Here is a 72,089-nt window from a genome sequence, read left to right on the forward strand (position 1 = left end):
GAAGTTTAGATATTTTGTCTTGTTTTAGAAAGCTAATAGATTCTCCAGAATATTCATCTTGAAATGACCAAGGAGAGGGAAAATAGAATTTTATGATTAGCTTCTCAAATTTGGAAAGAAACCATTCCAAATTCCACAATGTACTGGAATAAAAGAAACGAGAAAGAACATGAAATCTGTAAATTAAATGTGGTTGCGTCAGCCTTTCAAAATTATACTCATAACAAAAAGCGTGCCTAGGTCACAACAGAACTCATAAACTAAAAGACCTTGCCTTCCCTGTTTGGTCTTAAAAAATGGTCATATGGTGTTTCCCAAGTGTCTGCCAACACTTGAGAATCAAAGAAAGGACCATAAACAAACAAACGCCATAAGCAGCTAGGTTGCTCCATGATGAGAAACAAATAAAAGAAAGTGAGTCTTACGATAATAGTATATTAAGTATCACCATTTTTGTTGAAGCAGTAGTTTTGTTGAGCGAAATCTGTATCATGTGCCTAAACGTATAGCCCACGTCCATGTCACAATGAAAGTCTCGCGAACAAATAAATGGTTACGACACAAGTTTTCTGTTTGACAAAAGCTTCAGAAAACAAGTAGTGATTTTAGCCTAGTCTAGCTCCCACACCTTGAATCTCGTATTGCAGACTTCAAAATGATGCGAAATCGTTCCATTCCAAAAACAAAACAACAACCAAAGCTCTTTCATGTAGGAAACCCAGGTGCCTTCAACAGATACCAGTTTGAAGGTAGACAAAAGGTGTTATCATTCAGATTTCCGGACTTTATCAACATTTTGGAAAGTGCCCTTAAAATTTGAAGTACAAATTTCATGTAGGAAAGCTCAAACTAACTTGAACAGACGCGAGCTTGAAGATAGCCAATGCTTTCATCATTAAGTAATGTGTATCAACATTTTGGTTGAACGGTAGCTAGACATACAGATATACTATTTAAATGGATCGGACCCTTCCCTTTTTTCAACCGGTCTGCACTTCCCATTCATTTAAACCAAGATCAAGCTTTGAAACCGTTTGAAGCCAACCTCCACGAACCCATCAAGCTGATCCGGTTAATACAACTTTTCAAAATCAGATCCACTTTTCCTTGCCCGAACCTTTGTTGTGCTTACCACACAATGGCGAGAAGTAAAAAAGAAAACAAATAAATAAACAAGTCCGATATAAGGGCTGCATCTCATGTTCAGAAAATGCTCGATCCTTTGTTAATAAAAAGCTGAAGATGCTTACGAATAAAAATGTCATTAGACATCGACAGGGAAAAGTTGGGAAGGAAAGCTTACTAGGGATTGGGGAAACTGTTGATTTCAAGTTTCCAACCAGTATTTAAGGCTTGCTACTTCGCTAGTATTAATTTGAAGAAGCTAGAGAACAATGAGTGGAGATTAGACTTTTTCGAGAACAATGATTGAAGAGGATGAAATTCTTTTTTAATTAATTAATCGTGGGATATTTGAGTTTGAAGAGACCATGACTTAATGGACAGTTGGTTAGATCATGTTTTCTATTTTTTTCGCCCGCCTATTATATCATGCATTCGAGGTATTCGAAAGATTAATTATCTCAATTGATGATGTACCTGAGATAACCGAAATTTATGTTATATGCGTTACTGATGAACCGATATAAGAAAATACTTTTCATCTCGGTCAAGAGTCAACCATGGTAGTATGTTAGTTGGTTTTGGCAAAAGCAGGTCTAAAAACCTATCAGGTGAGGTATCTTCTCGGTTTTGAGTACAACGGAGATAAAACAAAATTTGGAACCGAGATAAAAAACCTTTTTTTAGTAGTGATGAGTGTTTAAGTGTTATTTGTACATTTGCATATAATTGGATCCTTTACATCTTAAATCTTGTGTTTTCATATAATTAGGAGTAGCTTAATTGGTTTGAAAATGTCTGCTCTGAATTCTTAAAGGCCAATGCCTAATAAGCCTCAATGACCATGAAAAGGCTGATACAGTGATTTTGAGGACAAAGCAATTGGAGAACTGCCAGACAGACTCCGTTGGGAGGCACAAGGTAGAGGAGAACCGCTCTGTACAAGGTGTTGATAGAGCGTCGCACACTGCTATACTTGATTGCTTAGTTCCCTCTCCTGACAGGAACTCTGACGAGTCAATTGGCTGGTCTATCCTCCCGGGACTTCTTTATTCGTCAATATCTATACCCCGTGACTTTCTTGCTCGAAAGAGATTGCCAGTGGAGCCTCAAAAGTTGCTATGAAAGGGCAGCGTGGCAAGCAGATATCTTGTTGGTTATTTATCCCATGGGACACCTCCTGGCAACAACCACGGGGAGTTCATCACCGGTGAGTCAACCTATCCTCTGACTTCTCATTTCGGAAACTCCTGACCCTAATCGGCGAAGGAGTCCTCCCCGTCAATGGGCTACTAGGCTAGGAACATTATCTCTTCCTTGCTGTGAAAGCCACCTACGTCTTTGTGCAAAACAAACACTCTCAGAGGGCGAGCGAAATAGGGGCAGAAGGCTAAGCTCTTTTCATGGCAAAAATCCATGGAACCCTTCCAAACTTGTAGTTTCTCTACTTATGATGACGGCAAAGTGAGTTCTCATCAAGAAGGAGTGGAACACTCTCCAATTGATTAGACTACCTTATCCGCACGAAGAGTATCAAGAAAAGGTTTGGAACCCTGAGTTCTTCTAATTGCCACCCTATTTGTTCGTAACGCACATCCGATCAGCTTCCTATGAAGCTGTACCTCAGAGGCACGGAACACGGCTTGAAGGCCGCTAAATGTAAATTTATATCCTTTCAGGAAGATTACAGATTTGATCCCAAGCTAGTAGACGAATTCGATTCAGACCCAAAGGTAGCTTCCTTCTTTGTCAATCTTTAATTGATTCTTGCTCATTGTAGCGTACTGTATCAGTGGCCCGCCCTTTACTTTGATCTTTCATTGCCGGGCGTCAAGTCTTCTTTCTCTTTCTCGATCCTAGATCTCACACGAAGGCAGTCGAATCGGTCGTCTACGATCGTGAATGGGCCAAAGGATATCATCGGTCGCCACTGTCCAAGCTCTCTCTTCGGTCTCCTAGGGTGTCTCGGTCTACTTGCCTCTTGGCGTGCTCCTACCTTTCCTTCTCGAGGAGTGGCTAGCTCAGTTCGTGAGTCTAGTTCTGTTGAGTAGTTCGGGGAAGTCCTTTCGTAGGCTGATCTTCTTTAGTCACAAAACTTCTTCCAATAGATCGAATTGGTGGAATAGGGTTGATGAGTAGCCTACCCCGACCTTCCTTAGCGTTATTCGATCCGGGCTCCTTTATTAGGCTTATTCAGGTCTTATTTGAATCACCACAAGAATCAAATTCTCCATCTAGTAGGAGGTTTTATCAAGCAAGGAATGCCCATGAAGAGGGATAAGCCCGAAGCAGTCTGAGAGAGATTTGACACATCAGGGGAGAACGCAAGGCCGGCTTGCTTTAGGATGCTCCTCCGAGGCAAATACAATTGAGCAGCGGGTGATATCGACATATAGGACTAGCCCCCGTTTCTCCGTCGCTAAGGCGAAATGTGGAAGGAAGGCGGTTGGCGTCTAAGTTTTCCCGGTAATCACTTGGCACCCCCTTTCTTCCTTACTATATAGGGGTTCGATGCCTTCCGATAAGGTTTGTGTACTGAGAGATCCAGATGTAAGCTCTGGCCTTGTCGTTAATGGCTCGCTTGAAAGACCCGTGGAGGCCTCCCGAGTAAGTGGCAAACAGTGCTACTATTCCCAAGCACCCAGGTTTAAATATCCATCAATAACATGGACCTCTTTTCCTTGCCTAAGGTAAGCTTTGCTTCTCAATAGCAAGCCCTCGTTACCAAAGCGATAAAGGAGACTCTCTCTGAGGGAAAGAAATAATTTCTGTACTAAAGCTTTCACGTGGCGAAAAGAATTAGTCCAATGCCTTAGTTTCGACGCAGCAAGGAGAGCGGGGAGGAAGCAAGTCACGCCAGATCCAACCTCGCTTTGGCTTACTCTTCTTTGCCTTGGCGAGGATACCCTAGTTCAATCGTTTTAGGAAAGTCGGCATTCTTAGTTGAAAGGACTTATACCATGAACGGACTCTTTGCCTTGAGGCAATCAGTTCCTTGGCTTACTAATGATAATGACCACTTCGAGAAGAACCTATTTGAAAGCAGTCTAATGCCACATCTGACTCAACAGCTCCTTCCTTTTCTTCTTCATGTGCACAAGCCCTTCTTATATATGCAACCACTTATCTTCCTGGAGAAAGTAGCCCAAGTAAGGCAGCAAGAGGAAGAAGAGGCTCGGACATTAAGTAAGTTGCTTTCACTAGCAGCCTTTATCCTTGCCCCCTATGTACTTGTAGGCTTAAATGGGGTAATCGGCTTGATAAAAATAGTATATGCCGTTCTGCTGATGCTAATGGAGGCAAATAGGATTCTCCTCCTTTTGATGGCATTCGGTTTCATGTCGCCATTTAATCGAAACCCCGATTATAGGGATTCTGCTTTCATGGCGTGAAGCGCCCTTCCCGCCCTTTACTTACCTTTATTCCATCATCATTTATTCCCACGGAATTCCATCGACAGACGAGCAACTGGCACTATGTTGAACATCTAGAGCCGGACCGGAATGGCAACAAGCATGTCCATTTCAAGTCCGGATCTCAACATCTCCCTCTTTTTGTCTTTGCGGCGAGCACTATGGTTCTTTCCATAGTCGATATGCGGACGACTTCGACCTTGGGCTTAATCTCAAGGTCAATGGTGATAATGAATTGCTCAAGAACTTTAGGAATGGATCCAGGGGTTACTTCGATCACTCATCCATTAGCGTATACTCTACAAAGCGAAGAATCGAGGAAAAGGGGGCGAAAAATGTAAAAGTCTTCCGCCCGAAAAATGCGATATCCGGGCTGCTCTGTCAACAAGAGCCTTTGTCTTGGTTCAATCCTTTGAGCTCTCCCTCATGCTTGCTTTGTGGTGCCTAGTCGATCAGTCAAAACTCATCTCGCTTCGCTGATCGAAGTCAACCACTTTTTGTAAGTAAGAAAGCCTTTTCGCTCATTGGTCGTCTTCGCTTCAAGTACTCTCGTGCACCATCGAGCGAAAGCACCTCTTGCCTAACGGCTAGAGCTATGCATAAGAATTTTTCAAATGAAATCACATGAAAGAGCATTTCGGGAGGTCTCAATAGTAGATCCGACAACGAAAACTTTTCCAATTTCGTTCTCATTCTACCAAAGAAACCGGTATTTTGGACCTACCATAGAAACGAAAGGGGATAATATAGTGCACTCTTCGTTTTCCTAGTCAAAGGATATCCTGCTTCTGCAAACAACCCAAAAACTCTTTTCTACCGAACATATCTCAAGTAACATTTCCATCGACACTAGACGGACTATGGGTACCACAAAGCTCTAACCAGCCCCACCCTACCTCGTTGAAAGAAGATTTTCTTCATCGATGTTGAGCATCGACGCGAGCAAGGCGATGAAGTAAAGGTGTCGACGGATAGACAAATTTTACTTAACCTTTTTGAGTCGATGGGACTTACCAACCTCTCAAAGGGTGGACTTCCTTGAGAAAGGCTTTCTGCAACTAGAAAATGAGAATATGACCTTCCAACCGAATGGGGTCGGTACTAAAAAGCGATTTCACGCTTAAAGATCGGTCTGTCGAGAAAGTGTTCAATGCTAGGATAAGATAACCAAAGCGGGCATAGTTCCATGTAGTGAATTCTAGTAGTTTTTCTTGCAACTTCTATTGAAACCACTCCCTTTTGTGCTCTTTCACCCAGCCTAGATATCGATTATCTCAAAAGCTGCATTTCCTTTTCACAGGGCATAGGCGAATGCTCAAAGAAAAGCATATGCGGAAGTAGAAAGAACAGAATGACCCTCTACGAATAAGATCTCTAGGTTTACCAAATCCTTCTCAACAAAATGTCTTGTGAAAGATGGCATTAAGTCAGGTCGGGGAATCTTGAAAGAAAGAAAGAGGTGGGTGATCCCTCCATTTGGAAAAGGAGACCTAAAAGTGATATCGTAGGCCATATGCACAATGAAAGGTCAATTTTGATTCTCTACGACACAAGTCGATACTTGATCATCGACCCCGAACTTTCCATTCTCAGATCGATGACTTGTGAACAAGAATTTGTATAAAAAGTGTTTGAAGTGTATCCTGTTCCCAACTACTTAAGGTCACTGACTTTTTAGTCGATGTTACGTTCTATATATGAGACTTATAGCCTAATTTTTTTGCTGCCTAGTTTTGTTTTATTTTTTCGTCTTCTTCTTTGATATATGGATTGTTGGTGGCAAGAATAATCTGATTTGGTAGAACCGTGGGTAGACACATAATGTGGCGTTAGCATCACAGGATTGTCTTTGTCTACGATAGAGGTTTTTTTACTGTGTATAAGCATGTAGGCTATCTGGTTGTACCTTTTTTCCCTTCTCTTTTAACATGCCATTATGTTATCTTTAGAATGAGAAGGCAGTCAACACCAACACATATATCTTAGGTTTCCCAATTTGTTATAACCAACTAATACACAATGGTGACATGTTTTAATTTACAGTAGATCTTTACGTAAGATATATTATTGATTGTGTTCTTTTAATTTTATATTTATATATTTTAGATTGATATATAATTGTTGTTATTATTGTTAGTATGGGATGTGCTTGCTTGAAGCAAAAAGAGTGCTACTTAGCCAAAATAATTTTTTTACTCGAATCTTTTCTTTTTATATGGCCTTTCACTTTTGGGTTATATATGTTGTATCAATGTGCTTTCTTTGCATAGGACAGGGAATGTTAAGAACATATGACATAAATTATAGGTATTGTATAATCAGGTCATTGACTAGTATGACTAAATGTGCCATTTCGTGGACTAATCTAGATAATTGGAACTTGAGTTGTTGAGTTCGGGATTGTTTGAGAACATCAAGGTTATCTTAGGAGTGTTCTTCATATGAAAACACTTGTGTCTGTTTGATAGTCGGATGATTGGAACTTATTTGCTTATTTTGTCTTAAATTTCTTAACTATAAACATGTTAGAAAGTGTTTTGTTTTATTGTAGAATGAGTGAGCAAATTCAGAAAGCTTGGATGGAGGAAAAAGACAGGAGGTCCACACTTTATGAAGATGGGGCTAGGGATTTTGTTTCATTTGCCAAAACAAAGTTGGGGTAGGTGCGCTTGTCCTTGCCCATGTAAAAACTGTAGGAATAGGTTCCGACTAGAATATGATGTGGTCGAAGATCATTTGAACCTAAACGGTATAGATCTCTCATACCATGTATGGGTTTTACATGGTGAAAGACGCCACGACTTCCGATGGAGCAACCGGTGGTGGGAAACATGGAAGAAAAAACATCGAGGAAGATGGGCTTGGAATAGAGAACTTTGTTGATGCTTATATGGGCCATGGTATTGAAACAGAGATATTGAACCACCATTTGTTCCTGAACCGGACTTGGGTAAAAGGTATCTTGACTACAAAAAGAAAAGCGATAGAAAAATTGTACCCTTCTTGTGAGGGACCCGAGGCGACACTTTCGCCAGTTGTTGAACTTCATAATTTGAAAAAACAGTTTGGGTGGTGCGGAAATAGTGTGACAGCATTGTTGTCCGTGTTGAGGAGATGGTTACCCAAAGAAAACACATTGCCAGTGAAGTATCCTGTAATGAAGCAAATGTTGAAAGACTTAGGGATGAAAGCCAAGTGCATTCATATGTGCGAAAATAATTGTATGTTATACTGGAAACTTGATGAAGAATTGGAGCAGTGTCGTCATTGTAAAAAACCTAGATATAAAGTCCTAGCGGGCAAAGGAGGGAAGGTTTCAAAAGAGCCTAACAAAGTGTTGAGACACTTTCCTCTCATTCCGAGACTCCAGAGGTTGTATACAATACCATGGATAGCACGTGACATGACTTGGCATGCTAGATCAGAATCTTCGTGGGATTATATGAGGCATCCAGCTGATTCTAGGCAATGGAAAGTATGTAAAGAGAATTATAAAGAGTTTGCAGATGAGGAGCGCAATGTTTGGCTTGCTATTGCAACGGATGGATTTAATCCACGTGGAGTTCAATCTACCGGTTATAGTTGTTGGCCTGTTATCACGGTGCCTTATAATATCCCACCATCATTATGTATGAAAGCAGAATTCCAAATGTTGTCTCTGTTAATTCCTGGGCCGAAGGCACCAAGTCAAGACATTGATGTTTTTCTCGAGCCACTGTATGATGAGTTAAAGCAGTTGTGGGATCATGGAGTGCCCGCTTATGACATGTATAAAAAGGAACATTTCACACTGAGAGCTATGTTGATGTGGGGGATTCACGACTTCCCTGCTTTTGGGAACTTATCCGGTTGTGTAACCCATGGATACAAAGCTTGTCCACGATGTGGTGACAACACTCCATCTCTTCATCTACCTGTCAGCAAGAAAATTGTTTATACTAACTATCGGCAGTTTCTTAGAAGTGATCACCCGTTTAGAGATGGGAAGTACTTGGGGCTCAAGACAGTAGAAGATAATCTTCCTCCAGAACCGCTAAAAGGGGAAAAACTTCTACAACATTTAGATCGTATCAACTTTGTAACTTGGAAAGACAGTGATGGCAAGAGAAAAAGAGCTGATGTGAATGTCGATGATGCTGGTGATGGTTGTGAAGTTACTGCGGCATGGTATAAGAAGTCTATCTTTTTTGGTATGGGGTAGGATAGACCACGAAGTCCGCCATGTTATTGATGTGATGCATACCGAGAAGAATGTTGCTGAACATTTACTAAACACGATCTTTTGCTTGAGTAAAACAAAAGATACTGTAAATGCACGGGAGGATATGAAGCTTCTTGGCATACACAGTGGGCAGTGGATGCAAACTGATTTGAACACCGGGAGAACAGTTAAGCCACATGCTTCTTTTGTTTTGGATAAGAGTGAGAAAATGAATTTCTTAAAAACTTTGAAGTACTTAAAGCTCCCTTCGGGTTTTTCTTCTAACTTGAGCAACATTGTTAGTCTCAGTCCACCTGGTTTGCTAACAATGAAGTCACATGACTATCATGTCATCATAGAGTACTTGTTACCTGTATTGCTTCAACATGCCTTCCCAAAACACCGCGATTTAAAGAAAGCTATATACCAGATAAGCTTATTCTTTAATTTACTCTGTTCGAAGGTCTTGATCAGAAAAGATATTCAAGAAGCTAAGTACATGGTTGCCGAGGCATTATGTGTGTTAGAGAAACACTTTCCGCCATCCTTTTTTGATATAAGCGTCCACCTTATGGTGCATCTAGCAGATGAGGCGTTGTTTTGTGGACCTACCCAAGATCGGTGGATATATCCATTCGAACGGTAAATCACTTTTATTTCAATTGTCTTTGACTTTATTTGACGTGTATTTGAACTTAAAATTTACATATGCAAGTTTGGAATATTTCATTCCATTAGGTCGATGAAAGAGTGTAAAGACATTCCTAGCAACAAACGATATGTTAAAGGCTCTATTGCAGAATCCTATCTTGTTGCTGAATCCGTTAGGTATGCCATGGAGTACATGTCCAATCCACGAGCCGGTAATCACAAATACAGTCAAGAAGTCTTTTTAGATGAAAATGGCGAGTATAGTGATGAAGGGCCTATGCTAGATGGTAAGGATGTGTCATTATCCCCTCATCAATTTGTACAGATACGTCGATGGGTGCTTTTTCGACTTGAAGTCGAAGAACGCAATACATTTTACAGGTCTGAATTCTTGACTATGTAGGCATGGAACATGTTGTGTTATTATGTAGATATACTTATATTAAAGCTTGAATGAATAAAATGCAGTGAGTATTGTGACTCGTTGCAATCTGGTTCACGTGCTAAAGGAAAAGGGATTGCAAAAACAGAAGTAGAGATACAAACAAATTTCATTGATTGGTTATATAAAAAGGTATTAATTCTTACAAAAGCAATATAATTTAGAAATACTATGATAGTTCACTTACTAGTGATGTTTTTAAATTGTTTTCTTGTGTACTGTTATAGTTGTTGGAGGACGATGCCACGAATTCTATGTTATGGCATTTAGTCAAAGGGCCAACTAAAGCTAAGACATACAAGAAGTACCACGTCAATGGCTTTGTTTTCTCTCCCAAGTCTCATGATGATACTGTTACCACCCAAGACAGTGGTGTTTTTATGAGGGCAATTACTTCTTTTACTGCAAGTAGGAAAGATAAGAATCCTATTGATGCGACAACGATGTGGTACGGGGTCATTAAACAGATAATTGAGGTAGACTATATCGACTTTCAAGAGGTGGTCTTTTATTGCGATTGGGTGAGGGTGGAGGACAAGACTAATGGCTGTAAAATTTGTCCAGACTCGGGCTTGGTGATGGTCAACCTTAACAAACTGAAAAGTTCAAGTAACTTTTTGGATGAGCCAGCTATTCTTGCTCGAGAGGCATATCAAGTGTTTTATTCACAAGATTTGAAACATCCTGATTGGTCGGTGGTTATACATTCTCCAAGGCAATTGACTTGTCGAGTGGATGAGCTAGATGTACCAACTGACTTCCAATCTACTCTTGAAGACCAACCCAATTTGAAACCCTTGCTAGAAAGACGATGTTAACTTAATGTCTAATATAACTTTTTGCTATGGATGCATCTATTTGTGTATAGTTTTATATTGCGTGAATTATATGATTTTGTGCTGCAAGTTTGATAATTGTATGCTGTAATTTGATGGTTGTGCCTCAAAGTTGAATGCGATTTGTTTTACGTTTTTAAGTGTAGTCATTTCACTTAAAGATTAACATATGCGCATACCTACTATATGCATTCAGTTGTCACTATTTGCAGGATAGTTTAATGGCATCAAGTGGTCAATCTTCAGGCCCTAGTGCCTTGCAGCCACCCCCATCAGTCAAGCAACACCCCATCTGGTGAAGCAACACCCCTAGTAACATCCGAATCATCCGGGCGACCTTCATCGAGTTAAGGCTAAGATGTTTGTCTTGGTGTCTAGTAAGGGCACCGCTGTTGGTCCTTATGGGGCTGAAATGGGCAACCAGCTTTGGGGCATTTTATTCGAAAGTAACCATCCCTTTGAATTACAAGGATTGGAGGCTTGTGAAACAAACCTTTAAGGATGCAGTGTGGGATGCTTTGGCGGTAACATTCTATTCTTGTTGATAATGTTATCATTTAAACTTTACCAAAAATGAATTTCTAACCTTTATAATTCTTGATAGGGTGAGTTTGAATATGATGTGCCCATGGCTTTGGCTTATAAAAATCTTGAGGGGAGTTTTCTGTAAATCAGGACTGCAAAATGCAACTACCGAAAACATATCATAAAGAAAGCCTTAAACAAGGAAGCTGCTATTGCCGCATGTCCTGATGGTATGAATCCAACATTTTGGGCCGAGTTTGTGACCCGTGAATTTAGACCTGAAGTCGTACGAAGGAATGCAATAAATGCAGCAAATAGGAAAAAGAACACCATTGGTCATACTCTTGGGCGACAAAAATATGCCCAAATGCGTTACAAGAAGGTAACGTCCTATCTCAATATCTTTATTATTGGAAGTGGTCTATAGTAACATTTGATATTCTTTTGTGTAGAAACAAAAGAATCCTAATGTCAAAGTCCGTAGAGAGGACGATTGGCTAACAGGTCACGAGCGTCGTGATGGATCTATTTTGGAGAGTGCTCGTGTAGCATATGTAAGTATTTATACTTGTTACATTTAAATGTGTTGAGGACCATAGTATAAATTCTTGGATTTAATCATGTATCCCTTGGTGAATCTTTACTCCCAAAATGTATATATACATGAGTGTCTTTATTTGGTTATGCTTGTTGTTTTAGGGGAACAAGTGAATTTTGTTAAAGAAAGGAGAGCTACTTGAAGCAAGCGGTAGGGGGAGAGAATGATATTGATGAGATCATAGACCTTGAAGGCGATGTATTAGTTGAAATCTTTGGGAAGGACAATAAAGGGACTACTTTCGTCTTTGTTGGCTCTCAAATCTCACGAAACAAGTTGAACATCTTTGCGGTTGGTGAATACTTACTCGACAAAGCATTGGCGTCATCTGCTAGTGCTAGTCCCAGCGTCGAGAAAGAGTTGGCTGAGGTTAAAGCTTCCCTAGCCAATTTAACTAACTTTTTAAAAAAAAAAAAAATTAAGCTAGGGTTAGGCTGACCCTCACCTGTATAAATCAACCAAGTCTTACATAGATCGTACCTATAGCATCCTCCTCTATGAGTCTATACAATTCTCTATCTAGGGGAGGTATAAACTTTACTAAGACATTACAATCAGAAATCTTAAGCCCTGCAAGCAAATCTGCCGGCTTGTTAGCTTCCCTGAAGACATGTGCAAAAGAGCAATAGCTGAATGTGGCAGGTAGCTTTGATATCATGGCTTCCAAATTCGAACACGTCCATGGTGGTTTTGCGATTTTTGTGATGATCTTCACTGCTGTAAGTGAGTCGGTTTCAACTTCCACCTTTTTATATCCTAATTCAGTGCATAGCTCTAGTCCAATCGCGATTGCTTTCAGTTCCTGATAGAGAACAGCTTGTACATCACCGCTTCCCGTATAAGCTGCAACCACCTCTCCTTGACTGTTCCTGATTAGATCTCTATGGCCGGACCCCTCTGCCGTCAAAGCACCATCTGCGTTTAGTTTTACTCTGCCTTCCTCAGGAGGAAGCCACTTACACTCTCGCCTCTTCCTTTCTCTGAACTTAGCTCGAATTCCTAATGTCTGACAAAGCTGTCTTGCTTCCAGCGTATCTTCAATCTCAGCTGTTTGCATCTACACATATCTCTTTATTTCTCTGCTGATTTTCCTCAGGACTATTTTCGCTGGCCTCTCCCTATTCTTGAACCTTCTCCCGTTCCTTTCTTTCCATATCCCATCAACTGCCGCACATATATAGACCTTATAAGTATCAGCCACAAAGCTGGATCCTCTACATAATCTCAGCAGCGATGACCACTCCCTATTTGAGCTTCTACCATCCGTTGTAATGCCCAGGACTACTTTTATACCATCAAAGATCTCTCGCGAATACACACATTCAAAGAAGAGATGATTTGAATATTCTCGACTTTGGTTACACAAGCTGCAGCAGGAGGAAGTAAGGATTTTTTTCTGCATCAGCCTATCTTGCGTTGATAAGCTATTCGAGAACAGTTGCCAGGTCGTAAAGGAGTGTCTTGGGATAACCCATCTGCCCCACACAAGTCTCGCCATCGACTTTTTACTTCTTTTACCCTCGGGCTTCATATGCACTTTCGGCGTGAATTTCCCACTCGATCGCGGTGTCCACACCACTTTCGATCTTGAACTAGATGCTTGTTGATTAATTGTACCTAGGATATCCTCTCGTAGCCTATTACACCTGGATGTTTATGTACCACCGTTCCAATCTCCTTACATTAGCGGTTGATCCACTGTGGCATTTAGTGGTAGCTGTATTTCAAAGAAGCCGCTCACAAGATTGAACAAAAGAGGGCTACTATGACACCATAGATCGTGCCATACTAATGTATCTCTACCATTGGTGATCGAGTACTGAATGAGCTCTTTCGCTTCTTTTCTGCTTTGTAAAATGTTCCGCCATGACCATGAGCAGTCTTATGTACTGATCATCGATCCACAAGTATTTGTGGGCCAAAAGGTTCTTCCATACCCAGTCAACCCAGATGCTATTTTCCTTCGCCGCTACTTTGAAGACCAAACCACAGTATGCTCCTTTGTTCCATACTTCCATATTCATGATCCCCAGACCCCCTTCGTCCTTTGTCTTATATGTGGTTCTTCGGCTCGCTTGGTGCACACATCTTTTTGTATCAGTACCACTCCACAGAAAGGTCGCACAAATTTTTTCAACTTGTTCAAGAACTGTTTTTGGCAGAATGAATGTTCGGGCCCAATAAACATGTAGTGAGCCAAGCACTGATAGTATGAGTTGCAGTCTACCTGCATGAGATAGCAATTTTGCTTTCCAGTCCTTGATTCTGCTTGTGACCTTATCTATTAGTGGTTGACATTCTCTGATTCCAAGTCTAGCTGATATGAGAGGAAGTCCTAGGTATCTCACTGGAGGGGAGACAAGTTCAATACCTAGAATCCGAGCCAAAGCCAAGCTATCCCTGTTGTCCCATAGCACCGGTCATGATAGTGGTCTTACGTGAATTTATCGTAGCCCAAGAGCTATGCTAAAGTCCCCAAACATTGTGCGAGTGCATATATGGAATCCACTTCCCCTTTACAGAAGATAAGTACATCATCCGCAAAAGCCAGATGCGTGAGTTGACTCCTTTTGCATTTAGAATGGAATTGGATCCGCTTATGTTCCACACTCTCTCTGATTAGGCAGCCAAGAACTTCCATTATTAGCACAAACAAATATGGAGATAGGGGATCTCCCTGCCTCAACCCTCTACCTCCAGGGAAAAAACCTTCAGGCGCTCCATTTATGAGAACAGAATAAGAAGGTGTGCTAATGCATAACTGAATCCACTTTTTTCAGCTTGGACGGGAACTGAAATCTATCCATCATGTTCAAGATGGCTGCCAACTCACCGTGATCGTATGCCTTTCTTATGTCCAGTTTTATAGAGCATCTTGGAGTTCCATGTCTTCTATCATATCCTCTCAAAACTTCATGGGATAACGGGATGTTATCCCTGTATAGATCTCTAGGATGGATGACCGATTGTCGTGCACTAGTTCGTATCACCATCTTCAATCTATTGGTGATGACTTTTGAAACACATTTGTAAATCGTGTTACCGCAGCAATCAGCCTAAAATCTTCCACTTTAGGCGCGAAGTCACTTTTGGAATCGGACATAGAAATGTCGCATTTGTTCCCCGAGGCATTTTGTTTGTTTTAAAGACATTTTTGATGGCATTCACAAAGATCCACCCCGGTATCCCAACAAAATTTGAAGAAGAATGGGTTATACCCATCTGGACCTGGCACCTTATTGTCGTCCATCTCAAACAAGGCTTCCCTGATCTCTGTGTCACTCACCTCAGCTTCCAACATCGTACTCATACCTGAGTCAACAATATCTCTGACATTCAGTTCAGTGAAAAATTCGCTTTCACTCACCGGTGGCGCTTCAATACCCATCTGCTGCGTGAAATACTGCACTATGCTCTGAGTAATTTCTGCCTGTCCATGCACTGTTTCTCCCTTATCATTCGCAATTACCCATATACCCTTCCTGGCTGCCTTTTCTTTCAATGAGTTAAAGAAAAAACTCGAACATCTATCCCCTTCTGTCATCCATTGAGCTGCATCCTTCTGGTCCAAATCTATTGCTTCCGCTCTTGCAAGATCAATATATCTCTGCATTGCCTGTTTTTCACACCTTCCCGGCCCCACATCCGATGGATTATTTCTCAGAGGTATATCATTGCATCACTTAACTGCCGCCTTGCGGTTATAACTCTCTCATGTAAGTTCGAGAAGTTTCTCCCGCCCAAGGTCTGATTTTCTCCTTTAGCATCTTGAGTTTGTGGATTAGAACATACATGGGATTAGCATATATACGTGTATTCCAAACTTCTTCTAGAATATCTTTAAACTCCGGTTGATAAACCCAAAAGTTACAAAATCTAAAAGGAGTCGGGGACCGGTGAAGTCATTCCATGTGAGCAAAGATAGGGAGTGATCGGAAACTCCCTCGAGGGAGGAATTCAGCCCCTGAATTAGGATATTTTGCATCCACAAACTATTTATTAGACATCTATCTATTCTTGACATAATGCTAGCGCGCGACCCAGATTTATTCCACCAAGTGTAGAAGAATCCACTAGCATTGATATCGATTAACCCGGCATTCTCGAAGACAGAGTAAAGTCCACCGGCTTCTTTAGGATGCATAGGTTCACCCCTGTTCTTTCATTCGCTGTTTTGATGTTATTAAAATCCCCGCTACACACCAAGGTTTTGTGATTGAGCTATGTAGCCTAATCACATCTTGCCACAAATCTAACCTCTCACGAAAAGAATTGCTCGTGATACACCACCTTTGTAAGAAAAACTCTTCCGCCTTTGGTAGGAATTCAACCCTGCAATGAATGAATTGCTCTGACATGTCTATCTTCTTTACCTTCACCACAAAAGGATCCCAGCATATCCAGATTCTGCCTGACCCAGCTTTCTCATAATTATTTTCATGCTCCCATGTAGGACAGCAAATGCTTCTTATTCCATCGTACTTCTCCTTTTTCACTTTTGTTTCGAGAAGCCCAAACACACATAACTTCTTTTCAACTCTCATCTTATTTATTTCCTTTGCTTTCAAAAGGTCATTCGCTCCTCTCACATTCCATACACAGATCGGACCTATCATTAGTGATGATTTTTTTTGTTCTTTGTTCCCTTGGGTCGCCCCCTCTTTTTACTTCCTTGCTGTTTTTTTCCACTGGCTGCTTGTGATTGTTTATCTTGGCTGCGAGTCACAACTCCCCCTTGAGCAGGCGTTTGAGGTTCTGCAGCCAATGGAATCAGATTTCTATCTTTGAAGTATTCCGTCTCTTCTTCAGATACTACTACGTCAGACAGCTCCCCTAGCCTTGTGCTTTCACTGAATTTATTGAATTCATCCTGCTCCTCCTCATAGCACATCAAAGGGTTAAACCCTGTAGCTATTTCAATACCTTGTGAGATCTCCTCATACGGCACTAAGGCATTGTCACAATCCCCCACTTCCATCTCTGAAGTAATCCCCCTATTGTCATATGTTTCCACTCTAACCTGCTCCTGTTCATTTTCTCTACCACTTGCCAATACTGGTATCTCTGTAGCTTGCTCATTTTCATATTCTGTCCTTGTCTGAACTCCCTGATCTATCTCACAATTCTCATCTCTGCTGTCTCTATTCAAACCCCCACTCAGCTCATTCTCTCTTACTGCTTCACCATGTTCAACTGCCTCTGTGTTCATCAAAATCCCTGTTCTGAACCCTCTGTTGTTCTCTGTACTGACCTCAGATCTCACCACCTCCACTATCCCCGGCAGCATCACTGCGCTTTGTTCAGTCTCAGTTCCACTATCTGGGTTTCTTATTTCTCCTTCCACATTGGCGTTGCTATTTGTCATCTCCACTCTTTCTGTCGATAGGGCATCTGGGTTTTGCCTTGTTGCATCTTCAGCAACTCTTGTGATCTCTACCCCTGTTTCAGTCCTTAGCGCACTACTCTCAGGAATAGTGTCCACATTGTCTTCCATCACCTCCTTTTGTCGATCCTTCTCCCCTATGTCACCTTTCCTCAAACACCCTACAGTCTTATGACCGAACTTCCTGCAGCATTCACACATCTTGGGAATCCAGCCATATTCCACCGAAATAGTTCTAATGTCTCTCCCACCCATATCGATATCAAAGGTTTCAGGCAACTCAGCATTAATCTCTACTGAAACACTGACTCTAGCATAAGTTAACCTTTTCCTTGATGCAGTGGCTTCATCCATCCTCTGGGGTTCCCCTATTCTGCTTGCTAGAAATCCCAAGCCTTCCCCATTCCACAAGTCCTTTGGCACATCATATAAATTTACCCATATAGGGATAGCCTTAACTGTGTTTTTTCTCCTTTCAATATCCTGACTCCATTGTGTAACAATGAAGCATTTCCCTGCCATGTATATTTGTGCCATTTCCAGCACCTTTCTCTTGTCTTCTTCATTGTTAAATTTGAAATAAAACAAATTTGCATCCGCAACCATCTCATAGTCCCCCTTAGTTTTCCATTTTTTCCTTAGTAGTTCTCTGACCACCGGATATGGTAGTTTCTGTTCTAAGAAAAACCCCACTACATAATCTTTCCATAAAGACCGACCTTTTGTAAGTAATTCTTCAGGAACTTGTGCAACACCCTCAACCAAGTTCAGATTAAACTGTTTCAGCCCAGTTTCAATAGATTCTCCTTGTCCTCCCTGGAATAGAGTATTCCAGTTTCGTGGTTGTCCTCTTGAGATATCTCCATTTGCTCCTTGATAGCTGTTTCTTTCCACCACTTGCGTGGGGTTTTGTGGTTGTGCATCTGTGGTTGCTGTTTGAAGGGATGGGAAATTTTGGCTATTCAAAACAAGGGAGTTCATATTTCATTCAAGATTTTTCCACTCAAGAACTATCACTGTAATCAATGAAGGATTTTACCTTAAGTGGAAAAGAAAATTCTGTAGAACAGGATAAGGGAACTAGTCTGGGAGGTTTTTTTCCTATTCTAGGAAAAACGAGGTATACAGGATCATGAATTAGTTTAGGTTATATTGCATCCGTTTTCCAATACAATGTTCCCCATTGTTAATGCTACTATCTCTTTGTTTCCAATCCAATTTAACTAACTTGTTGATGGTGAGTTTGTAATTTCTATAATTAGGCATACGTATAACTTGTATTTTTCCTTATACATGTGTTTTCTATTATCACAGACTCACATTGCACCGGGAATTGTCCCCCCACAGTCTGCGATGAATGCACCTAATGGTTCAAACTCACCTCATCATCTATCTCCAAGTTCTCATCAAAACTTGGCTTCTCCGTTTGAGGCAACAAGTGCTCATGTAGGATTGTCTGACAAGCCTAGAGTTACCTTATTGGACAGAGAAGGTAATGAAGTAGCCAAGGGGTTTGTGGTGACCGATCCTATTCACAAAGATATTTGTCATGGCAGAAAAGTGCTTAGAGGTGAGAAAAAGATTAATATTGATGAAGTGCTTATGGGTGATGCGTTAGTCTATGATGGTCCCCAGTATGGAAATAAAACCCTTCATGGTTTTGTTGCTGGAGGGTGGTTGATTTGGGCTGATGGACGGTTGAAATATGATTAAGAATAGTTGATTAGTGCTAATCTTTGTGGACATATTGTTTAGCAATTTTTTTTGGACATATGGGCTGAAAGAAACAGTAAGTATGGTTAATGTTTTAGTTGTAATTTTGTAATCTTTTTGGACATATGTGCTCACAGAAGCATTAAGTACGGTTAATGTTTTTGTAATTTGGTAATCTTTTTGGGCATATTGTATAAAGGTTATAGTTGTAACTTGCTGAACTATTTTGGATATATATGTGTAAGCTTTGCTATTGTTGAATGTATTATATATATGCTTGTTTGTTTTGCAGGTTTGTGAGTATTCTAACCCCTTTTTAACTCCGCCAATGCAAACTTGTGAAAGTCTTTGCATTGCGGTTCCAACCGAATAAAGGAGGAGGAGGAAGAAGGGGGTCTCTTGGAAGTCTCTTTTTGTACAAAGGTAGACGTGTATACAATATGTTGGGCTAGCGATCCATTTCAAGAAAGCTTTCAGTGTTGGTCACTTTGCAAAGGTAAACATGCCTTGTCTGATTTTATTGGTTTTTATTCAGCATATCGGCTTTTAATTACTATATCTGAGATGTATTTGATGAACTTGAGTGTAGGCATTGAAGGGTAGTGGCTGGTTATTCTTGTCTCTGCGTACAATGCTAGCAGGTGACATTCCTTCTCTTTTTTTCTTTTTTTGAACTGAAGTTCTAATTTGTTTCAATTTTAATTGCATGACACTATAAAACTTTTACAGGTTTATCTTGTAGACTTACAGTTTTAGACGTAAAGTATGAAACTTTTAGTTGCATGACATTCCTTCTCTTGAAGCGTTTTTTATCCATGCCTTTAGGACCAAGAGAAGTACGAAGAATCCTAGCAACAACTTTACTAGCAGAGATGTGTGATTTCTGAGCATCGATTCCTCGTAATCTAGTCTCCTGTTCTTGATCTCTTACTATAATAAACGGACGACCGTACTCATCGAATGCCAACGCCATTTTTTAGATCGATCTAGAGAGATGTGATGACTGCGAACGATGATTAATGAGAATATATTTTTCAGGAAACTACTCTCTCTCCCTCTTTCGCTAGTGTTTTGTGTGTTTTGTGAGAATATATGTCTCTTTCGCTTGTTCTTCACAGCTACCCAATTTTTTAAGTGTATAGATACTTATGAGTGCTCCTTGCCCTGCAGCTCGTTCTGGACTTAGACGAGACTCTAGTATGTGCTTACGAGACATCTAGCTTGCCCGTCATTCTTCGCAGTCAAGCTATAGAGGTAGGACTTAGTTGGTTTGAGTTGGAATGCTTATCTTCAGACAAGGTTTGCCTTTTTGTACTTTCTGATCTGGTTTACTTGTTAATAACTTGTTTTCAGAATGAAATCCCACTTAAAAGATTATTTATATATAATTGAAGGAGTATGACGGAAAGCCTAAGGTGAATCATGTGTATCTAGCCCGGTAAGAACTGGACCTATGTGTTCCAAACCAAGGACTAGATAGGTAGCTTCTTCTACTTTCCCACACTGAATTTCCAAAAGGCCGCTGGAGGTTTTCGGCCTTTAAGGGTCAACAACCGAAACGTCATCCTAGTACCCTTCAACAAGCCAGAAGCTGAATTTGATCTTCTCATTGGTGATTGGTATTCCTATGACTACAAGGTAATTTCTTACACTTTTACTCTTTTTTCTTTTAATCTTCTTGTTATCTAACTTCTAAGAGTGTTAAGCATGCATCTGTTCAATGAAGACCTACTGCCCTCATTAGTGAAATTCTACTGAAAAATTCTACTGAAAAACCTACTGCCCTTATTGTTACGACCCACCCACCCAACTAAACCAAGGCATGAGCAATTCTACTGAAAAATGGTTACCCAAAACTCCCTCATTAGTGTGATTTCATTTTTACTGCAAAAAATATTGTTAATGTACACTTTCACGTATGAATTTGATTTTAATGTGAACTTGGTAAAATTTAACTCGAATTTTTGTTTATACTATTTTACCAGGATTTGAGAGGACGTTTATCCGCCAAGTCTGATTATGATGAGCTCTACCCTACTGAGTGAAACTGAGTGATCTTACACTAATCAGCTCCTTATCAGCTCTACCCTACTGAGTGAAACTGATCAGCTCTACACTAATAAGCTCTACCCTACTGAGTGAAACTGAGTGATCTTACAATTTCAGAATTCAGGACCATCATATGGTGTTGGTTGAAACTGAGTGATCTTACACTAATCAGCTCCTTATGAACGGAAAATGAGCTGAAGACTTGGACAAATTTAATGATCGGCACGAGTCGTTTAACGTTACACAAGGTCAGATACAATTTTCACCATCAGTTCAATATCAATATTGGCCAATCTTATTCCGTTCTTGTCACAGCCAATCAACTCGACACTATGGACTACTTTATGGTAGCAAATCCAACACAATCAAATAGTAGTATCATTGGCGTAGGAGTGCTACATTATGCCAATTCTACAACCCCGCTTCGGGCCATTGCAGTTGGACCCAATCCAATGGATCGAGAGTTTTCGAAGAAATCAAGCTAGATCAATCGGGTGAGACATTTTATTCTTCGCCTTCGCTTTTTATTCTTCGCTTCGCTTCTATTCTTACATACGCTTTATTCTTCGCCTTCGCTTTAATCTTCTTCTTCGCTTTATTTTTCTGCCTTCTCACATCACGGTTTATTTGAAAGGTTTGATCCCCGGACAATTTCTTGGGAGAGTGTTCCTAGTATGAAGACAAGCGGGGAGGCCATTCCGTGGCTGCTTTTAATGAAAAGATGTAAGTTCCTTAATTAGATAAATATGTTAAGTATTGGTTTGCATGTCCTCTTTGTTATAGTTATATTATGACCTTGGTTTGCGGTTATTGCACAATGGCGTAATTTCATTTGTCGGACAATTGTAATTCAAAGATAGTGTATCTTTGGGCAGATTGTATTGATTAAAGTCCAAATATCGAGTGAACATGGCTATGGTAGGTGTGCTTGTTATGTTTACAAGTATTTAAACGCACACATTTACAATATTTTCATAGGCTTTCTTTGCCTAGGGACCATATAATATATTCTCGAATCGGACAAAGATATATGATGAACAATTTGCACCGCAGATATGCCTTTGGGGTTTTGACGGAACTAGAAATGTTTCGTGAAGGTCGAGGTATTGGATCCTCGCTTTGGCTCTTGGACGATGGTGATTCGATGCATCAACCAAGGGTATCTCTTTGGAGCAGCGGTTGTGATCGGTGAATCAATTTATGTAATTGGAGGGTATAGTCGTTCAAACTTTATTGACACCGTAAGTTAGAGCCATCAATTTCTTTTTAAAACCGTCTATCGCCAAGCATCATCACAAACCGGATCAATTTCTTGTCGATGTTCTAGTGATGTTGGCTTACTTATCTCAACTGGATCAAAAATCTTGCTTGTTGTACCATTTATTTCAGTCTTTCATAACTATTAAAGTCTAAGGAGCATGCTTTTCATGTTTTTATGGTGCTCAGAGTTTGCTGCTCTGTTGTTCATCTTTTATCCTTTAGTACGAACACAAAATGCACCTTCAAATGCTTTTAGAATTAAATAATTTACCACCCAAAGCGTATACCAATCAGAAAATAGTGTTACTCAAAGCATGGAGATGTTTACTAGCACATGATATTGTTCTCGATTGGCATTGCCCAAAGTAAATTCTTGTGATTATTGTTTTTTAATTGCAGGGTTCTCAATTTTAAAATGGAGCAGAAGGTGTACACAAAGGAGGAGATTATTTGGAGCTACATCGAATATCTATGAATCTAGTGTGACACTTGATTTCAGTTTAACTTAAGGAGTTTTCTTTCTTATGTGCAAATAAATTAAATTTCTTGTGTTTCTCTAGGAATGCAATGCAATCAAGTCAGTGGTGACAATGCAATCTTGTCCATAATGCCACAACCAATGGCTGAGATTCGAGAGGTAATCTCGGGATTTACATAAACAGTTAGAAGATAGACTTCTTTATTTGAGATGTATAAGGTTTTCTCCCGTAAGCACTAGTTAGTTAGTAGTCAACGTCCAAAGTTTGGTTAAATCTATGATCTCCTATATTGTTTTGTGACTCTTGTTTCGATGTAGGTTACTTATAATTTTCTGAGATGGTCTTATTGTATTATGGGGACTTGAAGAAAGTAAGGGAATTCTTCTTATGGGTGGAAACATGCTGTCATAATCGAATGAAACAAAGAAAGTTACTTCTTCATGTTGGGCATGCCCCTTTGGAAGTAAAGTCGTTGCTGGATATAGTAATGGAGAAGTATACCTTTGAAGTGTGCCACCACTTTCAAATCCAGGTGCGATAATATCAGCAAATAGGGAACTAACTTTGCCGCAAAATGTCCTTCTGTGTAAACTTTGCTATTTTACTTGGTTGGCGGGGCGGGGTGTTTAGAACATTTATGTTGTTCTTCATTACTTTTCGTTGTGGATGAATAGAAAGAATTTAATTGTTAGATCAAGTTATTGATGAATGGAAGAATTTAATTGATACATTGTAGACTGAAAAGGGTGCAGGTGGCCCCACATATAAAAGGGCCAGAAAAACCATTTTTTTTAAAAAATGACAAATAATTAGTAACGGATAGGTAATCGTTAGGAATGTAAATAATAAGTAACGGATAAGTAACCGTTAGTAATGGAAAATTAGTAACGGTTAATAAATGTCAGAAACGGAAAATACCAACACTTTATCAGTTGCAAACAAATGTTGGGCGAAATTAATAAACGTTGGAAATGAATTGTAACGGTTTTTATGTCACTGAAATTAATTTTAGTAACGTATATTATCCGTGACTAATTTTAGTAACGAAAAATAAACGTGACTAATATCCGTTACTGTCGATTGTCACGCTTTTGTGTCAACGCAAGATAACCATTACTAATATTTTTAGTGACGGATGCATATCCGTTACAAATCAATCCATATGGTGTAGTGACGCCATCCAATTAATTTGACGGTTTGACTAAATTGAAATGTTTTGAAAGTACAATGTTTATTTGAATTAAAAAAAATATATGTTGTCTGTTTTGAAACCAACTGCAAAGTTTGATGTATTTTTTGGTCTTTTTCTCTTGAAAATATCATATAGAAATGGCTTTTGCGCAACGTCGAAATGGTCCTGATGTAGTGGGATCGTTCTGATTGTTACAACCTCTAACGTGATTCTGAAATAGTTGAGCATAAATGCATAATAATTTGGGTAGCCCTTCAGAGAACTTGTGAATTGATGAACTCTCTTTTTTTTTTTTACATAAAACTAGGTTCAAAACCCTGATTCCGGTCTTTATTAGCCTAAAACCCGTTGACTTTTTGAATTATGTCTAAAGCCCACCCGGTTTGTAAAAGTGCGAAATAAAGGTTTCGTTTTCGGTGAGTTTGTGAGAAAAAACCAACCGCACCTTTATTGTTTTTTCAAAATACCTTACATACCCTTTTATATGAAAGTTGTTACTTAATTTCTTTCTTCCTCAATTGGCAATGGTGATTTCTCATATCGTGATTTTAGACTGAAATTGAGACCGTCTTTTCTTTTTTCTTCTTTGTTCTCCTTTCGCTGGACTTTCTAGAACTGTCACCACTAAGGTACATTTATTTACACCTACACTTCTATTATTATGTTATCTAGGGCAAGCAAAAGATGGAAATTGACTACTGATAATTTAACTTATCGTTATCTCTGTATTTGATCATTGTTTTCATTGAATAATATAACTTGCACTCTTTTGAGATAATGGAATTGTTGTACTTTTTAGTTTCATTTCAATTTTGTGTTGTAGGATGGATTTTACTGTTCTTGGAGTTATATCCTACAAAAATTTGACTCTCGCGAGTCGTATTGGTCCGTCTTCTTCAATTATCGATGTCAAAATGAGATTTCGATGAATTTCCCTTGCATACATGTTATTGCCTGTATTGGTAGTAAGGGTGATTCCTTTTATGGCTACATTGATGAAGGATATACGGTGATCGTGTTAAGGCAATGCTACTCACATTCTATCAAGCCAGTTCCGAATGGTTTTATGCCAAGACGCATGCCTGATTCTCCTGCGGTTTATCCGTGTAGTCCGAAGATTGGTCCTGGTAGACCCAAGAAGAAAAGAATTGAAAACACCGGTGTGATTCGTTAGTCTATGATCAGTTTTGATGTTCTCGGCAAACCATATGTTTTTAGTTGTCTTAATTGAGATTTTTAAGTTTGGTCTTTTGACATTTATTAATGAGAAATTGATATTCATTGTATACCTTTATGGAATGTTGATACTCATTTGAGATTATTCGCTAGTCGGTTTGTTTTATTTTTCATTTGTTATAATGAAATTTATAGTCTGTAAAATTATTCATGTTGTAGGTGTAATTGATAGTGCAACATTCATGTTGCAGTCTGTTGCAGTATGTTGCAGTCGTAATTGAGAGTGCAACATTCATGTTGCAGTTGTAATTGATAGTGCAACATTCATGTCGCAGTCGTAATTGAGAGTGCAACATTCTTGTTGCAGTTGTAATTGATAGTGCACCATTCATGTTGCAGTCTGTTGCAGTCGTAATTGAGAGTGAAACATTCATGTTGCAGTTGTAATTGAGAGTGCAACATTCATGTTGCAGTCTGTTGTAGTCGTAATTGAGAGTGCAACATTCATGTTGCAGTTGTAATTGAGAGTGAAACATTCATATTGCATGCAGTCGTAATGCATGCGACTTACTGAACCCATCTCTTTTAAAGGAGACTTCTCCATTTTACAGGTGCCATGCTATGTATTGCAACTACATAGTTTGATGCTTCCTTTTAAACTTGGTGTTTTTGTCTTTGGAATCATGTACTTATAATGTAGACAAAGCTAACCCCATTTATTAGACACTTGGAATTTAGGAAGCAACTGGCTGATGAGGCATTCAACATCTACTGATACAAATTGCAGGGATTGTAGGTCATCCTATATAGGGTCTGAACTTTACTACACATTCACTATGATGCCCACCAACACAACAAAACATTACAATGGACAAGGATACTATTCATAACAACAATCACAATTCACAATAATGAACCTAAGCACAAAATGAGATTTATGAAGTACCAAATTCTCAAGAAATGACGAAACAGAAGCCTCAATACCACAACCTTTAATCAATTTAGGCATAAAAAAGTAACCAAACTTTACAATTATGCTAACATTTTCTTAACTGCCCATCATTCCAATTCAAGATCCATAACCATCATCAATTATAACTGGTTACAGAAATTTATGCCAATAACACTAGATTGGCATTGTAATCAAACCATCTCAGATCTGAACTAGCTAAAACGAATGAAGAAATCAACCAAAATAGAGAACACCAGAAACCCTAATTTCATTCACAAAAGATCTAACTCTGATTTATAGGTTCCAAATCAACTATATATTACATCGACACCACTAACATTGAAACATTCTAACACTAAATACTAAAGACAGAAACATTGAAACAAACCCTAAACAAACATCTTCAAGAACTAGTAAATTTGGTAGCCGCCTTGGTGCCTTCAGAAACGGCATGCTTAGCCAATTCAATAAGAAGAACAAGACGAACAGTAGTCTGAATCTCTCGAGAAGTGATGGTGGGCTTCTTGTTGTACCTTGCAAGCCTTGAAGATTCCTGAGCTAGTTTCTCAAATATATCATTAATGAAACTGATGAGGTATCAAACTGATAGCACTAATAAGGAATTTTGTATGCCTTCAAAACTGACCAAACATCAATATTTGCTTTTATTGTGGTCTTAACATTCACCCTATTTTCAATAAAGACACTAAAAAGATTTGCAAACGGTGTATCCATCATTTTTTCCTTATGCACTTCCGTTATATCAGCTCTAATCAAATCCATAATATCAATCATTGACTTTAAACTGGACCTATAATTCAACAACTCGCTTTTCACCAAATTTTCTTTACCTTTCTCCTCTATCTTTTCTTTTGCCTTTCGTTTTGGGTTTTGCTCGTTGAGATAGTTGCATCTTTTGTTTGTTTCGAAGGCTTTCGGTTTAGATTTAGCGACCTTCTTCCTTGCTCAAGCGAAACTCGAAGAAAACTAATGAATTAGTAGCTTGTTGCAACCAATTACGACCGCAACATGAATGTTTGAAGGTGTTTTTTTACTACAACATGGATGTTTTGATGGAAAACATGCCTCAAAACTCAAACAAACATCACCAATTTAAACCTCAAACAACACTCATGTTGCATTCAACCCAAAATACTCATGTTAAAAGTGGGATTTGGCAATCGCAAAGATCCATGTTGCATTGGGATTTGATAGTGCAACATCCATATTGAGGTGGTAAGTGGCGGTCTGCAAAATGAATATCTAAGTATATTCGATGCAACACTCATGTTGCGATTGAATACATTCAACACACTTTAACCAATTTTTCATAAAATGAAAATCCTAATATATCAAAATTGTGAAACTATCAATGAAATTTGGTATCTAACCTTTTTGCCATCTTGTTCTCTTTTTTTTGTAGTAGATCTTGTGTTTGATTGCACATTATCGTTTGAATCTTTTCTTTTTTCTTCATTAGGGTTCTTCATTTCGAAATTTGGGTTTAATTTGAGGAAACTAGGGTTTAATTTGGGGAAGTAGGATTAGGGTTTCAAAATTTAGGTTTAATTTGGGGAATTAGGGTTTTGAAATTTGCATATGTTGTTGACTGCAACATGAATGTTGCATATTTGTCTAGTTTGATTTCTGTTTAAGGGACAATTGTGTAATATTGCCAACAAATGGATCGGATGGGCATTTGAATAATTAGAAAAAGCTGTGTCTTTTTTCCGTAATTAAATTGAAACACTGGGCTTCAAGCCCATTCTCTGCTTTTTTTAATTTGTAAACTATTTCAATTCCTTTTTGGGTTAACTAGTATTACTCCCCACTAGATGAGCCAATTAGGATTTCCCCCCACTAAATGGGAAATTAGGGTCTTCCCCCTAAACACGCGGTCAATTTGGTTTGGCTGTTAACTTTCAAGTCAAATAATTGAAAATTACACAAATGCCCTCATTGTTTTCAAAAAGAAAATGTTTAATTTTAATTAGGTGGGGGCATTTATGTTATTTTCAGTTGTTTGACTTGAAAATTAACGGTCATACCAAGTTGACTGTGAGTTTAGGGGGAAGACGCTAATTTTCCCATCTAGTGGGGCTAACACTAGTTCACCCTTCGTTTTTTTTGTTTGCTATTGGTTTATCTCTTTCAAGCTTAATTTTGACCACTGTTTTTGAAGTTTGTATTTCTCCGCTACATTGTTTCTGAAATCACAAAACCAAACTAAATACCTGCTCCCAGATGGAAAGTCTGGTTTCCAGGAAAAGCTCGATCTCCTGATAAGTCTTAACCACATCTTCAAGTTTGTGATTCATCTCCTAATATAGCAGGAAACAATTCTCTTGAACTGTTTAATCAGAAAGAGAATTGTCTGCAACTTATGTCAGGTGGATATCAAATTTTGTGCTGTGGTCTGGGAAAATAGCAATCTGTTTTCCTTCCCAAAAGTTTACTTCAGTAATCTGAGTTTGTATTTCATAGGGCTTTGTTGCTTTAATTTGTTTAAGGTTTGCGACATACATAATAATTTGTTTCCAAATGGTGCTCTTCAGTACATACATGGATTATCTTTTTGCAAATTATTTGGCTTTCTTGACTACTCAGCAAGTTAGGATGTATAGTTGAATAAATAAGATGTAAGAAATCCCAATATTAGACCAGCGACTTTGGCATTTGGTTTTTAAGGGTCACGAGCCTTCTTTCTTCATATCTCCCCTGCAGAGCTAATTGTCTTGGCGAATTCACTACTTACATCAGCTAGACTGTTACTAAACTCTCTCTCTCTCTCTTTTTTTTTTTTTTTATCTTTGGATAGTTTACTATTTACCTCGGGTAGAATGTTAGTAAACTTATTCGTTTTGGTCTTTGTCAGAACTGGCATCAACATGTCCGCTATATAAACGCCGACCATGTCCTTGACCAGAATTTGATGAGTTCAACGATAGAATACCACAGGCTGACGAGACCTGAAGTTGATTCTAACTTTGTGAAGTTCTTGGTGTAAATTCCTGTTTGCTAAGTCTCAGTACATATTCAAATTTCTATTTTGTATACTCGATCTCATTACAACAATGCTCTTATCATTCACTCTTTACCATTTTCCATTTTTTGTTTCTATTGATTCATTTGGTAGGTCTCGAAAAGGTGGTGACTGGTGACTGCTAACGTTTACGGAATTTGTGGAATTCTATCCATTGGAACGGTTCTGTACACCTAGTCTCGTCCAAGGCATTTTCTTCAAGGAGGCGGTGCAGAAGATCAGGAACCACATCAGTCACATAAACATGCACACGTAACATGGAAAATCACTGGCCTGCAGCATGGCTTAGAAGAAGTAATAGTTAGTTGGTAAGGAAGTAAATAATATCATTTGTGTTCTCATGAAGCCGATCCATTTAGTATACCTATATGAAGTTGCAAAAGTAATGTATACAGACTACGATTGGAAAGGAGGAAATGTAATGTGAACAGAGTTTTTTTTATGATGCGTAGGAGGAAACGAGGCTAGAAAATTGAGATGTGAGCAAAGCGTGGTTCTGTACTAAGCTAAACAAACACATTTTTACTTGTCCAAAGCCCGATACACTTGTCTATGATCTTTGGAGTGAACGGTTTCATTTATCTGATTCACATTGATTTTTTGATGTTCCTTTTCATTTCTTTACTGTTCTTGAAGGTACCGATAATTTGCATTAAAGACCAACATTGTGATTCCAAAGTTAGCAGTTTGCGGCAAAGTTTATGGTGAAAATGGAAAAGAAAAGTATCCCTACAAGTTCGTTTTACAAATAAACATTACGTCTAACAGCAATTAAAGTTTTAAACAAATTTGTGGGTTAAATTTACTAATGGAATCACTAAAGCTCAAAAACACTGTGCGAATGCCATTAAAAAGCAAATTACCGTATTCCAGACTTCCAGTGGTCTAAAGTGGAGTTTTTGCAAAACTTTGTTTATTAGTTTCTTGAACTACTGAATTACAAACGCTGGTTTCCGAATTGTGTTGACGGAATAGTCCAGTGAAATCCACTAAATAAACTAGTTAATTTCTCCAAATCAATCTATCACCACTATGCAACGTACGTCTGCATTCTGCAAGCTAGGACCTGGTATTGTTAATGACTTAATGTCTTATGTCTGAAAGACTGAAACTGTCTCTTAGTCGGGCCACCTAACAAAGTGTATGTATCTTTGTACTTTGCACTTCTCATCAATAAAGATTACTTCTAAAAAAAAATGCATGTGGACTATGCTATCGTATATAATATGATGATGAAGATTCACTTTATTATACTTGACCATTTTACTTCGTACATGATTAGCACACCGCCCTTCTAACTCCACACATTCAAACCATTAGAGAAGAAAATTGATTCACTTCGAAATAAATAATTGATAGGTCAATTATTGCCCGGTCATAACTTAACATTGTTCTATTTCCTTACAAAAGTGATGAAAATTAAACACTCGAGCTCGCACTACTGAAAGTGAAAACACCTGACAAACCAATCACCCCTACATACAGTTTCCTCCCATACTTGACATGATTACCTTGATGGCCTTTGCATGCGTCCACAAGTCCACAACGATAGTAGGAAAGGAAAGTGCTTAATACACTTGTTCACATCCATGAACATGTCAACGAATTTTAAACCACCCACCATCGCCATCACCACATGCCCATATCGATGCTTCCACCAAGTATCGAGATATTTCTTGTCCACTTGCATGCCCCGACTGTCCATTCTTTTTACAGGTGATCTAGGAACATACCTAGAGCTACTTTGAGCCAGACTTGTTTATGACTATGGAACAACTTCAACTTCTCTTCATGTAGCATTGAATGTTGCAACATTGTAACATGCGTTTGTTATGCCCCTCAAAAACTATGGAACACACCAAATCTATGCAACGGAAGCGAACAACCAACGATAAACGCAAAATAACAAACTGTAGAATTAAACAACTAATTAAAAAGACAAACACAAGAATTTATAGTGGTTCGGTGCCAATACGGCAACCTATGTCCACACGAGAAGAAAGGTTTATTGCTTGATTGATTTTGGTTTGTGTTACAGAGGTGTTTATATAGCACAATATGAGTGCATATTCGTGTCTCTTGTTTCTAAAATGATTGAAGACTTTCCTTTATAGAAACCATACGAATCTATCGAACCTCTGTCAAAACCGACTAGGGTGCGCCCGCGCCTTTATCATGTGCAACCTGAGCGCGCCCGTGCCTTCTCTGACTTCTCCCACACTCCCCTTCAAGTTGGTGCAAAAATATCCAGCGAACCCAACTTGGAGAGAATATCATGGAACTTGGAAGCTGGAAGTCCCTTGGTAAAAATGTCTGCAAGCTGTTGGTCACTTCGAACAAAGGAGGTAGTGACAATGTTAGACTGTACTTTTTAACGCACAAAATGACAGTCAACTTCAATATGCTTAGTTCTCTTATGAAACACTGGATTTGCAGCAATGTGCATAGCAGCTTGATTATCACAGTAAAGTGTAGTTGGCAGATGCAACCCAAAACACAAATCCTTCAGAAGAGCGCGAAGCCATATGATTTCACTGGTGGTGGAAGTCATAGCCCTGTACTCAGCTTCTGCACTAGAACGAGCCACTACATTCTGTTTCTTGCTCTTCCAAGTGACTAAATTACCTCCCACAAAGGTACAATAACCGGAAGTAGACCGTTGATCAACTTGACATCCTGCCCAATCAGCATCTGTATAAGCAGTAATAGATGTATGCCAATTTTTCCGCATCTAAATACCTTTGCCTGGCGACCCTTTCAGATACTGCAGTATTCTAGAAACTGCATTCATATGTGGAGTCCTTAGAGCATGCATAAAACGACTAAGTAAGCTTACTGCATAAGAAATATCTAGTCGGGTAATAGTTAAATATATCAACTTACCAACTAATCACTGATACTGACCAATGTCAGTAAGAAGATCACCGGTGTTGTCCAACTTGGCTCCACTGTCAGTTGGAGAATCAGATGGTTTTACCACTAGCTTACATGCTTCACTCAAAAGATCCAACACATACTTTCTTTGATTAAGAAATATGCCTCTCTTTGAATAAGCAATCTCGATCCCAAGAAAGTACTTCATAATACCCAGATCCTTGATGGAAAATTTCTTTTGCAGTAACTCCTTGAGCTTAGAGATTTCGATATGGTCATTACCCGTAATAACTATGTCATCAACATAAATAAGAATAATAACCAAGCCTGACCTGCTAGATTTAACAAATAAGGAAGGATTAGCATCACTTCGCTTAAGGCCGGTCATAACTAGAACAAAACTGAGCTTGGCATACCACGCTCGTGGAGATTGTTTAAGTCTATAGATAGCCTTTTTTAACTTCCATACTAATCCAACCTTAGTCACTTTCGGATGTCCAGGTGGGAAGCTCATATACACTTCTTCTTTAAGATTTCTGTGTAAGAATGCATTTTTCACATCCATTTGAAACAATTTCCAGTCTTGATTTACAGCTAGAGATACAAGAACTCTAATCGTGTTCATCTTTGCAACTGGTGCAAAAGTCTCCCTGTAGTCCTGACTATATGTCTGGGTAAATCCCTTTGTAACGAGTCGAGCTTTAGACCTCTAAGGAACCATCACTGTTGAACTTGTTCTAAACACCCAACGACAATCAACTATTTTCTTTTCGTAAGGTAGCATAACAATCTCCCAAGTTTTATTCTCGTCTAGAGCGTGCACGAAGTTCTTCTTGCATCACCGTTCTCCATACTGGACGAGAGTTAGCTTCTCTAAAGTTCTTGGGTTCTTGCACATCATCGACTATACTCAAGAAAGCATGATGAGATGAAGTGATATTGGCATACGTTATATACTCCTGTAGCGGATATGGAACGTCATGCAAGGAATAAAAATTCCTGTGAATCACTAGAGGATGCAGTTCTCTATCAGATTTATAGTAATCCTTGAGAGTTACTGGAGGTCGTCTCTCTCGTTCAGATTGTCAAGAAACTGGAGGAGCACTAGAGCGTGCCCACGCCTTTTCTATTGGACATGGATGAAGACCAGAGCGCGCCCGCGCTTCAGTTGGCTCAATCTAGGAGCGCGCCCGCGCCTCTTCTACTGGACATGGACGAAGACCAGAGCGCATCCACGCCTCAGTTGGTTCAGCCTGGGAGCGCGCCCGTACCCTTGCTTCAGTAGAACCCAATTCTTCAGCAGCGGGAACTATACCTTCTCCAACCATTGGGACAGGAACACTGCCTTCACCAACTGCTAGGAGAGGTGCCAAATCAGCCGTAATAGCTGGGAGAGGTACCAAATCTGCCAAACACTCCCCCTGGGACTGATTCCCAAGTACAGCTGAATCGTGAAAGAAAGCTTCAGATTCCACAAATTGTACATCACGAGAGACAACCAGTTTTCTTGTCGCTAGATTGTAACATATGTAGCCTTTCTGTATGGTAGAATAACCAACAAAAAAACATCGAGTAGCCCGAGCATCAAATTTATCTCGATGAATAGCTTGCTGATGCACATAACAAACACACCCAAACACTCGCAGATGAGAAAGATCCAACGGACTGGATTTGAGCACTTCCAATGGGGATTTAAAACCGAGAACCCGACTAGGAAGATGATTAATCAAATAAGCAGCAGTTAAGATGCCATGAAACCAATATTGCTTAGGAACATTCATGCCCAACATAAGAGCACGAGTGATCTCCAAAAGGTGTCTATTATTTCTTTCAGCCACACCATTCTGCTGAGGTGTGCCAACACAACTAGTTTGATGAATTATCCCCTAGGTACGAAGGTACTCAGGTAACAGACTTTTACAAAACTCAGTGCCATTGTCAGATCTAAACATCTTGATTTTTGCACCAAACTGATTAGTAATCATAGTATGAAAATCTTTGAATACATTCACAACCTCAGTTTTCGATTTCAACAAATATAACCATGTAGCACGAGATTTATCATCAATAAACAACACAAAATACTTATAGCCATCATAAGAATTAACGGGAGCAGGTCTCCATAAATCAGAGTGAATTAACTCAAACAACTTATTAGACACAAAATTCGAGTGTGGAAAAGGTAAACGAGTTTGTTTAGACAATTGACAAACAATCACAAACATTATCAGAGTTTATAGAAACATGTGGAAACAAATTTGACAGGACATGCATCTAGATGGATGCCCAAATCTTTTATGCAAAATGCGACTTTCAAGTAACCCACTAGCTTGACACGCCCTTTTATTCAACTTTAACAAATAGAGTCCATTGGAATAAATTATTCCTTCACCAATCGTCCTTTTTGACTTTTGATCCTGAAAGACGACAGAGTTAGGAGAAAAAATGACATCACAATTTAAAGAATTTGTAAGTTTGCCAACAGATAGAAGTTGGACAGGGAAAGAAGGAACAACTAAAGCGTCACTCTTGAGACTTTGATTAAAAAACTTCACTTGACCACTACCTAGAATGGGAATGGTGGATCCATTGGCTATGGAAATATTATGTTTGTCGATTTTGGACACAAAATTATGGACAGAGGCAGGGCAATTAGCCATATGATCAGTAGCTCTCGAATCAATTATCCATGAGTTACTATTTTCTGGTATAGTAAAATAGGCATGTAAATTACCTGACACATGAGTTGAGACAGACTGACCCTTGCTAGATGGCATGGACTTAGTGAGTTGTTGGAGAATTTGACTCAACTGATGACTAATATCTGAGTTGGACATTGATGTCTCGGCTACTGCTGCATGCTCTTTCTTGGACAGTTCCTTTTCCTTTTTCAGATGCGGATATAACTCCCAACAATGGTCCTTGGTGTGCCAGTTCATTCCATAATGATCACAGTGAGACGGTTCTCGTTTTCCTTTACCTTTTTCAAATCCCTGTGATTTCTTTCGAAAATCGTTTTCTGCAAGTAATATAGTAAATTCAGAGATTGAGGACTTCACCTCGGAGTTCATGGTTTTTTTCCTTGTTTCCTCTCTCTAAATAGTTGCACAAACAGCAGCAAGTGTTGGAAGAGTGTTTTCCATTAGAATATTGCTTTCCAGATTCTCATATTCAGGTTTAAGACTACGAAATACGGTGAAGATTTTATCCTCTTTAGCCCGTTTCAAAAGAGTCTTAGCATCTGTGGTGTGTGGATGATATATGTTTAACTCATCCCACAATTTCTTCAAATTCCCAAGGTGTTATGTAAAAGTCTTCTCACCTTGTTGCAAAGCACCGATTGCGAGTTGAAGTTCAAAAACACGGGCAGAATTGTTTTGGTTTCCATATAAATCTTTAATTGAATCCCACATCTCTTTTGCAGAATTAGAGAAAGTAAAAAATTTAGCAATAGTTGACTCCATAGAATTGAGTAACCAAGATAGAACAAGCTGATCATTGGAAACCCAATTCTCAAATTCGGCATCATCAATGGCAGGACACACCTTTGCACCATTAATGAACCTTAATTTCCTCTTGCCACCCAGAGATAGCGAAACAGCCCTAGACCAAGGTATATAGTTTGTTCCATTCAAGAGAATTGATGACAACTTCCAACCAGGATTAGAATCAGTCTCTGTTATAACAGCAGACTTTGGGTTTGGTTTTGGATCTGACATAGTGTATTGCGTTTATCTAGATTAATTTAGAGAAGAGATTAAGCGCTCCGCTCTGATACCATGTAGAATTACACAACTAATTAAAGGGACAAACACAAGAATTTATAGTGGTTCGGTGCCAATGCGACAACCTACGTCCACAGGAGAAGAAAAGTTTATTGCTTGATTGATTTTGGTTTGTGTTACAGAGGTGTTTATATAGCACAACATGAGTGTATATTTGTGTCTCTTGTTTCTAAAAGGATTGGAGACTTTTCTTTATAGAAACCATACGAATCTATCAAACCTCTGTCAAAACTGACTAGGGCGCGCCCGCGCCTTCTCTGACTTCTCCCACACAAACCAATCAACCAAATAAGAGAGACGAAGATTTACGTGGTTTGGCTTGAGCCTAATCCACAACATTCAATTTGTTATGCCCTAAAAACTATGGAGCACACCAATTCTATGCAACGGGAGCGAACAACAAACGATAAACGCAAAATAGCAAACCAATCAACCAAATAAGAGAGACGAAGATTTATTTGGTTTGGCTTGCGCCTAATCCTCCAAATAATCCTTTCTTATGGCCTCACAAATTTCTCATATAACAAACAACCAATTGTGTAGGCAGTTTACCAATGAGTTTGGACATGAACAAAGTTCTCAAGAAAGGCACCGAATCCCAAATCCTATCAACCAATTTTGTCTTACCTTCTAATTTCTAAACCCTAACTTTGTTTATATAGTGTAACTTAAATTTCGGTGAGATACGAAATTTCAATCTATTTCAACAAATGGATGCCAAAATATCATACTTCATTAATGAGATACCGAAAAATCCAACTATAGTCGGATTGTTTTCTCAATTTCAGTAATAAGATACCAAATTAGCTTCACTTGCTCGGTAACTAGATGCCATCTCCAATTCATTTGCCCTTGGAGATTGTATAACAATTTCTTGAAGAATTGGGTCACGAAAACAAATGTATGCTTGAAATGCCAAGAACAATGAACAAGGTGCGAGGTTTGCATTAAGGCCACAAAGCCACGGTGGTGCAAACATAACATCAAGACAAAAATGATACCTACGGAGCAGACATTTCCTTATGGGAAACGAATGAATAAGATTAAAGACTTATTGGGGGTACAACTAGTAACCCCTCCTATCAAATATCTGGGGTTGCCTCTCACTACAGCTAGAATCAGTACCACAGACTATTTACCACTGATTGAAAAAATCACCATGAGAATGTCTAACTAGAAGAACAGGTCCTTATCTTATGCGGGCAGATTACAACTCATACAGTTTATCCTATCATCTTTTCATATATATTGGGCAAAGACTTTTATCCTTCCAGTAGGTGTTTTGGACAAGGTTGCTAAACTCTGTAACAGATTTCTGTGGTTTGGTGATTTTTTGCAAGTGAAGATACATAAAGCTAGTCATGCAACTTTGAGGCTACATAAAGAGGAAGGTGGGCTGAGTATTATTGACCCTAGGGTATGGAACAAAGCAGCATACTGTGGGTTGGTTTTCAAGGTTACAACTAAGGATGAAAATCTATGGACAAAGTGGACTTGGGAGTACCACATTCGACAGAAACATTTCTGGACTATGAAGATTCCTTCGGATTGTTCGTGGGTTTGGAGGAGTATCCTGAAACATAGGAAGATTGCTCAGAAGTATGTTAGATGCTTGATTGCTAACGGGGAAGGTACAAGTTTATGGCATGATCCTTGGATATCCTCTATGTTGCTTATTCATAATGTACAGGCTAGAAATTTCATTCATGAACCAGACGATGCTAAAGTGAGTGATCTGATCACGAACGGTACATGGAATGATAAGGTCCTCAACTTGCCAGACGGTGAGTTAAAAACAAAAATCTTGCAGACTTCCATCAACGTCAATATGGCTTAGGATTTGGTAGTGTGGACTGCTACAAGCTCAGGTAGGTTCTCCACAAAGTCAACATATATGTCCATCAATCTGATCACGAACGGTACATGGAATGATAAGGTCCTCAACTTGCCAGACGGTGAGTTAAAAACAAAAATCTTGCAGACTTCCATCAACGTCAATATGGCTTAGGATTTGGTAGTGTGGACTGCTACAAGCTCAGGTAGGTTCTCCACAAAGTCAACATATATGTCCATCAAGTAGATGAGAGAAAAGGTTGGTTGGTATAAATTGGTGTGGGGCAAATATAATGTTCCAAAACATTCTTTCATCACCTGGCAACTGTTTGCTGGCTGCCTGGCTACCCAAGATCGGCTGATTCATAGAAAGCTTCTCTCTCATTCAGAGTGTTGTTTGTGTGGCGAGCAGCTTCCAGAAAATTTGAAGCATCTTTTCTTCAATTGTGCTTTCACAAAAAAGATTTGGGCTATGGTAAAAGACAGATTGGGGCTGGGAGTGGTGCACGAATCCTTTGCTGAGTGGCAGTTTCTGTTGCGCATAACTAGATCGAACTTGATCTCGAGTGAGATAATCAGAGTTATGATTTGTGCAATTGTGTATGGGATTTGGAACGAGAGGAATAGCGGGGAGGTTCGGGGAACAAAGCTCATAATCTTGATTCGATTAGCGAGTGCGTCATAGAAGATGAAAACTTACTTGCAGCGAGTTATCAAGTCCACTGATGACTCTTCTTCAGTGACAAGAAGGTTGATTGCGAGACTTGGAATTGATATTAGCATAAAGCAGCGATCGTATGAGCTAGTTAAGTGGACCAAACCACCGCTTGGGTTCGTCAAAATTAATGCTGATGGATCGGTGACTGAAGACTGTGCTTGTCACAGCCCGAATTTCTAAACAATTAAAAAATAAATATTTGAAATATAAATATCTCAAACATCACTCGGTTCAATTGTCTAAAAACCCAGGCTATGACAGGGTGGATACAACACATGTCAAAACCTAAAACCCACATCATAAAGAATTTTAACAACAAAAATAATCTCCAAAATTCTCTTTATTACTTTCTAAAAACTATCTTCCGTCCCAATAAAATATCAAACACTCTAAGAATAAGAGGTCTTCAACATCGTATTTTCATGTCATATAAAAAGAAAACTACGTTATTACATACTTCCAAAAGATCAGACCTAATAAAAATAAACTCCCGGACTGATCCAGATCAAATCCAAATCAAACACCGCGGTTCCACTGCCTTCCACCTATGTTCCCAAGAACACACCCACGTTGCCAAAACAAAGCAAACATGGGTCAGCAAAAATGGAATTTGCTGGTATGAGTAGACTAACCACATAAAACCATTATCATACTTTAATTATTTAAACAATCACTTTATATTATCCCATAACTTAATCATTCACAGCTTGGAAGACAGGTAGTTTCGTCATCTCAACCGGCATAATTTCTTCCCAAGCAAGACTTCCATTATATAACTCATTATAATAACTCGTTTTAATATCTAAACCATTGAATTAAAACTTACCGATATCCACTGCTGTATAAGGGTAGGACCGCGTCCCTGCACAAAATGTTATTAAGTCCTACCCTCCTGCAAAAGAAAGTTATAACTTCTATATAATATATGTAGATATCCTATATGTATTCAAAAGTAAGCCCAAACACACTCGCATAATCAAATTAATATCACTAACCCGTAAGGCGAATACCTTAGTTCCTCTCTAGGGCAGTCCAAACAATCTGGTCATTCATGGCACATTCAATGAATACCCGGGTCATTCATGGCACATTCAATGAATACCCATATATAAAGCTAACGGGCCATTTATGGCACATTCAATAAATGCCCACCTAACATATGACATAATCAGTCACAAAACTCAAATCCAAAACTTAAGGCGTGGAGAGTTCTAAAAGAGTGCAGTAAATTTGTTTACGCATTATTGAACTTTATTGCATATATTATTTTAGAGAACGGAGGAGTATCTTGATTCATGTATTTTTGATTTATGCGTTATTAATTTCATAGATGTATAAGTGTCATAACGTTGTGTATAAAATTGAAATATCACATAGTATTTAATACACATACCCACGTATATATAAAGGTCTTAGCCTAAAGCCAAGCATGCTAATAGCCCTAGACCTATCCTAATAGACCAAATCATAATCCGAGTTGAAAGTCAAAATGGGTCAATTGGTCAAAGTCAACTCTGGTCAACAGTCAACAGTCAACTCTAGTCAAAACCCCAAAGACTAAGGCCCAAAGGGTTTAGTCTTTCACAGGCCCAATCTAACATAACTTTAGCCCAAACTGAAATGTCAAAATTCAAAACACTTAAGCCCAGCCACTAAGTTCGGCCCAAGCACAAGCCTAGGCCCAAACCAAAGAAAATTAGAAACTGGCCCAACATAACTTAAACTAAAAGAGCCCCAAACAAAACACCCTAAGGCCCAAAGAACCAAACTAAAGTTCAAGGCCCAACAGAACAAACTTTTCGGCCCAAGGCCCAACTGACCAAACAGTGTCATCTTCTTCACCCCACCAGCCACCACCGGCTTGAATTCCGGCCACCACTCGTCCACCCATCAAACCAATTTTACTCCCTATAAGAAACCCAACAACATTAATGAAAACAAAAAGCCCAAATCATTCAATCTAAACATCACCAAAACTAGATCTGGAAGAAATTTCGGCCTCCATTAATGGCTTCTCCAAGCTCCACTCGACAGCACACACACACACAACCAATAACTACTCATCAAACTCCCAACCCACAACCAAAATAGTTCAAACAAATGTAATAGGATTTCGTTCATATCAGGCGATTCTCGGCGCTATTAGCGCGCACCTTCGAGCTAGAACAGCTCCTCCACAACCAATTCTACACCCACATCATTCCCATATACCCCGGACGGTTTGACCACCCATCTCTAAACTCCCGACAATCCACCAAAGCAAAACAACAAAAAAACAAAAGCGAATCATTTGGGTTTTTTTTGCTGCCACCATTGGCGGCTCTGTCGAAGCTCCCAACAGTTCTATCGGATGGATCAAACCCCGGGATCCACGGTAAATATAATCCTAAAAGTTCAAATAACAAAACGCGGGCGATTTCTTTCTTTGTTGGACTCGCGTCGCCGCCAGCGGCGACTTCGAAGTTCCAGCGGTTCAATACCGATTTCAGAGATTCAGCGGTTCAAATCAAATCTAAACATATCGTGAGAACTAAAAATTATAAAAAAACTGGTCGGAAACACTTTCGGCTGACAAAATCGTAAATATTAAGCAGGCCGAAAATCATAGTTTTAGTAGTGGTGAGAGATAAACTCTACTCACTGTGAAGGCTCTCCGATTATCAACCGGCTACCGGAAAAACCTTCCTTTCCTTCCTTCAGTAAAACTCCCATTTTTTTTTTTAAAACCACCATTTTTTTTTTTTCCAAAAACTCTACGTGAGAAAACTCCCCGAAAAACAAGGACAACACTTATCCATTTACCTACGAGCTTTTATCCGTATCTGATAGTTATCTATATTCAGTTTAACCTATTATTATTATTATTATTATTATTATTATTAGGAAAATAAAAGAATAAAACACGGGGTGTTATAATATACACACCTTAAAAGGATCTCGTCCCGAGATTCAAGGTAGAGTGTAGATTAACCAAACAAACAGTACATCAACCAATATATATATATATAAAAAAAGACATACGTGTATACGCAAGTATACACACCTTAAAAGGAATAAACGTAATTAGTTTTCTTCAATTGCCAACACTTAATTAAAATCATTCTTTTACAGTTCAACAGATTCATATCATCAACGACTTATACTATGTCCACTATCACATAGGATCAAAACACATACAATGTGATGCATGCACACTGGCTCACACACCAACGATATGCAAGTATACACTGGTTCACACACCAACGATGCATACTAACTCTCTACCATCACATAGGATCAAACACCAACAATGTGTGGTATGCACACTGGATCACACTCCAACGGTGTACATGTATACACTAGATCAAACTCCAACGATGCATACAAAGAGATGTTATGTATATTGGATCATACACCAATGATATACATAACTTGGACAATATATAAGAACTTTCAACTCCAACCTTTATCAAAAGGGTTTTTCTTATTCCTTGGGTACATTCCAAATTACTTAAATATGAAATTTTAAAATAACAATTTCTTCTTTAGCCAAAACTTACTTAAAATAGAAAACTCCGTTAGGAAAACAACACTATAACATGCTGAACAATTTCAATTATAAATTTCATAAGAGCTAACCGTTAAAACAACCAACATTTTATTTTCATAATCATACGATAAATTCTTACATGCTAAGTACCAATAAAGGAAACTAGCAAACAACAAATTCAAACATACCTAACATTAACCAGTGCAGTTCTTAGCATAGTGTCCCAGCTGTCCACATTTATAACACTTGCCTACTAGCTCATTGGGTTTAGAACATCTTGAATAGTATGTCCAACCTCCTGCCCAGTTCAAACAATTACCATCAAATCTCTTTAGCGAAGCACTCGGCGTCCCTTATTCACATGCTTATTGGTTTGCCTATTATATGGGCGATCTTGACTTTTCTCGCCCTTGACGTGGTTGACTAGAAATAAGGTGTAAGCTGGCTTGTTTTGGGGCATTCTCTTTAATCTTCTCATCTCTGGGTTTATTATCCAATTGTTCATATCTTAATGCCAAATCTAACACGCGATCGAAAGTTTCTGAATCAAAGGGTATCAAATAACTCGATAGATATGGCTCTAGTCCACGGATGAACTTCTGGTTCTTCTTTACTTGGGTATCTACTAGATAAGGAGCATACCTCGATAGTTCATTGAACTTAGTCACTTACTCCGTAACAGTTTTCCCTCCTTCGGTCAGATGAAAGAATTCCTCAGTTAATTGCTCCTTAACAGCATTAGGAACAAACCTTCCCTAAAATCTTACCTGGAAATCCTCCCAAGTCATAGTTTCCACATCCACATTATCGTTGATAGACCTCCACCAAAATAAAGCTGACCCCTCCAACTGGTGAGAAGCCAACTCTTGCTTCTGTACCTCAGTGAGTTGCATCTTAGCAAACACGGACTCACACATAGTAACCCATTTCTCAGCATCAATGGCCCCTTTCTCTCCCTTGAACTTCTGGCCTCCTAAAGTTGCAAAATCCTTGTTTCTCCTAGCAAAAGGATCCCCTAGATTAGCATGTTGACCCCTCTGAATAGTTTGCACCAACTGAGTTAATATTGTTCCTAAATCAGCAGATATAGTATTACTTCCAGTACCAGTAACGTCAGTGTCATCTCCAGCCATCACCTTAAAACAAAACGAACTTCTATTAGTACTCCAAACATCTTAAACTCAAACACACCCAACCACCACATTCCGAGGATCACCAAGACCTTCCAAATCTAGGCTAACATAAGCTCCGATACCAAAATGTCACAGCCTGAATTTCTAAACAATTAAAAAATGAATATTTGAAATATAAATATCTCAAACATCACTCGGTTCAATTGTCTAAAAACCCAGGCTATGACGGGGTGGATACAACACATGTCAAAACCTAAAACCCACATCATAAAGAATCTTAACAACAAAAATAATCTCCAAAATTCTCTTTATTACTTTCTAAAAACTATCTTCCGTCCCAATAAAATATCAAACCACTCTAAGAATAACAGGTCTTCAACATCGTATTTTCATGTCATATGAAAAGAAAACTACGTTATTACATACTTCCAAAAGATCAGACCTAATAAAAATAAACTCCCAGACTGATCCAGATCATATCCAAATCAAACGCCGCGGTTCCACTGCTTTCCACCTATGTTCCCAAGAACACACCCACGTTGCCAAAACAAAGCAAACATGGGTCAACAAAAATGGAATTTGCTGGTATGAGTAGACTAACCACATAAAACCATTATCATACTTTAATTATTTAAACAATCACTTTATATTATCCCATAACTTAATCATTCACAGCTTGGAAGACAGGTAGTTTCGTCATCTCAACCGGCATAATTTCTTCCCAAGCAAGACTTCCATTATATAACTCATTATAATAACTCGTTTTAATATCTAAACCATTGAATTAAAACTTATCGATATCATTTCTTTGTATAAGGGTAGGACCCGGCGTCCTCGCACAAAATGTTATTAAGTCCTACCCTCCCCTTGAAAAGAAAGTTATAACTTCTATATAACATATGTAGATATCCTATATGTATTCAAAAGTAAGCCCAAACACACTCGCATAATCAAATTAATACCACTAACCCGCAAGGCGAATACCTTAGTTCCTCTCTAGGGCAGTCCAAACAATCTGGTCATTCATGGCACATTCAATGAATACCCGGGTCATTCATGGCACATTCAATGAATACCCATATATAAAGCTAACGGGCCATTTATGGCACATTCAATAAATGCCCACCTAACATATGACATAATCAGTCATAAAACTCAAATCCAAAACTTGAGGCGTGGAGAGTTCTAAAAGAGTGCGGTAAATTTGTTTACGCATTATTGAACTTTATTGCATATATTATTTTAGAGAACGGAGGAGTATCTTGATTCATGTATTTTTTATTTACACGTTATTAATTTCATGGATGTATAAGTGTCATAACGTTGTGTATAAAACTGAAATATCACATAGTATTTAATACACATACCCACGTATATATAAAGGTCTTAGCCTAAAGCCAAACATGCTAATAGCCCTAGACCTATCCTAATAGACCGAATAATAATCCGAGTTGAAAGTCAAAATGGGTCAACTGGTCAAAGTCAACTCTGGTCAACAGTCAACAGTCAACTCTAGTCAAAACCCCAAAGACTAAGGCCCAAAGGGTTTAGTCGTTCACAGGCCCAATCTAACATAACTTTAGCCCAAACTGAAATGTCAAAATTCAAAACACTTAAGCCCAGCCACTAAGTTCGGCCCAAGCCCAGGCCCAAACCAAAGAAATTTAGAAACTGGCCCAACACAACTTAAACTAAAAGAGCCCCAAACAAAACACCCTAAGGCCCAAATAACCAAACTAAGGTCCAAGGCCCAACAAAACAAACTTTTCGGCCCAAGGCCCAACTGACCAAACAGTGTCATCTTCTTCACCCCACCAGCCACCACCAGCTTGAATTCCAGCCACCACTCGTCCACCCATCAAACCGATTTTACTCCCCATAAGAAACCCAACAACATTAATGAAAACAAAAAGCCCAAATCATTCAATCTAAACATCACCAAAACTAGATCTGGAAGAAATTTCGGCCTCCATTAATGGCTTCTCCAAGCTCCACTCGACAGCACACACACACACAACCAATAACTACTCATCAAACTCCCAACCCACAACCAAAATAGTTCAAACAAATGTAATAGGATTTCGTTCATATCTGGGCGATTCTCTGGCCGCCATTAACGCACCTTCAGAGCTAGAACAGCTCCTCCACAACCGATTCTACACCCACATCATTCCCATATACCCCAACAGTTCGACCACCCATCTCTAAACTCCCGACAATCCACCAAAGCAAAACAACAAAAAAAACAAAAACGAATACTAGGGTTTTCGCTGCCACCATTGACGCTCTGTCGAAGCTCCCAACAGTTCTATCAGATGGATCGACATCCCCCAGGATCACAGTAAATATAATCCTAAAAGTTCAAATAACAAAACTGGACGATTTCTTGCTGCTGGACTTGCGTCGCCGCCATTGACGGCTTCTGAGTTCCAACAGTTCCAATACCGATTTCAGAGATTCAACATTTCAAATCAAATCTAAACATATCGACAGAACTAAAAATTATAAAAAAACTGGTCGGAAACACTCGACAGTAAAATACGTAAATATTAAACAGACGAAAATCATAGTTTTAGTAGTGGTGAGAGATAAACTCTACTCACCTGTAGTGCTCTCCGATTATCAACCAGCTACCAGGAAAAACCTTCCTTTCTTTCCTTCAGTAAAACTCCCATTTTTTTTCTAAAACCCTTGCTGTGTTTTTTTCCCAAAAACTCTACGTGAGAAAACTCCCCGAAAAACAAGGACAACACTTATCCATTTACCTACGGGCTTTTATCCGTATCTGATAGTTATCTATATTCAGTTTAACCTATTATTATTATTATTATTAGGAAAATAAAAGAATAAAACACGGGGTGTTATAGTGCTGGATATGGTGGTATATCTCATGAGGGGTCCACTACTACAGAATGACACATATACCACGGTCAATAAAAACGTTTATACTACGGTTCTTTCAAAAACCGTGGGAAATACTTATATACCACGGCGGAAATTTTTTTGGTCATTGGTTTACTAGTATATGCCACAGTTACATGAAAACCGTGGGATAAGTTGGGCCATATACCATGGTTAGTTTTTTTCAGCATGAGAGTACTCCACATCCCCACTACCTTAAACATAAGCGATTGGTATATAAATTTTCCACTTTCTACCGTGGTTTATGACTTTATGCCAAATAGTCAAATACGCGAAAAAAAAAAAAAACGCGGTTAATGGATTTAATCCATTGTCTATTAAATTGGGCCTCCAACTCGCAAGCCCAACCCGAAAAGCTTCTCATATTCAATTTTTGAGGAGGAAAAAAAAACACCTGCTTGAAAAAACTCAAAATCATTTCCTCTTCTCTCTCTTGAAAAAAGCGAGACCACACCTCAAAATCAAAAGCAATGCGAAAACCAAAAACTACCCCAACACGAGGAGGAGGATGAGGACCAACGAGTCCATTATTATTCTCAAACAACGACCAACTCGAACGTGCACATGCGCGTGCAGCAGCCATTCGTCGCAAATCCATTCTTGTCGTTTCTCCTCCTCCACTTCAATCTCAACCCGACCCTTTATGTTTCAAGTAAAGAGCAAATTACTGAACTTTTCACAAAGCTGTATTAAATTAGCAAGTGAGAATAAGATTAATCAGGAAGAATACTTGGGAGTTAAGGTTGATTGATCATATGTGTGAGATTATTAGAATTGATACTCAAGATGATAATGACGTAGAAACTAATTTCCAAAAGGTGCGCCCCACTCAAGTTTTTTTCTTTTATTAAATGTTGGGTCTTTTTTGATTGTTTTGTTTTGTTTTTGTGTGTAGGCAAGTTGTACATTGGAGGCTGGTGTTAAGATATATGCTTCGAGAGTTGATTCGGTGCATTCGGAAGCGTATAAGGTTCTTGGTGGGATTAATCGGGCGGGGCAAGATGATATACAAGGTATGATTGTTGTTGTTTAATATGGTTGACTGCATTAAGACAGCCATCCAAGAAGAGAGCTACTAGCTCTTGGGAACTACCTAGATACCTAGCTACTAGGAACGACTATAGCTACTAACTTCGAAGCTTGGGAGGCGAGACTCTTGTTCGATCTTTCCGGCAGATCTTTGCTTCCTCCTTCGCTTGGTCGAAATAAAGGATGATAATGGTACAGGATTTCAATCAGCTCACCAAATGTTTACCGCCGCTAATCGCCAATGTAATTTTCATGTTCCAATTATCTGCCGTTGTTGTTGGATTGCCGGATATCCTATAAGACCGACCTCTGAGACCACCACCCGACCGTTTGCTTGTGTGCTTGGACATACATAGCCAAACCGGGCGTCTACTGAAGTAAACCTTTCTAAATGCACCGCGCTTTCTTGTGTGGATGGAAAGCCCTCGATTAATGCCATGGCTAGAATAAGGCGACCGAAGGCGAATAATGCTATGGCAAAGCCTACAACTCTTTTATCTGTCTCCCACCCCATTCTTTCCCTAAGAAGAGGGGCCTCCGCCTACCCTAGCCCTCCCCGATTGTCTTATTGTTTGTTGGTCCCTACTCCCTCGGAGAAAGAAAAACGAAACCAATTCGCCGCCACCAAAGAGCGGAAGCTCCATCGAAAAAAATGTCCAAGATCTATGATGTTGGGCAGAAAAAAACTTCTTCATTAGGAAGGTCATCGAGGAGATAACAACGGGATCATCGACGGGGTTGTACGCTAACCAATCAGCAATGGCTTGCCCTTTAATAGCTTCGTTGGGGTAGACATACAATCTCAAACTCGACGGTTTAAGAAGCCATCGGCGGTTCTCCCGGATAACTATGGGCTGTGATAAAGAGACTTCAACGGATCGGCCTTCGTCGGCCAGATGAATCGTATTCCCCAACAAACATATAATGTATCAATTTCGAAGTTATGAAACACACCTTCTCAACCTTTGAATATCGTTGTTGTTACAGGCGGCAACATAATCCTACTAAGGTAATTTATGGGGCGTTCATGCCCCTCGTTATCCTCTGTGTGCCAAGAGAACGCTAAAGATGTATCGGTTGAAGAAAGATATAAGATCAACGGCCTCCCGGAAGGAAGTGGGATCGGCATAAGCAGATGGTAAGGGTCACTTACCCTTCCGGTAGGATGGGAAAGAGAGGTAGGTGGGGCTGGAAAGAAACCATAGGTATGACGGGGAGAATCTTTTCAGTTATAGACTAGGTCTGTTATGCCAAACAAACCGGCTGTGGTGACTCTGGAGCCGTTGCCCCCCTCGCGCAATAAACTTTGAGTTACAGTAGGCGGTCGTCGTCCGTCGATTATAAAGGGGTTGTGTCAAGAAAGGGCTTGCAAGCAAGTAGAGTCCGATAGTTAAGGGAAGAGTGAAGAGGCAAATAGCGTTAGGAGTCTATAGAAGCGAAAAAGCCCCAGCTCTACCATAGATTAGGCTCGTGAGTCGGACGAGTGAAGCTGCAAGAAGTCTACTCGTCGTTGAAGTCTTTCCGTCTGCGAGAATAGCCACCCACGCCGATTATCCGGACGAGGATTCGTGCCGTACTAAAACGCTTTGTTTTCAACATTCATGGCCATCGGTCGTCGTTCGAATTGGGAGAGTGGTGGTAACCCCCGCAGCTTCGCTAGAGCCGGGCGTCCAGCCCGAAAAATTGTCGGCCCACGAATGTGGTTCCGATCCTTCCGGTGATGCCAGAAGTCATTTCGATATACGATTTTATCTGGTTTCTATTTTATTTATTATCCCCGATCCGAAGTAACCTTTTCCTTTCCTTGGGCAATTACCTCCCAACAAGATTGATCCGTTTGGATCTTGGTCCATGATGACCTTTTATTGATTTTGACGATTGGATCTCTCTATGAATGGAAAAGGGGTGCTTCGGATCGGGAGTAACCACAGTGATAGGGCAAAAAAAGGGGAAGGACAAAGGAAAGAGTGATGCCTACATTAAAATATATATGCGATAATAAATCCTACAATGTTATATCTGTTCATTGTAATGATACTTTCGTTATTACGTACTTTTATATCACGATGGCCTGCAATATGTGGGCTTTATTTAGGGTCCTTGCTTTCAACCCAGCAATTAGGCGTGAGTATGCACTATGAGTTCGGATGGCTGGGGTACGGATCATCCCTATTCTGGTAAGGAAACCCCAACCCGGGCTCGAATATAAACAACGAAATAAAGATGGAAATAGGGGAGTTGGCTGATAAAGATGGGCCACCACGATTGCGTAATATCAATTTTCGGCCTCGTCATCAAAGCGGCTTCTAATTGCTCGGAAATTCTCAGCTATAAGGGGTGCTTCGGATCGGGAGTAACCACTAGTGATAGGGCAAAAAAGGGGAAAGAAAAGGAAAAAGAGCAGAGCGATGCCTACATTAAATCAATTGATTCGTCATGGTAGAGAAAAAACGGCGCGACGGACCGTGCTTTCGAGCCGGATCAATGTCCCCAGAAGCAAAGAATGCGCCAGCGTGTTCCAACGAGAACACCGAAAAACCTAATTCAGCTCCACGTAAGATAGCCAAAGCACGGTTGAGCAATCGACATGATATATTTGCTCACATTCCGGGCGAAGGTCATAATTAGCGCAGGAACATCCTATGGTGTTAATAAGAGGAGGTAGAGTGAAAGATTCGCGGTGTGAAATCCCATTGTATTCGAGGAGTCAAGGATTTGCTGGGAATTCGGATCGAAGAAGAGGCGGATCTAAATATGGTGCGGAAAAACCCAAATCGATATGAATGGAAGATGCCCCCGGAACTTGTTTTTCGGTCGGTCGAGGGAACAACCACAACGTTACGCCCCAAAATAGAACTATACGGAGCCCTTCCGAATTACCTATAGTATACTACACGAGCCAAGAAAGAGTGTAGTAGATAGACTCCATTAAGCCGTGGAGGTGAGTGGAGGAAGAATAAAAAGCTTTTCTAGTTCGCTTTTAAGTCCAATTCCGTTCCGTCGAGGTTCGGGCCGGGCCAGAATGAAAGAGTAGAAACCATTTCCCACACTTGACTGATTTGTCACTCTAGGGACTGAATAAGGTAGTTAGTTAGGACAGAGACCCACCCCTTGGAAGGGTTGGCTATTGATGGGCTTTTGATGACTGCCGAATCGCTTTTTTCGGCTACCCGCACCGAGCCTAGCCGTATCTTTGCTGCCGTAGTTTGCCCCTTTATCGGCAAGTTCCTATTGTCCTCAGCTAACGGGCGAAAAGAGTAGCCTTATGGCAACGGCGCGATAGAGTCCTCGTCTTCAAGCCGAACTACTAAAGCTGGCTACCGAGAACAACCGCCTGCCGAGTGAGCAACTAGTCTTGTCTCTTGTCCGAAAGCCCAAGGCCGAATGCGGCGATTGGATCAAGCCTTCCGGCGCCTCGCCTAACCTCATTTTACGATATGCCCATGCCTAGTGCTAGTCGTTGTTCCCGATTCGGATGTTTGCTTTCAAAGAAACGGATGGCTGATTTGCTATCGCTCTTGTCTCGATCAAGCATAAGGAACCAACCATTCGCTCATAAGCCTATTCGAGTCTTCGCTCTTGGCCGACGGTGGGCGATTGCTGGCGGTTCTGGCGACCCTCCCTCGCTTTCGGGAGTGCCTTCCTCCCCCGCCGTTCCACTCATCCAGATTAGAGACATTGACTATAAGTACTACTAACAAATTTTAACCGAAAAGCCCCCTAACCCCTAGAGAGGGAACATACGGGATAGTTTTTATATCACGAAAAGCCCGGTAGCCAAGGCGCTTCTTTCGAGGAATCCAAAAGGATATAATAATGAAAAGGCTACAACTCTATGGCATTACACTCTCTTCCTCTTTTAGGGGTTACTTGGCTATGCTTATTCCAAGAGGGAAAGGCCGTAATAAAGTAGGGCGATTCTTCTTCCTGCACAGTTTTGTTTCCACATTCAGTTCAGGCTTTAGTTCCTTCTTTGTCCACTAGTGCAGCTTCCAGCTCTATGTATGGTAGTCGCTTTAGTTGCTTGACTCGGTCTTCGAATCCCTTCGCCCGCTAGCTTTCGTCCGTGCCTGGCGGTTTAAGCCTTGGTCCAAAGACCTCTTTTCGATCCAAGAGCGCATGATAAGAAAGCTCTCGATCCGGTTAGCCAGTTAGTTAAAGAGACCGGGAAACTTCGATCGCAACTATGCCAAGCCCGATCTTGGTTCCAATGCTGCGAGAGCGGGTTATGGGTAAAAACTAGGTATTGGTCCCGGTGCTGCGAGAGGCAGTGTTCTTGATCGAACTAATCTACTTTAGGGATTCACCTAGCAGCCCTTAATAGTTATGGTAAACCAACTAGCTATGTTGCTTCCATAGCATCTGTACTTGGGTATACAACTCTTGGTACTCACACAACACTCTTTCATTTTATTTGGTAGGGGGCTGCCCGGATTCCATTGCTACCTCCCTTTATACGCTCTAAAAAGGAGAAGTCACTCGATCTTCTCTTCTAAAGTATCCGCTGGCTGCCACCCAAAAAAGAAGCTTGACGGTATGACGAGATCAAATGCTTGGGGATCAACCGGAGCACCCTTATAGCTTTTTTAGAAAGAGTTTCAAGGTGAAGAAGCACGGACGGAACGGAATGAATCAAAAGCGAAAAGAGTAAAAATGGAATTTCTACTAGCTACAACGTATTCGAATGGAATTGATCCCATAAAGGACTACCACAAGCCTGATGCATGAATGAGAGTGGATTGATTCTAGTTGAGGAAATACATGTGCAAACACTACTGGAGACCGGCCTTTCAACAATGTGTCTTTGGTCTATTGATTACCCATGGGATTCCTCGAAACCGCTCTCGTTTTTGGATTTCACTTCCCTTGCTTCGATACCTGTCTCCGGCTTTACTTGTTTAAAAAAAAAGTAAATCAATAACCTTTAATTAATGGATTTTTCAATGCAAATTGCCTTCTTTTTACCCCAACCCACCCTTTAAAGCCAGTAAAAAAAAGCGTTCGATTTTAAAAGGGATTATGACCCAAATTTGGTTATTGCATTTATTGCAACAAAGAAGCCTCCTTTGCTTTAATACTTAGGAGAGAAAAATGATTTGTTATATGGTTTGTTATATGTGATTTATGGTTTGTACAAGTTGTTTAATATGGTTTGTTATATGTGATTTATGGTCAGTAATACATCTTGATATACCTGTTCATAATATTGGATTTGTACAAGTGGTTCTACTAGCATGGTACTGTGTTATGCCTGAAGCAAAGAATCATAGCCAGCCGGCAAGCTTATAGAATTGCCCATACTCTTTATTATAATTCTCCCCATTTTGTTCTATGTTTCTTTCTTGATTGGATTAGTATGGCCTGGATTGTATTGGTTCTTTGTAGAATCCTGCATGCATCTTTATGGCATTTATGTTGGCCCTCTTCCTGGGCTAAGAAGAGATAGTGTTGCATTATATTGGTCACCAATCTTCCAAGGATTTATTCTGAGTAAATCATAGCAATTTAGAACACATCAGTTGCTCAACACCATTATATCTCCAGTGCCCTTTACCATTGTTTATCTTTAGAAGTATGTATTCTCCACACCAAGTCCCGGGTATCTTTCTGTAGAGAGTAGGTATCGGCCAACTTTGACTTGTATTTCTTAGACTCATCGTGGAGCTGTCGCCTGATTCTTGTGTTTCAGATTAGTTTTTCTTGCTCGTCTAACCTAGTGAGGATTCCTTTACGCCACTAGCACATGTTGTGTTGTACTGATTGGTTTCTTTTGTTTGTTTGTTTTTTAACTTCTTGTTTTTGTGGTTGATTTCCATTAATAGGATACTAACTTATTGTTTCCGGAAAAAAAAAAAAAAAAACTCGCGAATTATTTTTTGAAGACACTCTAGACATGCATCGTATTAACCATGTCGTTTGCGTGATTATTTTGTAACCATAGAAAAAAGAGTTGGGACCAGCTTTCAATGAAAAAAATCGAAGGTCTTCAATATGGAAAAGAGCTTACTCAAGAAAATGAAAATACATTGAAGTTGCTACAGAAAGAGTGGCTGAAAAGATTGTAAGTTTTCTAATCGTTTATTATTTATGTTTTAATGTTAGACATGAATGCTAATTGTTGTGATTTGGACTTGCTAAATCCTTGTTTACTTCAAAAATTAATTGAAGGATGTGCTGACTAAGGAAGTGGAGGAGAGGAAGGTAGTTACTGAAGGAAGTAAGGACATCTTAACTCTAGCATTGGGCACACCTGAGCATCCAGGAAGTAAAAAGTGTGGGTATTACATAATTATGACATGGATTAGCGTTCACTTGTGAAAGACCGATATGGGGTATGAGATTGGTTTCAGGGCGCTGCAGCTACTTGATTTAACTGGCATTTGTCGAGATGGTTAAGTAGCCAGTGCCACGAATCAATATATCTTTAGTAGTTGGGTTGCGACTGAGGTTGAATGTATTAAATGGAAGTATATTAGCTAATTTTCAGGTTAGGACAGGTTGTAAAATTTATGAGATGTTAGAAATACAGGGGAAACTCTGTCGAATTTTTTTTTTTAGAACGCGATGTTAAGGGGGGGTTTTATATTCTAGTTCTAGTTTGGACTCGTGTGAGTCAAACCTGCTCACGTCTTGGTTTATCAGACGGTTGAATATTTGGATTGAGCTCTTTTATCTGAATATTAGGTTATGAGAAAATTGGGTATGACACACACCCCTTTCACCTTTTGACCATTCTTCTTCTTTAGGGTACCCAAATCCTGGAATAACTTCAAAGAAACAGTCTTTGCCTACAAGTTCTAGTTCTAGACCCGTGTCTCTTCTGATTCTCTTGTTCAACCTCATCACTTGTTAATCGGGTTGGCCTTCTTTTGTTTCTTCATCACTTTTCTTAGTAAAGTTTTATTCTTTATTGTTGATTGGAAGTTTACCATTTATAGGAAGAAAGTAAAGTAAGTAGCAATTTTGTTATTATCAAATAGAAACCACTTGTTGTGATGCTAGATTGTATGTTTCTATTTTTGTACTTTCCTTGAATACAATCATGAAAAATAGGTTTGAAAAGTTTGATTTGACAAGGACATATAATTAGGTTTACTGTTTACATATGGTTGTTGTGTCTTTATGGCTTTTTGTTGTTAGAGGGATAAGAAGAAGTGTCTACTAGTTGGCTTCATTTATTGATCAAATTTGAGTTTCGGGTTCACAAAATGAAATTCAGGTCTACTTTAATATTGGAAAGGGTCAAATTTTTGGGCCCAAACCCCAATTATGAACTAGGAGGGATTTACCTTGTGCTTGTGAATTTATGCTTTTGTTCTGTAAAAGCATTATTTTGAAATTGAGGAGGTAGTTTGATGGTTTGTATTTATTCATAGTGGCTAACCGTTAAGTGCTCATCAATGTACACTAAGCTGTATATACTCAAACTTCCTCTTATTGCCGCTTTCGGAGCGGATCTTTTTATGAAGAGAATGGAGGGATAAGAGAGTCAATCGCACCAAAGCCGGAATGTACCTATATATGGTTGCACGCCGGATGATTGCTCATGCACTGTTTGAAAAGAATGAGGAAACCTCAAAGAACCCTCATATTCATGCAAATGCTTCGGGTGTCAAAGACGATAAGGAATTTGAAGGTCAGGAGATGCTTCATAATAGCACATTCTCTCTCCTTTATTCTTATATAGTAACTCTCACATGTTGTGTTTTAACTCATCCAGATGACAAATTTAGAACTGAAGGAGACGTACACACAAGATGAACTTGACGATGTTCGACTCGATATTATTCAGGAAAATGGGGTGTTTCAGCCGGAAGCGAATGAGGATGAGTTTTAGCTATGTTCGGACCCCTCCAGTTTAATTTATGAGTCTTACCTTTTTAATTTATGAAAAGGAATTTGAAATTTGTTTTCTTAGTACACTCAAAAAATTAATGGAAGTTTATTATTATTATTATTATTATTATCTTTTTTTGCAATATTTGATAGTTTATTGTACATTTTGGAATTTGTTGGGAAGATGGAAATGTTGTACGTAGGAAGGCTGTGTAAATTTTGTTATGCAGGTTTGGTTTTTAAGTGGAAGACTGTTACTAGCATTATTATTAAATAAATAAAATAAAAATAAAAATAAATAAGTAAATATATATACCATGGTTTGGGATAAATTGTAGTGTTTAGTATAACTATATACCACGGTATTATAACACATACACTAATATAAACCACGGTTTCAATAGTTTATATGTCACGGTTCTGTTGACAACTGTGGTATATAATGGGCATACAAACCACGGTTCTTTGAAAAACCATGATATCCGTTAAACATATATACCACAGTTTTGTTATTATTATATACCACACCACCTATTGTCACGGTTGCATAACAGTGGTAAATATATTTATACCACACTTAAAAACAGTGGTATAAGTGTCATTCTGTAGTAGTGGTCTCTCATTCTCTTATACATGGGTAATGTTAACTTATGATCGGTGATTATCCAAGAGTTAAAAGGAATAGGGGCGAGTCTTCTGGCAGCTCTAAGTGTGAATTGTAATATGATTTTGGTTGAATCCGATTCTCTTAGAGCTATCCAAGTGATAAACAGACAGGAGATAAGTCATTGGTACTGCCTTGATACAGTGGAAGCCATCTCGAGGTTCATGAACCAGTTTGGTTCGGTTAGTGTGTCCCACGTGTATAAGGAAAAGAATAGAGCGGCAGATTTGCTGGCTAAGTCTAGTACTACTCGGGATAGAATTATAAATCCAGGAGTTACTTTTGTTAGTGTGCCTCCACTTACGTATGAGCTTAATGTAATAGTAGAGGAAGATGCTATTGGTAAGTTGTACCAAAGAGTTTAACCCTGTATAAATGCTTCAAAAAAAAAAAAAAAAGATTAAAGATTTGCTCCATGGCCACACAAAGAATAAAAAAAATGAAATATGTCTTAGTAACTAATGCTCTTGGCTTATTCACATTTGATGGTACCCCCAGCGGGGTTTATATAGATTGATAACAATCATCCACACCGTTAATGCTGAAATTCCATTATTGAAAAAAAAAAGTTAATGCTCAAATTTAAACTCTTAATTTGATAACAAGCCATTCAATTTTCTTGATAGATTTTACATATTAAGAGACCGGAGTTAATCAAATACTTTATTTGGATTTTGGTCCATAGCTATTCCATTATTTCAATGGGAAAACATTAATGTGACTTTAGGATTCTACAACTTGGCAAATCAAATCTTTACCAAAAAAAGAAAAACAAATCTTGGCAAATTCAATCCTTTTCACAATATAGAATATTTCTATCTAAAAATGGAAAAAAATCAGATTCAAAGAAGAGCAAGGGTGGACGAGTTTGAATTATTCACTGCATTTACTGTTAGACTGACAACGGCTCGGATTTGAGCCGGACCTAAAGATGACAGGCCCTGTCTCAAAATTTAGCCTGTTCGAACCCAAAGTTAACATTTTTCTGTACTAAAAGAGCCCAAAAGCCCAAAATTACCACATTTTGGAAGTAAGTTAAACAGTAAATTGACCAGAGACGTAAGTTAAACTGTTAGAGAGTAGAGAGTAAAATTTACCAAATTTGTCCCTCGCCAGTCGCCACCGATTTATTTGTTCATGTCATCGTGTGCACAGTGCACTCAACCTCGCCCATGTGGGAAAGAATGGGGCAGGTACTCATGTTGTTCGAAACGACATAGAGTGTTTGTTGGGTGACAAGTTTGAAGGTGCTCATTTCGATATGGTATCAACGAAGTGGCTATTAGGTGATGTTGTATCAGTTGACGCGTAGGAGGTTGTTGGACGTCACTCGTCAGAAGAGATGACTGTGTTTAAAGTCTGTTGGTTCTGCTTTATGGGCATTGTAAGTACTCAATTTGTGTGTATAAAATAACTTGCATAAGAACTTTTGATTTGTTCCGTGTTATTGCCATGGTATTATTGGTTTTATTGAATATCTAGTTCATGTCAACATGTCATGTTTATGTTTTGCACTTTCCTTTTGTCATTTTTTTTGCTGGCCGGGTAAAATAATTTCATGTCTGTATGCATGTAGTTCTCCACTTCTCCTCATCATATTTATTGACTGCATTGATCTCAGAATACCACCCATGGAATTTAAAGAACCTAAAGGAGCATGTGTCATATATTCTGCGGGAAGAACCCGACTCGGTATTGTTGTATTGAGAATTAGGCTCGGTCAATTGGAATGTGTATTATCTTACCGGACTGTACTGGAATAGGGTTATATACATTATCATTATGAAGGGGTCAATCGAGCGTGTGTAAATAGATACTATGTTTAGTACATATGGATCCCTACTACTTCGTTACATTCCATTTAGGCTGCCGCTACTACGGGAATCACTTTTGTTTTTTTTTTCTTATTGATACCATGGGAAAGTATATCTAATTAAAATTAGAAAAATAAAATGAGACTGGTATCCATTATATATATAGAGAGGGAATGGTTATATGAACTCCACTTAAAGTGACTCTACCACTAAATATAATGAATTAGAAACTGAGTTTTTATGGAAATGTTTTCCACACTATAGAGATCATCCTCACAAAAAATCAGTTTGTTTGAAGATGTACAGCCTCATCAAAATCGTTTAGAATGTTATGAAATTATCCAACGGCTTAGATGTTTTTAATTTCATAATTTTGGTAAGGTTAAACATATTCAATTGAGTTGATTTTTTGTGTGGGTGTTCTCTATCATATGATGTATATCTCCACAAAAAATTAGCCCTCAATTCATCTTGTAAGTCCACTTTAAGGAGTGGAGTAATTTTAAAGTCACTATAAGGTGGAGTTCATACAACCGTATAAATATAAAATGAATGGCAACTGATAAGGGGAGATCGATCTCTCCTTGAATGATGCGCACGTTGTCACCAACCGTCAGATTGAGCTGCTTAAATCTCGAGGCTACATCACATGGTCCCACGTGACAACTGAGAAAGAGAATAAAGATATAACAAAATAAAGTGTCATAAACCAAATAACGACAGCTTTTTACCCTCTCTTCATTTTCACTGGATTTCTGGTAACGATTGAAACTCTTGTTATGGTGTTTTGTGATTCTCTCTCTCTCTGCAACTCTTTTATCTTTCATTCATTAAGCAATTTTTTTTTTGCAAATTATCGTAGAAAAAATGATCAAGAATAAAAAATAAAAGTGATCTTTGCATATCAAATGGAGGTGCTATTGGAATTCTGCCATTGCCACTTTGCAAGTACATTCTTAAACATTGGGTCTCGGCGAAAGAAAATATATTCTTTCCATTGAGTTTGGATGAAATCCAGTTATTTTTGGGTTTATTTATATTTGAATTTTATATGATGAAATTGGGTTGGTCTTTAATCTGATGAGAGAAGAATAAAATGGAATTTAAGACTGACGAGAAAAAGCAAAGGGAGGAAGAAGATGGTTCGAACTGTGAAATTGCTTTATTTTTGTTGGTTTTTCCTTTTTCTCTGACTCTTTTAGTTGTAAGACCCATGTGCTCAAGCTCGAGATAAGAGACAACTATATTTGGACGGTCATTACGAATGTGCACTCTATTTCATGGAGAGACCACTCTTTCCTTCTCAGGACTCAAAATGAATAAGCCATAAAAAGAACATGTGTAAATAGATACGTTTAAAAAAAAAAAATAAAAATAAAAAAAAATAAAATAAAAAAATAAAAAAATAATAATAACTCTTTCAACATTTCATAAAATTACAAGAAATTGTTCACATGGAATCATAAGCCAAACTTAAAAGCTGTTCCGATTGCATAGATCACATTATTAGCAAATCTATAGGGTTTCATGTCTTACTATATGAGTGTGTTTGTTATGATGGAAACACTATGGAAAGGAAAGGAAAATAAGAGTGGTGTATTTTTTCCATAGTTTTTAAGGTGTTTGTTTACCAATGGAAATGAAATAGGCTTTTCCATATGGAAACAAAATCATGGAAATGGAAAAGGTTTTGTGTCATTAGCTAATCCCTGAAAATTTTGTGGAAAGGAAAGGAAATAGATAGCTAGGGACTTACTACTAGCACACCCAACAATACAATTATTCCTTTCCATAGCTTTTGCAAACAAACATGATTATTCCTTTCCCCAGTTTTTACTTTCTTTCCCCAGTTTACCAAACACATACCATTTAAAATTATTTCCTTTCCATTCCATTCCATAGTGGACCACCCATTTTATTTCCTTTCCTTTCCATGAGTTAAAATTTAACAAACACACCCTATGTTTTCTGAAAATGATTAGGGGGTCGCTTTCTAATACAGTCTGGTTCACAATGTTAGTCGGAAAGAATGAATGCATTGTAATAAATTTTCATTTCTAAACACCTTTATTTCAATTGTGTAATCAAATAGCCATTTATATTTTTGCTCCCCAACCGATTCCATAAAATCTCGTGTTGAATCTAGATTCTAATATTATTTTGTTTTCTTGGCTAGTAGTTAGTACAGTAAGATGGGGTTTGCATGTTAGCACTACGCCTTATATAGTTATATTACTGCAGTGTTTATAGATAACCAATCAACCCAAGTTTGATCTGTAGACTACGTGCTTATACAGACATGAAAGTGTTGTTGGAATCTCTGTTGTATTTCAAAGTACTTATGTGTGTGCAAAGTGGAGGAGAAGAACATAGAGTGTTCTCTCCACTTTTGTGCATAGAAGATAGTCCCACATTGGTTATCCACCACTAGTTAAGTAAGTATATGAGGACTTCCTTTACCATAAGGGCGTGTTCTTAGGGTACAAAGGCTTTTGTGTAAGGAGGGAGGACTCACACAAAGTCACACACGCGTGCCCACCCGCACACACTGAGCCGAATTAGACTGTCCTTAAGAAAAGATTTCATCCCTTCCAGTGGTGCAGAAAGGCAACAGTGACGTCTTCTCCTCATAGGATACAATGGTTTAGCAGACTGACTTGCCTATCTAGAATTACTTTCTCTGGTTGCTAACAGTAAGAAGAGAAGAAGAAGAGGCTAGGGTTTATCTTGATTATATAGAGGTAAGGTCTCGTTGGTTTCCAAAACAGAAAAGGAAGCCTACTGGAAGTAGAAGTCCGAAACTTGTTGCTGAAACAAAAACAAGTTTAGGCAATTGGCCAAGCCACTACTCATTAACTAGACACACACACACAGTAAGCCCATGCCAGAACCTGACCCGACATGACGCGACTCGGCTCGGTTCGGTGTGGACTCGGCTCGGTTTGGTGCGGTGTGGGCGGGCACGCACGCGTGTGTGGATTTGTGTGAGTCATCCCTCCTAACATAAAAACCTTTGTACCCTAAGGGCACGCCCTTATGGTAGATGAAGTCCTCATATACTTACTTAGCTAGTGGTGGATAAGGTATGTTGTCATGCTATTTTGAGTACCTTGTCTAATGAAATTTTTGATATTTTTTGTTCAAATAAGAATGCACATAATATATGGGATAACTTGAACAAAAAATACATAATTGGGGATGCTGGTACTCAAAAAAATGTTGTAGGGAATTTTCTGAAGCTCCAGATGAGAGAGGATAGAGATGTAACATCTCAAATCCATGATTTTCATGCGCTAGTTAATGATTTGAAAACTGAGGGTATTGATTTACCCAAGTCCTTTATTGCTGGACGTTTAATTGAGAAACTTTTCGAGTCTTTGAAGCACTATAAAAATAGCATGAAGCATAAACGCAGACAGATGACTCTTGAGGATGTGATCATTCGCATTCACATAGAGGAAAAGAACAAGACTCGGAATGAGGTGTTGTGTAAGGAATTCAATTCCAAAGCCAATATAGTTGAAGGTAATCCCAGCAAATCCAACAAAAACTCTAGAAAGCAAAAGTACAACAAAAATAAGAATTTCAAAGTCAAAGACAGTTATTTTAAAAGGAGTGGAAAGGCACTTCTTTTAAAAGGAGTGGTACTGGCAATGGAAATTGTTATGTTTGTGGTAAACCGGGACATATGGCTTTTCAGTGCAGGCATAAGAAAGACACTGATGATCCTTCCAATGCTAATTTAGTTGGGGGAGAGGACATCATAGCTGCTGTAGTGTCACAGGTTTTCATGGCCACTGGGAAGAAGAACTAGGTACTAAATTTTGGTGCCACCCGCCACATCTGTGGTGATGTTAAAGCCTTCTCATACTACATACTAGTGAAAGATGAAGAGGTCTGTATGGGTGACTCAAGGTCTGTTCCTTCTATTCCTATTGAGGGAACATACAAGATTCTTCTAAAGTTAACTTCAGAGAAAACCCTTTCACTTAGTAATGTTCTTCATGTTCCTAAGATTTGTTAGAATCTGATTTCTGTGTAATTATTGGAAAAAGATGGGGTCAAGGTGACTTTTGAAAGTGACAAGTTCGTTCTGAGTAAGAATGAGAGTTTTATTGGGAAAGGTTATTGTAATAACAGTGGTATTTTCATGTTAAATGTACTTGACAACATTATTATGAATGAGAATGAATCTGCTTATGCTTACTTGCTTACTTGCTTGACTCTTTTAATATATGGCATGGTAGATTAGGACATGTGAATGTTCAGTATATGTAAAAGATGAAAGCATGTAGTTTATTGTCTGATATTTCTGATTTTTCTTATAATAAATGTGAAATATGTGCTGAGACTAAAGCCACAAAGAAACCTTGCAGAACTATTTCTAGAGATAAAACTGAATTACTAACCCTTATTCATACGGATTTGGGTGAATTTGGAAGTACCATGTCTAGAGGAGGAAAGTTTTATTATATTACATTTATAGATAACTTCTTTAGGTACACCATGGTATTTACTTAGAAAGAAGCATGAGGCAGGTGAGATGTTTCTCAAGTACAAACCTGAAGTTGAAACTCGACCAGCTTAGCTGTAAGATTAAAAGACTTCGGTCTGACAGGGGTGGAGAATATGAGTCTAACCCTTCCAGGACTTTTGTGACAAGAATGACATTATTCATGAGACTACTCCACCATACTCTCCTGAGTCTAATGGAGTAGCAGAACGGAAAAATAGAACACTAAAAGAGATGATAAATGTTATGCTTGTAAGTTCTGGAGCTTCCCTGAACTTGTGGGGGGAAGCAATCCTATCTGCTTGCCATATACATAATAGAATACCCAACAAGAAAACAGGGCATAAGACACCATATGAATTATGGAAAGGTCATGTACCTAACCTGAAATACTTCAAAATGTGGGGGTGTCTTGTAAAGGTTCTGGTGAACGAACATAAAAAGAGAAAATTGGGACCTAAAACTGTTAATTGTATGTTCATTGGTTATGCTCATAATAGTGTTGCATATAGATTTTTAGTAGTAAAATATTATAATAACCTTGTTGATGCTAACACTATTATAGATAGTAAAAATGCTGATTTCTTTGAGAATATGTTTCCTTTGAAAATTGGCATTGAGAGGTTGGTTGCTCCTAGTGAACAGCAATCAACAAATCCTGAAATTTCTGAACAAGAAATTCGGAAGAGAAAAAAAGAGATAGAAAATCCACCAATTTTGGTGATGACTTTTACACGTTTCTCGTTAATGATGATCTTGTGACGTATAATGAGGCAATCAGTTCTAGAGATGCACATTTATGGAAATTTTTTATAAACTTAGAACTAGATTCGATTATATCTAATCGCACATGGGAGATAGTTGATCTACCTCCTGGGGCGAAACCTATACATTACAAGTGGATCTTCAAAAGAAAACTGAAACTAGATGGTTCCATTGATAAATACAAGGCTAGACTAGTAGTCAAGGGATTCTCCCAGCAAAAAGGCATTGACTATTTTGATACTTATGCTCATGTAACTAGGATTTCTTCTATAAGAGTTCTAAGGCTCTAGCTGCTATTCATAATTTATTTATTCATCAAATGGATGTAAAACTACATTTTTGAATGGTGATTTTGATGAAGAAATATATATGATGCAGCCTGAGGGTACTGTAGTACTAGGGAATGAGTATAAAGTATGCAAATTAGTTAAGTCTTTATATGGGTTAAAACAAACGACAAAACAATGACATAAAAAATTTGACAGTGTCATGATGTCCAATGGATATCAAATTAATGATGCTGATAAATGTATTTACTTTAAATCTTTTGATGTGAATACATAGGTGATTATCTGTCTATATGTGGATGACATGTTAATAATGAGTCCTAGCCTTGATGTTGTGAGAAACACCAAGATGTTCTTATCCTCCTAATTTGAAATGAAGGATTTGGGAGAAGCTGATGTGATTCTTGGAATCAAAATTATCAGAAACTGTGATGGCTGTACGCTTTCACAAGAGTATTATGTTGAGAAGTTTTTGAAAAAGTTTAACTATTATGATAATAAGCCTTTGTCGACACCTTGTGAGACAAATAGTCAATTTCATAAAAATAATCAACATAGTGTCTCACAGTCTAAATATGCCCAAATGATTGGTAGTCTCATGTACTTGATGGATTGCACTAGATCTGACATTACTTATGTAGTTAGCATGTTAAACAGATACACTCATTGTCATAGCAAGGAACATTGGAGTGCTTTAGAGAGACTAGTTATAAGAGCCCAAAACTGTAGTTTTAACCCTATAACAGACATACTTTTAGACCAATTATGTGAGTAATAATTAAGAGTTAACTTCGATTCGTGTTTTTATGCATTTCAGGCTTCAAAGTCCATTATGTGCATAAATGTGCCACTTTAGCGAGATAAAGGAGCAAAGGTCGGTTACTAAGGAGTTCCGTGATTAAAGGCCAAGTTTCGAGAAGACAAAGCCTTTCTAAAAGCCCGGTCAAAAGCTGAAAAGTCGGCCGGGCGAAACAAAGACACAAAGTCGTGAGAACTTCGAAGGACATATCTTTGGACTCAGATCTCGGAATAGGGCCTACCTTATGTCAAAACGACCGGCTTGGAAAGAGCTTTCCAATGGTCTAAGCCTTGACCCAATCAGAGGAGCAGAAGTGGATGGAAAGTCTGTTGAAGCCAACTGCAGCTGAAGAGGCCTTTTTGGACTGAAAGATTTGGGTTTTGGGCCTGATTCTCTGGCCCAAAACATGGCTCCAAGCCCATGCACGATTTTTGGATCTGAATGTATAAAAACAAAAGCTTAGCTCTTTGTTAAGGGGAGATTGTTAATGGTAGATAGTTAGACCTAGAAATAGATTAGATTAGTAGCCTCCATTAATGAATTCTAGATCTAGTTTTTCATGTAGATTAATTAAGTTTAGTTCCATTTCAATTATTGTATTAGATTAAACCTTTAAATCTTGTTCTTCATTTTGATTAGATCAATAAAGTAGTATTTTTATCAATTTCGATTTTGTCATTTCCATTTCTAGATCTAATTTCAATTCCTGTCTTTATTTCATTTGAGTCATTAAATTAGATTTCATTATTATTTAATTAAGTAAATTTCAATTCTTTATATCATGTTTAGTTTAAATGTAATCGGAAATGATTGCGTAATGATTCTCGACTAAACCTCCATTAGAGGGGGTTGAGAAGCCTTGATGAAAGCTTGATTCCGATTAACGTAGATTCGTCGTAATTTCCTTTCCACTCTAGAAACGTTTAGTTCACCATGAGAATGGGTTTAATCGTTCACATGCTAGTTATTAATTGGTAGAAATGCCATGTGTAATTAGGGATTAGGAAGAACCAATTGTTCGGCGAAGCAGTTCAATTCGGATTACGACGATTTGTAGTTAATATGATTAAGTCGAGTTAAGGTGGAATCAATTCCCCTCTAACTCTTTATCATCGAATCAACGTAGCATTCCCTTAGTTATTCCCATCGTCGACTAGTTGCATTTCGTGGGTAGTTGCATCGTAGTCTAGTTGCCTTTTTTGTAAATCTCTCATTAGACTTTAAGAGTTGAATACTTATACTTAGAGAACACAGCATGCGGAAGGACTAGGAGTGGAACGAATCAATCTACTCCACTATATCTCATAGGATTGAGAATAGAATCTTTGATAAACATATCAACATAAAAAGTTTAGTTTTACTTGCGTTTTGATTTCAGCGTTCATTTCGTAGGTAAGCTATTCATTTTATCATTTATCAACTAGCCAAGTACTTGAGATGAACAATGAATTACGACATACGTTTTAGACAAACTCCACCTGTGATAGACAGTTATTGTGATGCAAACTGGATATCTGATTCTCATGATATCAAGTCCACTAGTGGTTATATATTCACCCTTGGTGGAGGTGCAATCACTTGGAAATCTTCTAAGCAGACCTTGATAGCTCGTTCAACCATGGAGTCCTAGCTTATTGTTTTAGATAAAGCAATTGCTGAGGCTGAATGGCTTCGAAACCTCTTGGCAGATCTTCCTATTGGTACAAAACTGCATCCAGCTGTACCAATGCATTGTGACTGTCATGCCGCAATAGCAAACACAAAGAGCAAACTATACAATGGGAAAAGCAAACATATACGTCTGAGACTCAAGTCTATAAAGCAGCTGCTGAAATATGAAGTTGTGGCTCTAGATTATGTGAGGCTAGAGTTAAATTTGGCCGATCCACTGACAAAACCGCTTAGCAGGAGGCAAGTGGTTGAAACGTCGAGGGGGATGGGACTTTTGCCTAAGATATAGGGCAACACTGATGGCAACCCTACCTATGTGATTGGAGATCCCATGAAGTAGGTTCAAAGGGAAAAACAAGTCACCTAGTCGCTCTGATATACTATCGTCTCTTTTGAGACGTCCCACCTTATGACGAGATAATATTTTTTGTATACTTTGTATAACTTGAATTGCAATGAGTAAGGATGAGTTTTTTTTACTCTTATTTGAATCCATAGTCCATTTTATTATGAGATAGTGTATTTTAACTCCAATGTACACTTGATGGATATCCACTTATATGAATGTAGAACTGGGTCGGTTCTTATGGATATTTAGGCATGTATCCTAGAGCATTCATGAAACACAGGTAGTGTCACACCCCAAATTTCGACAGAATTCGGAAAAACAATATTTGTTCCTGACTCTTCGATTTTCGAGGTGTGACGCACTCTCAACTTCCAAAAAACCCATAAACAATTTAAATATGCAGATAATTAAAAACCAATAAAAATTTCAAATTAAACAAAAGTCCTCTTCATTACAAAAATTCACAAATAAGCTTAGGTTACAAATCTCTTTTCAATAACTCTTTATTTAAAATTACAAATGAAAATACAAATAACATTGTCTCAACTGAAAATCTATTACACCTCAAGGGAAAACAAAACCTATCTTGAAATGCGACGCTAACGCAAACCACAAGCAGCAACCAACTTTCTTCAACACTAAACCTGTCAAGACTTATCAACTATGTTCATTTAATGAACACACCCGATAAGCAAACATGCAAATCGGGTCAGTATTATAAAAATGCTGGTGTGAGTAGCTTTAAAATACAAATGAATCTTATACATATATATACACAATCCATAAGGCATTTAGTTCATCCATCGAGGCGCCTTAACTTCCAACGACTAATACAACATTCTTAACTACAATAAGTAAGGCAGGTAGTTCCTCCACTGAGGCACCTTAACTTCCAACAACTAATACGACATTATTAACTACAATAGGTAAGGCAGGTAGTTCCTCCACTGAGGCGCCTTAACTTCCCACTAACCACACAACAAACCATACACATAATAAAAAGGCATTTAGTTCCTCCACGAGGCGCCTTAGGTTATAACTAAACTAATAATTAGCCAAGCATATTCTATACTTACCGCATTTCATGCTCAATTACAGAGTGGGTCGTCTCTGCACAAGTAATTAGTTTGACGCACCATTCTGCAAAACCATATACAATCATCTATCTAAAGATATATCATTAACCAACATATTACCATAATTATATTAATTAAGGCTTTCTTTGCGTGTCCCTAAAATCACGTCGTATCTATGTCTTACCTAGTTTCCCTGGCTACCATAATCGCTTTCCAACACCGAACATGTACATCCACATGCCTCCCCTCCCATAATGAACCACTCCGTGCGTAACTACCCTGAGCGGGATGCCGCACACTAGGTAACCCTCACACGAAAGCCATTATGTGAGTACTACCATTATTTGGCATAAAATATCGTGCATCTCATTCTAATTTTGCAAACGAAATAATCAAGCCACCATTCGGCTACGCCAGAAGGGCCATTCACCTTCACTGAAATGCCAGAAGGGCCAATCACATTACTTACGCCAGAAGGGTCATTCAGATTCACTGAAACGCCCGAAGGGCCCATCATATCACATACGCCCATCACTAGGGCCAAATCACATGAGTTGTGGTAGCTAGGTTCTAGGATTTTAGTTACGTAATTTATTCAAGTGTCATACATTTATATCTCATAATCATTCCATTATATCACGTGCAGGTCAAATACCTTATTGCACTAAGCCACAATATTTAGAAATATCTCAATATATCTCATAACCACTTTCATTCTATCACGTGCCAATATATTATTGCACTACGCCACAATCCCGTGGGAAATATCCACAAATACTCTACTACCTCCTAGTAGCATCTCGCAGATAAAATAATGGAGCGTTTATACATTTATTTCTCCAAAACTATTGTATTTAATATATATATCCCAACATATTATATAATGTCACAATTGCTTCAAACGTATCGCATAACATTTTTATAGCGTTTTAGGAATATTATATCTCCTAAAGTTTCTATCTCGTCACGTGTCAAAAATACAAACTATCAACGTCACATCTGTCTTAGATAATAACAACCAAGTTTATACAGGCTTCCACAACATTCTATCATTTGATTTGTCCATACAATTTACAACATAAAACGTAGCACAATTAAACAGTCAAAAGTCCACAATCAAAGCCCGAAACCAAAACCCAAAAATCTACATATTTAAAGACCCCGTTGAATCTATTTTAATTTATATGGACCAGTCCAAACAAAGATAGAACTGGCCCAAACAAAAGATATGAAACTGTCCCAAAAACTTAAACTGAACTGGCCCAAAACACAAATGGAATTCGGCCCAAAACAAAATAGAAACTGGCCCATCCACTAATAGAATTCGGTCCAAAACAAAATAATAGAAACTGGCCCAAGAAAAACTAAACCTAACTGGTCCGGCCCAAAAGAAACTTCGCCCAACACAACCTAAACTAATGTGGACCGGCCCAAGTAGCTAATTGGTTCGGCCCAAGGCCCAACTACAGCAACAGTCGTCTTCCTCATCTCCCTCAGCTCACCAGCTCCCTCCACCGCACCAGCTCGCACGGCGGCCACCCCCATCTCTCCTCCTTCTTCCATTCTAGCGGTTTGACTCATTTTGAGAAACCCCATCTTCCCATACCAACAAATCCCGATCCCCTCACTCCTCCCAAATCGAGGTTGGCGCCATTAACAAACTTTTGGGAGCTTCAACAGCCCCCATTAGACAGCACCCACTCACTCTACACTACCCCATCACCCATCATCCATCAACCAACCCATAACACCATACAATAGTTCAATTTACATACCACCACCACCACTACAACAGTACCCCAGTATCACAGTATCACACTTGCACCCCCATTAACGCACCTTCAAGCTTTAACAGCCTCATCCAATCAGTACTCCCACACCCCCACTACAACCAAACACCATTCCACCAAAACCACAACAAGAGCAGAGTTCAAAACCGAAATACAAAAAGAGTTTAACCCAAACACAGGCCGAAATCTTGTTGTGGGGCTTGCACCGCCATTAACAGCCCAATAAGCCGCAATAGTTTAATAATTTAAGCAAAAGATGCACTAACATTACCTAGTTTAACAATTCGACAATATCGCCGAATAACTATAGCCGAACAAACAGAAAATGAACGGAAACATTTGACAGTAGAATTTTGTCTGTATACCAGTAAAACTCTGGATTCCGTGAAATAGAAAAACTATCTACTCACTTGTATTAAAAGCTCCACGAATTCATCATAGTTCGAATTGTCGCGCTCCAACACTCTAGCAATCCAGCTTCTATCTCTGCCTCCATTTTTATTATTATTTTTTTAATTTAAAAACCCTATTCTCTAGAAAAATATGAATATATATTTGGGTTTGAAACCTAAGCCCAATACAGACTCGGGTCCAGAAACCAGGCCCACATATCCCAAATCCAATCCAACAGATTTTAAATAAATTAGTTAATTAATTAATAAATAAATAAACATTATTTTTAAATCACGGATTCTAGAAGCGTAGGGTCAAAAGTTTAAACACCGAGCAGAATTGGCATATAATGAAAAAGCAGTGTGGGTGCATGTTATCTATTTTACTACAAGAGAATGTTGGTTCAAAGATTTTTTAATCCACCACTTTCACGTGAGACAAGACATGTTACTCTATGACTGGTTTAAGCTCGTAAGACACTAGTATCTTACGCATTGCATTTTCGTTTCTCTCTTGCATTTCATTAACCCATTTCTTTTGTAATATCCTATTCCAAAATAGTGGGGGACTATTAGTATTTTGAAATAGTGGGGGATTGTTGGAATCTCTATTGTATTTCAAAGTACTTGTGCGTGTGTGCAAAGTGGAGGAGAAGAGCATAGAGTGTTCTCTCCACTTTTGTGCATAGAAGATAGTCCCACATTAGTTATCCACCACTAGCTAAGTAAGTATATGAGGACTTCTTCTACCATAAGGGCATGCCTTTTGGGTACAAAGGCTTTTCTGTTTGGAGGGAGGACTCACACAAAGCCACACATGCGCCCGCACCGCATCGTGCCGAGTTACGTCGGGCTTGGGCTTGGGCTTGGTGTGTGTCTAGTTAGTGGGTAGTGGCTTGGCCAATTGCCTAAACTTGTTTATGCTTCAGCTACATCAAGTTTCGGACTTCTACTACTTCCAGTAAGCTTCCTATTCTATTTTGAAAACCGAACGACCTTACCTCTATATAATCAGGACTATGCGTCCATATAGATTACTTCCAGAGAAATAGAACTCACACATCCAACCTCTTCTTCTTCTCTTCTTACTGTTAGCCGCCAGAGAGAGTTATATCGCTGTTTTAGAGAGCAGCTTGTTCGAGTGCAAGTCAGTTTGCTAAACCATTGTATCCTGTGAGGAGAAGACGCCACTGTTGCCTTTCTGCACCATTGTAAAGGGCGAAATCTTTCCTTAAGGACAATCTAATCCACGCCTTGGTTGTTTCTTATTACTGCTGTCTTTGTCTCTTTATTATTTTATTTATTCGCATCCAACAAGTGTGTCCCCTGTCCAATCTAGCATGTTGTCTTTGAACTTCAGCTATTTGGGAGGATGGCTAATTTGATAGTGTACAATGCTGTCTAATTTAGGAGTTAATATGGGTGTCATTAGAAAAAAAAGTTGGACTTCATAGAACCACTTGACATAAAGTCCTAGAGTCTATCAGACATGGAAGAAGGTATGGGGAGGTAGTTCTAATTTTCATATGTCCACTAAATGTTAGAGGGTTCTTGTGCAGAGGATTGAGGTTTACAGTAGTGATTCTCCTGTGCTAATCAGTAAGCACATTAATAGGACATGTCCTATGTGAAGACGGAAATTACCTTAGTTTATCCTTTACATTCTTGTAGTTTATTTGGACTTTGCATATGAGATTTTGTATGCGATAAATGGTCGATCTCTAGTCTTTAGGTGCATTTTCATGTTTCTTAAATTCTTTTCATGTACACAGGCCACTCTTTTTTGTTCCCCGGGGTATTTAGTATCTGCACTCTGCAGTCGAGTTCAGTTTGAAAATAGCTCCTGGGACCATGGGGAATCCACTTATTGGTATCGTGGGCTTAAAACAACTAACAGTCACTTGAGAAGTAAGCAAAACATTTGTGTTCTCATAAAGCTGATCTATTTAGTTTATTGGCAATAATGATGAGAAAAAATATAGAATGAGATCTTAGCAATTGTGGACTGCTAGAGAGGGACATGATTTGGTTGCATCAACAGAAAAGGAGGAAATCAAATATATACGACTTAGAAATTGAGATTTGTGGGAAGTGTGGTTTTGTACGTACTATGTTGAACTTATACACTTCCACTTGACCAAAAGCTAATACACTTAATTAGCTTCTGTATGTTCTTTTCACTTCGAAAGCTAGTTAACAGTTTCCTTGATTTGATGCATATTGATATCTTTATTTTTCATTTTTATTTCTTTTACCGTTGTTTCAGTTTGAAAGACATAAATTTGATTCCAAATTAGCAATTCGTTGCTGAAGCTAATGTTGAAAATAAGAAAAAAATTCAATCCCCTACATATTCAACTACCATCATTCAAGAATTGGGTTAGGAAGCCTGTTTTAGAAAAGTTTGCATTTAACAGATTGAAGAATATTATTTTATAGATTTATTACTATTTACCTTTTTTAGATAGTGGAAATTAGGGCTGGAAATGGAGTGGGTTCGGGTCGTATTCTCACTCAAAACTCCTTACCATATTAGGATCCATCTGGATTCGGGTCGGATTTCGGATATCCATATCCATTAAAAAACACAAAAAAATACACTATTTTAATGATTTTTATATATATTTTTTTCGATGTAAATCTACTTGGATTAAAAATAAAGCACCTAAAGGTGAACTGGAACACAATCCACATCAAGCATACACTTCGGAAGATCAGACCCTCCCAGCTGATGGTTAGCCCATTTTGCTAGTGAGTTTGCATCCCCATTTAAAGTCCTACTAACCCAAAAAGAGTTGCATGAGTTGACCTCCAAAACAATAGAGAAAATAGAAGTTTTCAGCATGTCCAGGGACCAAGGACAGTCAGCCCCTTGAAGCACCTTGATCACTTCCAGATTATCACCTTCCAAAACATAGTTGTTTTGTCCAAGCTGTTTGGCCAACAGAGCTGCCACTTCTGCTGCGACCATCTCTGCTTCCCCTATCTCCTTAGCCTTGAATCTCCTGACTGCAGCTCCAGCTATTTCCCCCTCGTTGTTGCTTGCTATTGCTCCAGCTCTTGCCCACCCTGTGTTCCTGTTAAATGAAGCATCAAATCTAATCATAATACAATCATTTGGTATTACAGGAAACATATTATCCAAAGAATCATGAAAAGAGTTAATAGAATCTCGAGGGTTTAAAGGAGCTTCTCTGAATGCATCAAAGCACTTGTCCGCCAACCCTTTGCTCAGTTTGATGATACGGTCCCTATTTGCCTTCATGTTGCCAAAT

At 38.8% G+C, this 72,089-nt stretch overlaps 5 protein-coding genes and 2 long non-coding RNA genes across 9 annotated transcripts; 5 read left to right on the top strand and 2 right to left on the bottom strand.

The window, feature by feature from the left end:
• Nucleotides 1–7,302: 7,302 nt before the first annotated feature.
• LOC147517312 (uncharacterized) lies at nucleotides 7,303–8,736 on the top strand. Its single transcript, XM_086593559.1, has one exon. The coding sequence runs from the start codon at nucleotides 7,303–7,305 to the stop codon at nucleotides 8,734–8,736; it is 1,434 nt and encodes a 477-aa protein (XP_086449685.1).
• Nucleotides 8,737–9,431: 695 nt separating this feature from the next.
• On the top strand, nucleotides 9,432–10,815 carry LOC147517313 (uncharacterized). The gene is made up of 3 exons (XM_086594669.1): nucleotides 9,432–9,768; nucleotides 9,856–9,961; nucleotides 10,057–10,815. The coding sequence occupies exons 1-3, from the start codon at nucleotides 9,479–9,481 to the stop codon at nucleotides 10,645–10,647; spliced, it is 987 nt and encodes a 328-aa protein (XP_086450795.1). The 5' UTR covers nucleotides 9,432–9,478; the 3' UTR covers nucleotides 10,648–10,815.
• A 1,268-nt stretch (nucleotides 10,816–12,083) lies between these two features.
• Nucleotides 12,084–19,119, top strand: LOC147517314 (uncharacterized). The gene is made up of 2 exons (XM_086594670.1): nucleotides 12,084–12,157; nucleotides 18,486–19,119. Exon 2 carries the CDS (start codon nucleotides 18,525–18,527, stop codon nucleotides 18,882–18,884), a length of 360 nt encoding a protein of 119 aa, XP_086450796.1. The 5' UTR covers nucleotides 12,084–12,157; nucleotides 18,486–18,524; the 3' UTR covers nucleotides 18,885–19,119.
• A 686-nt stretch (nucleotides 19,120–19,805) lies between these two features.
• On the top strand, nucleotides 19,806–21,354 carry LOC147517315 (uncharacterized). Of its 2 annotated transcripts, XR_015213835.1 has the most exons (4): nucleotides 19,806–20,183; nucleotides 20,279–20,522; nucleotides 20,870–21,181; nucleotides 21,249–21,354. It is a non-coding gene; the product is annotated as an uncharacterized LOC147517315 (long non-coding RNA). The 2 variants fall into 2 exon arrangements; XR_015213834.1 differs by having other exon boundaries at nucleotides 20,870–21,348.
• Nucleotides 21,355–26,395: 5,041 nt separating this feature from the next.
• LOC147517316 (putative histone H2B.3) lies at nucleotides 26,396–26,775 on the bottom strand. Its single transcript, XM_086593560.1, has 2 exons — nucleotides 26,639–26,775; nucleotides 26,396–26,579 (listed from the first exon to the last, which is right to left on the bottom strand). The coding sequence occupies exons 1-2, from the start codon at nucleotides 26,773–26,775 to the stop codon at nucleotides 26,396–26,398; spliced, it is 321 nt and encodes a 106-aa protein (XP_086449686.1).
• A 1,329-nt stretch (nucleotides 26,776–28,104) lies between these two features.
• Nucleotides 28,105–29,651, top strand: LOC147517317 (uncharacterized). 2 transcript variants are annotated; one of them, XR_015213837.1, is made up of 3 exons: nucleotides 28,113–28,382; nucleotides 28,868–28,995; nucleotides 29,129–29,651. It is a non-coding gene; the product is annotated as an uncharacterized LOC147517317 (long non-coding RNA). The 2 variants fall into 2 exon arrangements; XR_015213836.1 differs by having other exon boundaries at nucleotides 28,105–28,995.
• A 5,353-nt stretch (nucleotides 29,652–35,004) lies between these two features.
• Nucleotides 35,005–35,628, bottom strand: LOC147517318 (uncharacterized). Its single transcript, XM_086593561.1, has 2 exons — nucleotides 35,232–35,628; nucleotides 35,005–35,150 (listed from the first exon to the last, which is right to left on the bottom strand). The coding sequence occupies exons 1-2, from the start codon at nucleotides 35,626–35,628 to the stop codon at nucleotides 35,005–35,007; spliced, it is 543 nt and encodes a 180-aa protein (XP_086449687.1).
• Between the last annotated feature and the right edge of the window lie 36,461 nt (nucleotides 35,629–72,089).

Source organism: Coptis chinensis, chromosome 2 (assembly GCF_015680905.1).
Source record: "Coptis chinensis isolate HL-2020 chromosome 2, ASM1568090v1, whole genome shotgun sequence".
Classification (NCBI taxonomy): Eukaryota; Viridiplantae; Streptophyta; class Magnoliopsida; order Ranunculales; family Ranunculaceae; genus Coptis; species Coptis chinensis.

What these genes read in the sequence shown, in the direction of transcription:
- LOC147517312 (XM_086593559.1), top strand. Translation starts at nt 7,303, where the DNA reads ATGTATGGGTTTTACATGGTGAAAGACGCCACGACTTCCGATGGAGCA.
- LOC147517313 (XM_086594669.1), top strand. Translation starts at nt 9,479, where the DNA reads ATGAAAGAGTGTAAAGACATTCCTAGCAACAAACGATATGTTAAAGGC. An exon ending in GAACGCAATACATTTTACAG is followed by an intron (nt 9,769 to 9,855) that starts GTCTGAATTCTT and finishes AATAAAATGCAG; the next exon opens with TGAGTATTGTGACTCGTTGC. An exon ending in TTGATTGGTTATATAAAAAG is followed by an intron (nt 9,962 to 10,056) that starts GTATTAATTCTT and finishes GTACTGTTATAG; the next exon opens with TTGTTGGAGGACGATGCCAC.
- LOC147517314 (XM_086594670.1), top strand. Translation starts at nt 18,525, where the DNA reads ATGAATGCACCTAATGGTTCAAACTCACCTCATCATCTATCTCCAAGT.
- LOC147517316 (XM_086593560.1), bottom strand. Translation starts at nt 26,775, where the DNA reads ATGGATTTGATTAGAGCTGATATAACGGAAGTGCATAAGGAAAAAATG. An exon ending in AAAGCAAATATTGATGTTTG is followed by an intron (nt 26,580 to 26,638) that starts GTCAGTTTTGAA and finishes ATACCTCATCAG; the next exon opens with TTTCATTAATGATATATTTG.
- LOC147517318 (XM_086593561.1), bottom strand. Translation starts at nt 35,628, where the DNA reads ATGTCAGATCCAAAACCAAACCCAAAGTCTGCTGTTATAACAGAGACT. An exon ending in AATCGGTGCTTTGCAACAAG is followed by an intron (nt 35,151 to 35,231) that starts GTGAGAAGACTT and finishes CACACACCACAG; the next exon opens with ATGCTAAGACTCTTTTGAAA.